Source organism: Brachionichthys hirsutus, unplaced genomic scaffold (genome assembly GCF_040956055.1).
Source record: "Brachionichthys hirsutus isolate HB-005 unplaced genomic scaffold, CSIRO-AGI_Bhir_v1 contig_354, whole genome shotgun sequence".
Taxonomy (NCBI): Eukaryota; Metazoa; Chordata; class Actinopteri; order Lophiiformes; family Brachionichthyidae; genus Brachionichthys; species Brachionichthys hirsutus.
The window spans coordinates 1-51943 of NW_027180665.1; the positions used below are offsets into that span (position 1 = coordinate 1).

Consider the following 51943-nt stretch of genomic DNA (forward strand, 5'->3'; position numbering starts at 1 on the left):
CTTTATCATCAGTGGGTATTCTGTGGCCTTCGCATTTGAATTCAGCCTGAGGACATAATGTACTTGTTTTTTTTATCCATGCATCACACGCAGGATTTTTCAAAACCACTTTGTGTCCATTGTCGGGCTGCTGTCTGTCACTGTGTGCGAGTTCAGGCCAGTCGAGCTGAGGTGGGATGATTTTATGTGAGATGACTGTCGGCTGTACAGAAATCCAGCAGACACCAGTTTTCATTACTTATTAGTGTCAAAACGGAAGCGAGGAGGGAGTCGAGATGGAGGGTGGGAAACAGGAGGAGTTGGGTTACGGAGTGAACTCATCCCTGCATTTATATTTAAACATTCATTTTTAGAGATAATACTCGTATAGGAAATTTACTCCTGCAAAGTGTGTAAACAACGACATTTCAGAATAAAACTATGGCTTTATTCTGAAATGGCTCTACATTTACTTTCATCTTTATTTTTAGATTCCTTAACCATGAAAACAAACATTTAGCAGTTGGATTCACATTAATATCATTATTAGCAGTAACGGCGGATTCTTCCAGAGATATAGATCCATAGCTTTTAGAGATACAACAATTTGATGCGATTATTTTGTTTTTGTTTGCGGTTCTTGAGCGACTGCTGAGTTCAGCAATAATGAGGCACCGAACATTTAATTCCAAAGTAAACTTGACTTAATTTCTGCAAGGATAAGAATGAATATTAGATGTAGCCTGAACCAAACCTGCTGTTTTGTTGTGGCAACTTAGAAAGCAGAATCACAAATTGGACCAAAAAACAAACAAACATTATTTACTTCCTCGTCGGCAATCGATGGACAATCGGGAGCTGTTTCTGAGTTAGCTGCTAAGTGCTACATGCTGATCTATAAATCTCTTGGTTATTGATTGGCTCTATAACATCTCACGAAGCAACAACGATCAGCTGGATGGAGGACATGTGACTGGAGGTTTGCAGGAAACACTGAACGCTGCAGGTTCTTCTGTCATTTGCTGCTCCTAAATAATTTCCTTTGCCTGACAACAATGTTATACGCCTGTAGGAATGTCTGCCTTCTCCCTTTCCCATCCTTCACACTGAAACCCAGAGCAGGCTACTATGGCTGCAGGCCATTGATGGCAATGTAAAGTTCATTAGCCGTGTTAGCTGATATTTAGGGGGATGCGGGCTAGGGGCTCAGAAATACATTTCATAGCTCATTAACCTGATGCTATAGCGGCATTCTGCTCCTTCTCCTCAGTTTGTTCTGCGGATAATGAGGCACAGTGTGAAACACCACGACTGCACCTCGGCTGGACAAGGCAAAATAATTCGATTAGCCATTTCGCTTTAACGAGGTGAGAGGTTCAAGCAAGCGGTTTCATTACAGGACGCTAAGTTGTCTCATTAGGAAGGAGCGATACGCTGCTGTCGACTCAGCGTTTCAACAATAAACAATATAAAAACGCTTAATTACTGGACAACTTCAGTTGTTTTAATCATCGCCTGGTGTTTGTACTTGTCTTTTATTTATCATTCTCCCATAAAACATCCTCAAAAATAAAGAACATAAAATAGCAAGAGAAGTGCAGAACTGGATAATCTAATATATAATAAGATCTGTTCTCATCAATCTAGCACCGGATCCGCCGAGGCAGGGTGTACCAGGGCAGACAGCCGCCCCCCCCCCCCCCCCCGGGGCAGGCTGTGCTGTCCCCCCCCCCCCCCCCCCCCCCCCCCGATACATAGTAAGTAAGATGCTAGCCAGCTGGGACGGCATCGAGTCAGAGGCAGAAACATGTAGCTGGGGATTATGGATCAGAAGTCCCCCAGGTCCCGGCGAGAGACACCAGTGAATGCGGAGAAGAACAGCAGAACCAGGATCCAGCGGGACGTCTGGTTTCAGTCCGACAAGCAGCCGCAGGACGAATGCATGAAAAAGACGATGTTCAAACGAGCAACTGTTCCTGGTGGGATTGATTGATCGATCAGGACTTGATTTCCATTTTGTTATGGGTTTTTCCTTCTAATAAAAACTTCCTAACGTGTGCTTAATTCCTCCTGCAGAGCTTTGCGAAGCTCCTCTCTGCTCCAGCTGCAAACTTTCAAATGCTCCTCACACCATTCCCTGCATGCAGGAGGTGATGTGAGGGCGAAGCCGGCGCCTTAACAAGTTGACCTAAGAGCATCTCAGCATCCTGTCCTCCGCGGGGGCAGAGGGATGGATTAGTTGACCGTGTTACTCTGACTTATTGATCATTTATCTAACTGAGGTTTGTGCAAGTTCAAGAATCTGCGGCTCTGACCACGACTCTGAAATATCAGCGCTGTGTATTGATGCGTTCATGGTTCCGTCCTTTAGGCTGGAGCAGCAGATGTTGGCTTCGTCCCGCTGTCCTATCAATTTCATACCTGATATGTACTCTTCTTTAAAGTATGCATCTTAAAAACTTCCTTTAAATATTGTAGTAATGCATCATCTTGTCACGAGGAAGAGTGTTATGATATACTGTAAATACTCTGTCAGCATTATTCGTGTAGTATTGTCATCGCGCTCTGATTTAAGAACGTCGCTTTGCAGGAAGAGTTCCGTCTGCATGGTGAGTTTAGATTCAGGAATACATCCAGAAGATTCTGACTGGACATTGGTTAGCATTTCACATCGGGTTAGGGCTTGTGTCACGTCAGGCTTTGGGTAATATCTCTTGCTAGAAATTGATTAATCACCGATTTGATAGTTGAGTCATCGTTTTTTTTTTTTACGCACGCGTGTGTAATGTCGGAACTAGAGTGTGGACCCCGCAGAGGCGTAGACAAAGGGAGAGGCTTTTGAGTACAACTTAATTAAAGCAAATTAATTTAACCAATGTTCAAATAACTAAAGCTACAGGACGGACGAGCTTCACGAGATGCGGAACTAAAAAACACAGGAGGGAAGGAAACGAGCCAGCACGGCCGCTAGGGCGATCGTCACCTGGCAGGAAGCGGGATGTTGAGTCCAGGTTTTATGTGTGGCTGCTGATGAGCAGAGATGGTCTCCAGGTGTGTCTCGTTGCTCGGTCGTCTCCAGCCGCATCTGAGCGGCATGAGAGGAGCACGCAATTAACAGAACCGGACAGAGTACGGGTCCATGGCAGCATGCAGTGCTGTTAATATGGTAAGAATCTGAGGAGGCAAACTGTTTGGTTTTAATTTGGAGCTCTGCGACTTCCGTCCATCAGGAAGCGGCGATCTAGACAGACTCGCTTTATGGCTGCGCAGCAGTCGCAGGTATTAAGGGAACGTTAGCCGCGAGCCGAACTGAGGTCGGTGTCTGCATGTGACAAATGCTGACTGCAAGTCTAGCAAAAGGTGAGCTCATACATCACATTCGAATGTTAAGTGACACACACACACACACACGCAAACACGCGCATAGGTGAGGATTCATACAAATGTTGCTAATAAGCCGCACCGCCGGGCCAGAGCCTATTTGTCAAGCCCTTGGGCGCCGGCCACGAGATGCAGAGAATCCTGCTGAGCTCACATTTCAGAAGCAGAGACGCACACAGACGCACACAGACGCACACAGACGCACACAGACTCACACAGACTCACAATCCGAGACAAACACGGGCACGAATAGCCATCCGGTGTCAGGGGGTCTGGCTAGTTTAAAAAGGCTCCACATTTGGGGTGGGGGAGTGTCCTTTTAATTGCATTTATTCCAGTTTGGCACAGCTGTCTTCGGTAATGAAAAATAAATGCTGTAATTTAGCGTCATAATGCTCCGCCTGTACCACCAACAAACGGCGCCTTTTCCATTTGTCTTGATTTTCACTGCATCTACTCGCTAATCGACTTGTGCAGATAAATAATAAAACAACATCAACAACAACTGCAGCTTCGGGTCCAACTGGAGCCTGGTTATTATCTTCAAAATCAATATATACATATTGATGAGCATTACCCTGGATATTCATCGCAACAGGCGGCCGGTGTGGCTCAGAGGGTCGAAGGTTCGATCACTGGGCCCCGCAGGAGCAACACACCGAGCCCCAGTGTGCTCCCAGTGGCTGGTCCATTGGTCTGAATGGTTGTCAAAGATCTTCCAATGTAGGGATATGCCACTCTCAGAACCTTTGGGTATGCAGGGGCTGAGTTGGGCTTTTTCTTTTGGGTTGATAAAATTGATACTGGTCCATTAGATATTTTTGTTTTATCCCTTCATTATCAAACTGCCGGTGGAATGTCTCTGCTGCATCAGCGAGATTACATTTGACTGTCCAAGACAAAAGGTCCACCTCGTTCTCCTTCAGCTATTTATCCAATGTAGTTTCCAGAAGGCGCCACTCTGTTTCCAGAACTTTTAATATCTCTGACTCTAATACAGTTTGGTAATTTGATATTAGCTATAGTACAATGTCTTTGCAGCTAAAATGAATGCATACTTGAGTCTGGCCTATTTAACAATCAATTTACATTGATTACCAAAAAGATATCCTCTCCAAACTATATTTGGCAACGCATTAATTTGTCCTGCACATCACACACACAGATAAATTGGTATTGCTCAATAATGACTTGATTGGTAGGCTCTTGTGCATTTGCAGCTAATGCAAGCCAGGAGGATGCTGCAGAGAAAATAGACTCCAGCATCACCGACTGGAACGGAGCACAAGTAGCAGCTCTTATATGTGCTGTGGAGCTCTCCTGATTAATGGCTGCTGTGTCACCCTGCGCTGACTCCTGCTCCAGGCGCCTATCCTGAGATCTCAGCATGGGTGTGTTTCTAAACCCCAGTTAGGATCTGCTCGATAGATTCCTGTTTTGAGGAGAGGCAATTTAGGACCCTGCAAAGTTTAGAGATTTTGGCAAGATCTGATATTCCACCGTTGCTGGAATAAAAAAAGAAAAGAAAAGGGATTTCAAACCCGGCTGGTCTTAAAACCGTGTCGCGTAATGACGGAATCTTGAATCACATTCTTTAAGGAGATTTCTGATGAGCGGTGCCATGACTCCGGTTGGAGGTAGTCTCTTCACGGTTACCTCAACCCCCTGTAACATCAAAGTGTTCCTACTAACATTCTCCATGTCTTTGTCGTAGAACTTCTGCAGAACATGGTGCACCCTGATGGGTTGGACATGTCCTTACAAATCAGGCCTCCGCCTCAGTCTAAAAGGAATTTGTCTCGTCTCTTTTGTCTGCCTATAACAATCTAATGACAACAATAAAGAATTAAACTCACCTTGCTGCTGAATTGCAGTGACTGTTTTCTATGCTCACTTTGGATAGAGTGGGATAAACAAATAGATCTGCTGCCCACTTTAACCGACATTTAACCCGGTCCGATCCCAGGACTTCCAGCAGCCATTTGGACGTCCAGCTGTTTCCGCTCATCAGAGGAATCCAGATCACCCCGAACAGAACTATGGTTCCTCGCACACTCACACTCACACAGACCTCCACGCTGCCAATTGCTCTGCTGGCGTTTCACCAACACTGTGCAAGTAACAATCATTGCAAATGATGTAAGGATCACAGTAAAAGTACGGTAACAACACATCTGGTGCTCATTATAATGAAAAGATGGTACAGAACTGAAACTGGCCTCGACAAAAGCGACTCAGAGGGTACGACGAGAGAAGACGCATCTCAATACATCCAGCAGCAAACTATCAGCCAATTAATTAGAAGATCAGCAGAAAATCTATTTGTAAGAAGAACATCAACAGTCGCTTCTTCCTCAACTGCAAATATTTACTTGATATCTGGAGACATCTTGACGAGCTCTAGAAAATCCTTTTGGATATTTTCCACATCAAATAATTAATTCAAAATAAGTATTTAAAAAATAAATTCTGCATGAAGTATTTAATAAAATAAGAAATATTAATGAAAATCATGAACGCTTCACGAGGGACAATCTTCAATGCAACAGCTGCAAGTTTGGAAACAACGTGACTTCTCTAAAATGATGACTCATGTAGACACAAACATGTGAAGAGTGTGAACATAGGTGTGCTCAAATCTAAACTCATACATGACCCGAGGATGGGGGGAGGGGGGGGGCTGCTGGAGCTGTTTGGTAATTGGGCTAATTGATGAAAACATCGGCCCCAGCAATCAGTCATCTGTGGCTGCATAATCTAATACAATATGCAGCTGGAAAGGGTAGGCCTCTATTGAGTTACGTTTTCTATATTCTTGTCGCACGCGCACACACGTGCACCCAAACACTCACACACTGTCGTGACATTTAAATATCAGTTTAAGGTTAATGCGTCTCCCTCACAGATGGATAAAATGCCTTTAATGTCATTTTCGGATGGAGTTCTCACCACATTTAAGCTAATAATATAATAATGAACACACTAAGAGGTGTGTGCAAAAGATTAATATTTTATATTTAATGCCCTTATTTATGCAGTTTGCTGCCTTCCTCACCTCCGGACTCAGCCCGGAAGGAGACGGATGGATGGGCGGAATCACAACGCAAAGGAAACATCAGTAAACAATATTAGTCTTCAATTGAAGAAAACTTTATTAGTAATAATAATAATAATAATAATAAATGTTATTTAAAGGCGCTTTTCTTGGCACTCAAGGACACCGTACAATACATATCAAAAATAACATATCGAAAATAAGAATTTAACAGAATAGAAAATAGTAAAACCAAAACAAATTTAACGGATATAAATTAATAATTAATTAAATAAATATGTTAATAAAAAATGAAAATAAAATAAAAACAGTTGGCATCATATGGAGTGGTAGTGAAGACTTTATGGCAATTTAATGAAGTCAAATAAAATAAAAATAAAGGCATAAAAAGCAATCCTGATTGATTCAACTACACAAACGGTGAATGTGGATCTAATGGTCAACATATTGATTTTTGTCTTTGTGAAAATTAGGAATTTAAAATCTCATAGCAACTCCAGCAGTTTCTGCTGCGTTGGACCAGAACCGGATGGCTGGCGTGGATGTGTGTGTGTGGGTGTGCGTGGGTGTGCGTGGGTGTGCGTGGGTGTGCGTGGGTGTGTGTGGGTGTGCGTGTATGTGTGAGGGTGTGCGTGTGCGTGTATGTGCGTGGGTGTGCGTGGATGTGCGTTGGTGTGTTCCTGGCAATGGACTAAATCTTTTGTTTTTTGATCGGCCCTCATGGTTTGAGGTTTATTGTTCGGAACTTAAAACTCACTGGCGGGATAATTTGGCCTGATTCAGTCAAGCAACGCATTTTTTTTCAGCAAGAAAATATTGGGAAATATTTCGGATGTTGTTTTTGATCACATGCATTAAAAAGAAAACAGTCGTTTGCTGGAATTTAATTGGCGAATCAGGCTGTATTTGAACATTTCAAACATGTTCTGGGATCATGTGGAATGTTGGGTTGTGTGCATTCCTCAGGAGTACACGTCCAGATGATACCAGATACTACGCTCGTGTACAGTTAATATGATGGGGTGAGTGTTGAGATGAAAGGTCAATAATAGGCTTGCAATAAATGACAACAAAGGTGCAAAATACAGCCTCTGTGGTCTCCACACTCTGACATCCATTATCCCATCCATTAAAGGGATTCCCGTCTCATTCCCAGTGTTATTAATACCATTTTATCCCGTCCCTCCCGTTCTTCGTGGCCTCCACTAACTCCTGGGGGAAATATCTGTCTCCCTTATGTTCAGCGGCTAGCTGCAACCTACTGTCTGATTGCCCCTTTGTGGCGGGCAGGCAGGCGACAGTGGGTTAGTCGGACCTCGTCTGCAGAACCAGCTGCAGTAAACGAAGGCTGACTAAAAGTGATTAAAGTGAACCAAAGAGATAAGTTGGAGACCACAAAGGCAATGCAAGGAAAGACGCTGAATCAAATTGCTGTGAGAAGCTGCAGAGTTCATCGCTACGGGCAACCGCATTTACATTCCAATCTTTCTGGGAATATCAGTCCTGCTTCCTGTGTGCAGTAAAACCATGCAGCGGTTTCAAGACAGTTTCATCCTGGTAGTTATTTCCTCTCTGTTGGCATTTAGGCTTCTAACCGATGGAAGCCGACAGACAAGTGAGCGATGAATAAAAGAGCAGAGGAGAGTCGTTTAAGTATCACTGCTGAATTTTCACTAAGCCTCTTATCTCTCTAAAACAAGGATGCACAAACGTTTTCCCTCGGGGTGGGGGTGGGGAGGCTTGGAAACTTATGGTGGGCCGTGGGCCCGAAAAGCAAATGTATTGTTGAATTGGCATCAGGAGGCAGCTTGTCGCTCCGCACGCCATGATCTGCTTAGGAAAGATGATCATTAGAGTTCCTGCAAATTTAGAAAGCGCTTTAAGTCGCAAAAGAAGAACTGCCTGAATATTAATAATAAAAAAAAGTTGCAATTAATTCAAATGTTTATGTCAGAAAATAATAAAACAAATTAAACACTGGATCGTCAATGCATTGCAATAAGTTGTCAGGTGATCATTATGTCTTGTAAGAAGCCTCATTATAATGTAGATGGAGGTACGGAATGTCAATTTCTCAATCGCTGTTGCATAAATGATTGAAATTACTGAGGTCCAAAACCTTTAAGACTTCACCCAGTGGGATCATTGAAAGTGACTGCTGCCACTGCACATTCAGAGCTCCCACCCAAACTTGCAAATAACAGAGAGGAGAGCCTGCCAAGGATACATCTGTTCCCTTTCCCAGTCTTAAATCATTTGACGGCACTGGTGGAAGAGGTTTTTGATTACTGTTTGATGGCAAAGGCAACTTTTATTAGATGAGTTTTAAGCTCACTTTGCCTAGATGTTGTGCTGAATGGAGGCTGTTTGGGTACAGTGGTAGAATAGTTGTGCAAAACACTCTGCTTGTAGCACTTTTCCTTCAGAATATTTAATAGTTGTGCATCTTTATTTCTAGAAAGAAGTGTTTGCATCACATATAAGTGTATTTGCCAGTACATGTAAAGCATTTGAGTGACAGGCACCATCTCAGTTCCACAGTAATGACTTAACAGCAGCTGATGTCTTTTTAAAATAGAGTTGCTGAAGGTTGCGCATCCCCTCAGGTTACTTTTGCATCATTTTCCATTTTCCTTGTCCTTCCGACCTGTCCGGCTCACTATTTCTGTCACCAGTGCATCTCTCTCGGGTCACAAATGCATGGTCGGTAACAGCGTTTTGCACCGGCCGCCCCCACAAATATCTGATTTGTTGTGTATCTGGTGAAAAATGAGCTGAACAGATTCATTGCACCACCCTGCTGTTGTTCCAGCATTCCAGTATTATCTTGGCTGTCTTGTTTATTTCCCTCTGCCATTGGCTGAGTCACTTCTTAGATTAGGTGTTGATTGATGCCACTGTCCCCTTCAGCATGTTTCCCCTCCACAGGCCACAGAAACCAATGTTGTCCATGCATTGCTAGAGGACAATGCCGTTCAGATAGAGGAAATTGGAACCAGACGTGATGGATCGGAAGTATTTCCGTTTGTTCTGAATATCATCTGACTCAGTGGAGGGAGATTATGGAAATACTCTTTGTCAACATCCTCAAAATCACATAACTGCCACGACAGTGGACTCAAGACAATATAAATCAGCGTTTAAATGCAAAATAAATGTATTAGGCTCATCTTTTTAGTGGGTGCCTTTAGATGGATGCAAAGGGTCTGATCACACACGTAGAAACATGTCAGCAGAAGGGGTGCAATACCGTTTTACTGCTGGATTTATGTATTTATTCAATTATTGGGAAGTGAAATGCTCAACGCATTCCCATTATTCCCATCCCATTAACTCTTGTGTACTTTTGGTTTTCAAGTTTGCCAATTGGAACGTTGTGAAATAAATTTTGCATCATGTGAGAAAATGTTTGGCCACTAAAATTCAAATGTAAAAATGTAATATCATTATCTATCAACACTGTGGCTAAAACTAAAAACTAATTAAAAAAAACTTAACAAACTAAACAAATATTCAGTTTCATTTCATGTACAAAATACTAAATCAAAGGGAATGGAAACATAAAAACACTAAAACACTAGATAAAAATTCTGAGCAGAATGGGAAGTGTGCAGAATAATTAGCAATGGAACAAGATGAATACAAATAACAAAATGATGCACTACACCCCAAATATGCATGACCTTAAAGGCCACGCACTCTCACACACACACACACACACACACACACAAACACACACACTCTGTTTAATGCCATGTAATTAAACTCTGGGGGCAGAGAGGGAAGCATCAGGGAAGAGGGACTGAAGAGGGAATGGATAGTTTCATCAAGGAGCAAACATTCAAGGCACCAAAAGGAAGCAAAGTATGCTTGTAAATACAGATTAAGATGGGGTGACCTGGGATTTTAAATGGTGCAATTACATAAAATGCTGCCTTGGAATAGAAGCTATCCCATAACATTCTCTCCAGAAAATAAATAAATACATAATAATAAGATGATTTGTTTGGAGGAAAGTGTTTGAGTAAAGGAAACACGAAAAACCTAAAAAGATATGACAAAGTTTCATCTTATCTCCTGAGCAGGCAAGTCCTAGTTGTTGAACTCCCATAAAGGTCTGTGTGACAAAGAAATAAAGAATATATTATCTTCAAACACTTTGAAAAAGCGCAGGAGAAATACCTCCCCATCCTCTGAAGCTGAAATTAAACCGTAAAAAAGTACATGAATGAAAGCTGGTAGAAGTAAGATTCTTTTTTTTTCCAAGTGCTTTTAAAGAAGAAAGTCCTACATTGAGGACTGCGTGTGGGCAGCGCCGACGGTAAATATAAAAATAGATGTCTCTACGCAGCTTGATTGATGTGTGATCCTTTGTAGATTGTAGTTTAGAATGGAAGAAGTAGACAGAATACAAAACTCTGTGGATTTATATCAGCTGAAATTTGGAGAAATATGATTCCGGCATTAACGGTGGAGCAGAAGTCGAGGGCATTATCTTGTGTGGCGTCTGCTTATATGTCACAGGTGAGTTTCCATTCCGCTGTGTGTGTGAGAGTTGTGACAGATTTAGCATATTAAGATCGGCTGGCAGGAAGGTGTCAAGTCTCTGTGAGGTGGTTCCCTCTGTGGTTATCCGTTTTTTCCTTCAGCTTTAACTGCACAGTCTCTTTGATGGATTGTCTCTATTCTCTCATTTAGTACCTCTGTGTACTCCTGACTGCGTACTTCAGAGAATAATTGAAAATGTCCATTTTTATTTCTTTTTTTTAAATTCTTTCAGGAATTTTTCTTCTGTTTCCACTTCCTTGCATCTAAGTTTCTAGATACTAAAACGTTTCACCTGATTTCTTTTTTATATATATATACAGCTTCTGCCTGCAACTTAGAAGAACATTACATGTCTTGAAATAAATATACAGTTTGTTCATTTACAGAGATTATACTGGTCACAAATCTATCAGTAAAACAACTGAATTTACATGATGTTAAAAACCTTTTAGTTTACAAGGATAATTAAATTAATGTTGGTGCAGATAAAGTTTAAACCATTCTACGAATCATTTTTGGTAATATTTTATGTTTTTCTGATAGTAATATATATATAAAATATATATAAACTTGTAATGTTAAAAACATCATCTTCAATTGGCGGTAAAAGGTCTAGTGGCCACACAATAAAATCGTGTTCAAAAGACGAGGGTGCTCCTTTTGATAAAGACGCTGCTTTCATTTTCGCAAAGCGAACAGGAAGCTCAAAGGCGTCTCATTCACAGGATTGTTGAAATTGTCTGTGAAGAGCAAAGACGTCCTCGGAAAGAGACTTGTCGTTTGTCTTCATTCGTCTTGCTCTGACTCATGTTAGCGCTCAATTATCCCTCCACAGTTTGTCTTCATTGTAGCGACGCTGATTAAAGTTAGGAGAGGAAGAGAGAGGGCGAGAGAGAGAGAGGGCGAGAGAGAGAGAGAGCGAGAGAGAGAGAGAGAGAGAGAGAGCGATGTTAATGACGGGACATAGTCAAATGGGAAACAAAGTGTAGTGAAACAAATTGGTTGTCCTGTGAGGATGGGGGAAGAGAGAGACATCAGGTTTTCAAAAAGCATCTAAGACGTAAAGTTTGGGGTGAAATAATAAATAAATAATAATAATAAAAAATGACAACAGGTTTGAGATTAGAGACCGCCGATCATTCTGGTATGATCTTAGTTGCATTTAAGGCAAAAAAAACCTAATCTAAACTCCGTTTCCTGATGTGTTCTTGACCCATCCATCCACCCCGACCACCTCCTCGTGATTTTCCAAGGTCACCTGACTGAGTGAATCAATAATGTGCCACTAAAATGGACACGCATCATTCCTTCAGAGGGCAGTCTCCATTTCTAATAACAACAACAACAACAGGAGGCCTCTGCAACATTCATGCTTAACCAAAATCAAATCAATTAAACATTAAATGTTTCTGCTTCTAATGGCAGCAGGTGGGGGAGGGGGGGGGGGGGGTGGGGGGTCAGTTGTTGCGGCGTACTTGAGTTACCCGTCTGCAGTGTATAACAAAAAGAATGCAAAAAGATGGCATCTCCCTGAGGCACGCCTGCCTTCGACAGGCACTGTTTCAGTCAGATCAGCAGATCGGGACCTGATCACTTTACATAGGGCTGTGTTCTAACTACTGTAAATACACACACACACACACACATGCATACGCTCTCACACACACACACCTATATCTCGATTCGGGTCAGAAGCAGATATGCTGGCGTCTGCTGCCCATCATAGCTGCATCGATTTCCTTTCTCCTGCATCAGGCTGCCTTGTCAACAGACTCCTCCAAGCATGCAAGATGAATTATTCACAGGACAGCTTTGCAGGCACCTGTAAATAAATACTTAACTAATATTGGTGGCCACAACCCGCAGGTCTCAGCTTTCTCCAAGGAAGGAAATAGGAGAGAACCAAAGGAAATCTCTGCTAAATACATTCTGTTACTTACACATTTTGGAGTTTGTTATTTGTTTGCATTTACATTTTTTCTCCGATTAAGCACCAACCAATCTTGATTTGTGTTCACGCCATTCAAGACTGACTTGCATAGTATATCAATGCCATGTATTTTAATGTTTATTTTTAGTATTAGAAATGTGCACCTTATCTGTCTCACCGTGCGAGAGCGGGAAACGTCCTCTCAATTCTTCGTATGTCTTGACACGTGAAGGAATTGACAGTAAAGCTACTTTGACTTTGACACATTTTCCATGCAATCAACTTATCAGCTAAGTAAAGCAATCAGTTTTGTTCAGCGATCAAGGGCGATTTGTTCAAGGCCATCATTCGGACGTCACACACCATTTGCCTTTGTCTTTGTGTTGCTTTCACTGCCTGTCTGGACTAAAAGGAGTAAATGTGCTGCATGTCAATATATAATTACACATTAAATCTCACTTGCGCAGGAAGTATTACAATTATGCCCCGCTTAGAAATCACGGATGAAGCTCGGTCCAACCAGGAAGCAGAACCAAAACTGGTGTTCAACCTTTAATGGAGCTGTCCAACAGGGGGGAGCCTGAACACGGGCTCTTTGTGGACAAAAGACTCAGTATTTTTTGTTGGAAGATTGACACATACCTATTGACTAAAACTCAAGTTACAGGTCCCTAAAAACTACACTCGGTTTGAAGTCTGAAGTAAAACTACATTATATTTCATCTGCAAACAAAACAGAGATTTACATTAAAAAAAAATTAGAAACTAATTCAGTGACGGATTCATATCAGGCCTCAAGCAAAAAAGAGGAAACCTGATTTCCATATAAATGCCACTGCTATCCGCTGCGTAGATTTATTCCTTTTCAAGTCCGTCTTTGATGTTGGTCAAACTGTCCATTTCTTCGCTGAACAATAACAGCAAACGAGGAGACTCAGAGGGCGAGAGGGTTGGAGTGCAGTAATTGCTCCTGGGGATTGGATCCACGTTCGGTCACCGCCCGGGGAGATTGGTGACATCCACCATATTGATCAGCGCTGTTAACATCCACACACACACAACCTGATCTCACAGCTACACACATCGTCTCGAACCTGGTTCACCTCTAATGTTACCTCCTCCAAAGACTGGAACATTCACAGACGCCCCCCCCCCCGATTAAACCAAAACTGAAGAGGAATTCAATCATCCAACCTCATCCTGCTGGAATAAAGTCAGCAGTTGTCGTCAGATGTTTGACTCATCGATTGATTGACGGGTCATTTAAGCTGTGTCCGGATTATTGGACAGACATGTTGACATAAGAGGTCAGGCCTAGTCGCTAATGTCATCCTGGTTCCCTCTCTACACACGGATGTCGTCACACCTGCAGGATTCCGGCTGGGTGAAAATGATGAGTCACCAAAGCGCCGAGCATCTCTCGAAAACCACATAATTATTATTGTAATCATCACACCTGATATTCACCGATGTGGTCGTGGGTTTATACGAACGGTGAGAATCTGTAATGCGAGTAAGTAAGGACGGGGGCGATGCCGCGTGAATCGTATTGACTGAGCTGTCAGAGTCATCCAAAGCTCTCACACATTTAAGATGCAGATGTCGGAGTCCACGCCGGCTGCACGCCGCTCTGTTCCCTCTCTGGTCCGGCGGAGCCTTCTCGTGTATTAATGGCTTGTCCGTGAGGATCTCTCCTGTTACACCCACACCCATCTTTAACCTTGGATGCTGATCTCTGTGTGCGTCTGTCCTCAGTCAAAAGCTCTTCTATTATTTACCATGCATCACTGTCTGGGGTGGGCTTGTGTGAGAGGCCGGCAATCGCCTCAAAGGTAAACAACCCCCCCCCGGCCAATGACACAAATGACACACGCACACACACACATACGAGCCATCCTATTCTCCTCCGATCACATCTAATTTCCGATCAATATGTTTTAGTAGAGGCGGCATCCACCCCAAAACAGACTTTGTCTGCTCCAGGCGTTGTGTGTTTTATTTTCCAGGGGAAACCTTAGACTTTTATTTGATAAAATATACCTTCATCTTTTTAGGCATTCAACACATTTTTCCTCGCAGAAACGCGACGCAAATATCTTGTCTAATTTGAATCATTCGTAAAGTTCTGTTTTGGCTAAATCAAAATTGCACCCGGTGGGGAAAAACAAGAAGCAAAATAAAATAAATAAATAAGTGAGTCGTCATTATTTCATTGTTATTAAACAAACACAAATGATATTTTTACCTTGAACTAACTTTAAAAACAATCAATCAAAGGGAATAATATCAAACTGCAGGAATCTCCATCCATTCATTCGTTTTCTTGTCAATGAGACAATTGTCTATAAACAAACATAAAAATAAATAAAATCACAGACGTAAGATGTAAAAGTCTAAAGCATATTTATTCAGCAGGATATTTTTAATTTAAGGTTTTTGTGGAGGACAGGTGTGAACAAGAACTGAGCAAAGAACTAAAAGGCAGAACCCGAAGAAAAGCGACGACAGGAGGTGTTAAGAAAAACGCGGGGAAATGATCAACTTTCAAAATAAAACAGGAAATGAACTTGTCCCACAACACGAAATATGCAATATGAACAATTCAGCATGCGGGGATAGCAAATGAACCGGAGCTAAAGCTTTGAAAGATAATAACATTTCTCTAAAAAAAAACCATTCATCTATGGAGGAGGTGCCAGTTTCACCACTCAGGAGAGGCTAATTGTCTATTTTGGCTCGACAACACAGTCGAACCTGAGGTGATGGACGAGTGCAGTTACAGCCACGGTCACGTTCAATCAGATTGTCCTCCTAATCCACTGCTAGCGTAGCGCCCTGCTGTGTGGCACGAGTGGAATCCATTCGTATCTGGGGTTTTTTTGGGGGGGGGGGGGGGCTTAAAGACATTGGATTTATTGTCTGACATGACGCGCGACAAGATGTGCATGTTCGCATGCTTGACTGCGAGTCTTTGCAATGTGTTTATGCGAGGTGATGCGTTTGAGGTATGCCGGAGACTTAATGCGCGAATGTCAATATAAATTGTGTCTGGGTGTCCTCCCAGGAACGTGTCGGCGAGCAAATGTCAGACGAGAGCGACAAATGTGCGAGGCATTATTTATACCCGGGGAGACGGCCCGCCAGTGTCTGTCACCCTGAGAAAGTTTCTCAAAGATATTGCTGTTCTTCCCGACTCTTGCATAGTGATGCCGTATTCATTATATCCACACAGCTGAGCCGTGCTGCTTTTATTACGGATGGCGCCGACACCTTCTGCCTGCGCTCTGTTGGGTTTTAGGGGTCCTGATGCCGACTGAATAATGACCTCCGGAGACCCGGCTTTAGCCTAATACCTACTTGAAAGCTATCCTTCCTCTTGTTTAATCCTTTGCTGGAGACGGGCGAGACAAGTGGCGGCATAACACTCTCTCTCTCACACACACACACACACCTGGATTAATGCAGCAGGATTTGAGTGTGTGTTCACAATATACTGGAACTGGGTAATGGCACGAACCTGCAGAAAGGAAAAATTAGGATATAACCTTTTGAAACCAGGACTTCACTGCCCTTCCAGGATGATTTTTTTATCCCCTTCTATATTTTTTTCCTTGAACACTGGAAGTTCTCCATCGTAATTTTGTAATTTGGATCAACAGTGCTGAGCTTTCCTTTCAAGGTCAAATAATCGGTGACCTCCGTCACTTACATGCAATGAAAGAAATGTCAGTTCAGGGGTTCATCATAATCTTATTTTGTTTCCCTGGATGAATCGGTGTATTTTTGGAGTCTTAGATGAAATACGGGGATGTCCTGCATCATTTTGATTAGAAAGTCAAGCTGCTTTTCAATCAGCACCAGGCTTGCTTTTGACCTTCGGCGATGATTGTTAAATTATCCCAGCCCCTCGCTAATTTTTTTCCCGCAGTTTCCATCCATATCAAACGGTCTTCATTAACAGATAGACGCTGTTTAATTTTTATGGAGATGGATATGATGACAGGAGAGCGGATTTATCCGGAGCCCCTCATCAAAATCATCTCCCCGTGTTGATGATGACTGTGATGAAGGCGCGGCTTGAAAGCTGCAAGGGGATAAATCGAATTGGGATAAATGTACCAAATCCTCGTCCGTGTTGTATGAAAGCCTACTTCGCACTCCGCTTGACAAGGGTGGACTAAACCCCGGAGGTCTTCAACACACAAACGGGTGCGGCAAGTTGGCGTAGAGGTCAGAGCAGTAACCTCACAGCAGCAAGAAGGGTGGGTTCAAATCCTATCTGTGTGGAGTTTCTATGTTCTCCCAGTTTCCTTCCACCTCCAAAAACATGCAATTTGGTGAATTGATTACTCTAAAATTGTCCTTAGTGTGTGTGTGTGTGTGTGTGTGTGTGTGTGTGAGTGGTTGTCTGTCTCTGTGTGGTGCCGGTGACATATCCAGGGTGTACCCCGTGTCTCGCCCGTAGCAAGCTAGCATAGGCTCCAGCAACTCCTGTGACGCGGAGGAAAATGGATGGAAGCTTGTCTTCTCGGTTTCTAATTAAAATCATGGATGTTCCTACTGTCGGACTTTACTACTGGATGTACAACAATATCTGAGAGAGAGAGAGCGAGAGAGAGAGAGAGAGAGAGAGAGAGACTGTGTTCAACAGATGGTGTCATGGTTACGAGACAACCTCTGACAAATCCTAATTTGCACCTTTTTGTAGAGGTAGTTCAGACACGTTCGCCGACATCTGTTCACTTTGTTAGCGTGTTTAATTGCACCATCAAACACAGAAGAGATCACATCCTGCTCATCAAAGGATCCAGACTGGGCCGCAGCCTCGCGTTCCTGCGCGTGTCTTTGTAATGGGGTGTAATCGAGGGTGGCTCCAACAGGCCAGTAGTTGGCGGATGATGGCTTGATGTGTTCTTAAATGCAGCCGGATGTTGATTTAGAAAATGACGGTCTCGTTAGAGTAAATGGTGCAATGATGGCGTGGCTGCCGATTGTTTGTCGAGTCTCTGCCACTTTTTATTCTCACACACTCGGTTAGATCCAGTAACAGGTCTATTTATATGGATGTCTTGTATAAGGCCGGGAAGAAGTAAGATAAAGCAGGTGTTTGTTTAAATGGAGTTAATCAGAAGAACATCTGAGGCTGCGTTCACACTCCAGGACTTAATGCTCAATGTGGCGTGTATGTGATCTCCTGTGTGAACTGCGTACGACCCAAAAGTGTCCTGCATGCGTCCTCACGCAGTGTGTGGGACGCTCAGTGTATGTGGAAGTAAATAAGGACGGTAACGGTGGCGATTTTAAATCTGCTGTCCAACGGGAGGCAGCACATTTGCAACTTAATGTTTTTAAGAAGAAGATTAAAAAAGGAAGAGAGCCAGGTTTTTAGCCATGGCGTTCTGTGATGGCGGTACCACAAAGAAACGCGTGTGGTGCGGAGTCGTGTATCATTGACGTGCAGGTCGGATGAATACGACCCAGAATGAAGTCACCTTGCAAAAGATCTGATACGTACCGGATTTAGGAGAACATACCCAAGTGGCCTGGGTCGCATTTGAAAAAAAAAATCGGATCTGTGTCGTTCAGACTGTCACCAAGAACATGTTTTTAAAAAATGTCTGACAAATTCACAACCGCTGGCAGGTCTGGTAAAATAACATCCAGCTCTGGAAGCTCACCTTTGCTTTACTGGGCCATCATTTCAAATCTCTCGAAAATAAGGAAACATGGAGCAAACCAAACATTTGAAAGGGTTTTCAGGATTGGCCTTTGCTAGTTGTTTTCACACAGTGGATTTGGCATTCAAGGATTTGAGTTTGTCTGCAGTAGAATCTTTAGCTCCGAGCTTAAATTCTCGCTTATATAAATAAATAAATATATATATATATATTCACTGCTGAAAAAAAAATCAATACAAGAAAAATATATTTTCATGTGGAATCAGGATTTTGCTGGTCTTACAAGAGAAGAGTTGCTCTCTTTGATTGTGGAATATCAGAGTTCAGCCAACAACAATCTGGAGCTGCTTTGGCAGCCTTTGAACCCGACAACACAAAGTTACCAGCACAGATAGTGCTTTTGGTGTCCTTCCAAAATTGCAATGTTTACATGGCTCTTTGTCTTTTCTTGTTCTTTCTTTCACAAGTTCATAAATCCCCCCCCCCCCCCACTCCCCACCCCCACCCACAGAAGCTCTTCTGGTGACGACGTCGGAGTCAGAGATCCTTTCTCAGAAATACAGAGAGCTGAAATGAGGCATGAGGCACGGAGAATGGATTCTCAACGCAGCCTCGCAAGCCCACTGCCTGCTCCTCAGGATTTTGATATACAGCTTGCACACACACGCGCGCACACACACACACACTAAAGCACTACCTCATCATTACCACAGAGCATGGAAGATGAAAAACCTATGAGTGTACGCATTTTGATTCTTAAATCAACAGCGTTTTGATTTTGGTTTTGCTACAGCAGAGCGTGAAGCAGCTTATTATCTGCTTCATTATTGACAGAAGGCCAGAGTTGTGTGTGTGTGTGTGTGTGAGAGAGAGAGAGAGTGAGTGTGTACGTGTGCTTTCTATACACGTGTGTGAGTATATTTAACCAAGCCGATCCCACTATCCTTTTTTTCACTTTTCCATTCGGGAACATCAGGCCATGTGATTTTCTAGCATTGCGAGAGTCGGGGGCATCAGCGTCATTATATTTACACCAATTGCTTTATCATCTATAGACGGTATGAAAGAGAATTGTCTCTCTTATGCCCAACCGGAGTCCAGCTTCATTTCCAATGAGTGCCGCCCATCCTTGCCTTTGATCTTCCCGGTCAGAGAGAATCGTTCCCTGCATGAACGCTTCCCCAGGTGAGCTCTTGAATATATTTCATGCGTGCAGTAACATCAGGACATTTACGCAGTAGAACTAAAAGCTCGAGCTCAGGATGGACGAGGAGGACGGCTGATTTACCCAAAACAATTTCCCTCGTTCGGTGTGTATTATTTTACTCGCCACCATCCCATCAGCTATTAATCAGAATGATGATTTTATGACCCAGCCAGATTGATCCGTGGGCTACGATCCAGCACATTATTACACACAGCAGGGCTACTCCTCCTCCTCCTCCTCCTCCTCAGTTGCATATCGGTGCATTATCTCCTACGCAGTGAGTTGGAGTTGTTCATATGGATTAGGAGACAGAGGAGTGAGACGCTTCAAGGATCACTACCTTCAGCTGTCTAAAAAAAAGATATGTTCTTCCTCAAAAGTGTTTTTGTGCCGTTTTTAAATCACCTAAATGGCAAAGAGAAAGTGATCAAATATATTTGGAGTTAGATTTCAGAGAAATGCTGGACGTGTCTCAAGTATCTGAATGAAAGGGATGAAACCTTTGTCGGTAGTGGTGTAAACTTCAAGTCTGTTGGACCGCGCGTGTGTGTGTGTGTGTGTGTGTGTGCGTGCACCACATGACTTCACTAAGAGGTTTCCTTTCTGAACTTGAGTGCTCAGAGGTCTGCTGTGGCTGATAGGAGGGCTGCCTTTGTTCACATTACAACCCTAATTAGGCAGAGCATTGTGTGTCAGAAATATGAGAGGGTTTCTCAGTGTGTGTACAAGAGTGCATACTGTGTGTGTGTGCATGTCTGGGATATTGAGAGTGACAGCTGAGTGTTGGCACCAGCAGGATTTGCATGTCTCCTTGTTTCAGTCCAGAGCAGCCGCTGAGTTTCGGACTTTCACTGATTGTGTTGTTTTCTTAAACTAACCTAAATCTAAATGTCTGACATTAATCCTTAATCCGTGCCTCCCCTTAAGTGCCATTGAGCAAGCCTTAAATGAAGGGAGGACCTCCAAAAAAGGTGCCAATTTTGACATTTCACTGCCACAGCGTTTGATACAGATGTTTGTCTTGAAACCTATGCATGGGTTTTAAATAAAATAACAATGGGAGAACTGGCTCAGGAGTCGATGCGCAGATATTTATTTCGGTTTTCCGCTGTGTTTACAGAGAGCGCTCCTCTCTCCGTCTGGCCCAGCTCAACCCCGTCACTGCTGAAGCCGGAGGCAGCAAGGAAGCAGGTCACCCACCACCATCGTGTGTGTGTGTGTGGTGGTGGTGCCGCTGTCGGAAGAGCAAGGCTCTTCCCCCTAGTGAACGGAGTCTGCCGGCAAAGTCTGTGGCGCCAACGCACCGAAAAATACATTTATACATAACTCAAAGGCAAACTGCTTTTAACATTACAGCCCCAAAGGGCGGGATCATGTTATTTTTGATGTTTTATTCAACACGATCTTTAAATACTTTAGCATGTAGACAGCTGTGCTTCTGTTAGCTCGAAGCTAAAACTCAGTGACGCTGTTTGGTGGAGGTAACAGACGTCTGGATGAAATAAATACATGCATTTTGGCTTTTCACCCCGCTGGTTCTTGTCATTGCTCCACTTCAATCAATGATAATTCTCCATGAAATGTAATTTGGCATTGCTCACCCACTTTTTGTGGTGATGCCGTCATATTTAAGTACATTTTTGGATCCACGTGCAGATGCACGGGGAAGCATACAGTGCAGATAGCAGCAAACAAAATCAGAAGTCTAGCAATTCAGGGAAATTATTAAAAGGAAAAAAAACGGAATACGGGCAAAGGAGACTGCAAATCTAGAATGTAACGGAAGAGGGAAAGGAATAAATACACAGAGGAAGATAAACCTTAAACTAAAGTAATTTACAACAAAGATGGGCTGAAAACATGCAGTAATTCTGAAACACGTCACTAAGTTTGAATACTTTTTTTGTGAGAAAGTGCCATTTACATTCTGTAAATGTGTTCAGTTTAACTACCCCACAGAGGGCAGTTATTGCCCTGTCTGTGTCCGGTATTGAAGTCATGAAGTTATGAAGTCAAAGCAATAAATCCCTGCCGCATAGGTGTAAGCAAGTAGCTGCTGTGGCAGCTCCAACAACGCCGGCACATTTATGCGAAAAGTGAAAAATGTGATCATAAAGAACTCGGAGCTCCTTTTGGGTCGACGGCCAAAGTGGGCGTCGTCTATGTCTATAGGGCAAATGGGCTGGGGTCGGGTGAAGAGGTTGGAGTAAAGCTGCTGGATCTTAAACCATATTAAGATTTAATAAAGTGGCTTGACAAATTTACAGCCGTTTCCAGGCTCTCTCTGCCATTGCTGATGGTTGATTAATTTTCTTTTTATACCCCCTTCTCATAATGCTGTGAAATAATTTGCTGAATTAAAAAGTGATTGACTGGGTTCAAGCACATATTGGTAATTAGTTTTTGACTGACAGAGGTTGAACCTCTCAGATTGATTTACAGTACCACTTCCTTTTGTAGAGGGTGAAATACTAAGGATTATCTATGAGGAAATAGAGCAGAAAACCAAGAACCAAGGTTTTTTTGTTGACAAAATATTTTTGTTCTTGTTGGATTTTCTGTCTTATACGTAGTATCGGCCACGAAATTCAACCTTAACTAATAAGGTCAGTAAGATCAATTCGATCACAAATCCCAGAGCAGATTCATCAATTGTAGTTTTTCCATAATCATCAGCCACCACCACCTGTTTCTGGGCTCCAACTTGATTAACTCATTCCATTTGTGTTTAAAATGTATATTTGATGAAGTCAGACATATCTTTCAAGTTTTACCTGTGTGTGATTCATTGCATTTAATGCAACGTGAATCAAATATACTTTCTTGTTTTCTTCAAATATAATTTTCTGTGTTGAGATGACGGGCTTATCGGAGAGGATTGTTACACAGTTTGTGCTTTCACCAGGGAAGTTGTGTAGCATTATTCATAGTAGATTTGCAACAGCAGTCGCACATCTATGTCTAGGTTTAATGTTATCACGGATTTTGAAATAAATATTCAGATGACATCACTGAAGTACATCATAATTTGCTCTCACTCATTTATTTTAACATTTTCTCTTTGGTGAGCCTGATTATAAACCTAACCTATGTGTGGAATTATAGAATTTTGTTCTTTGGTTGCCCGTAGTGGTCGTATTATACAAAATGTCAAGCTGTCAGCAAGACTCAGCAGAGTGAATGGGCTTAGAGCAGAACCCAGTTTGCACCAGAACACGGATTTGGGAACAGCAGTGAGGAATACTGTGGCGTTTGGATGTAGTCACTGATGTCTCTCCATTAGAAATGGCTGCGTGGGGATTAAAATGACAGAGGCTGGCATGTCCTCAACACCAATCAGAGCATACCTGGGAGATGTCTCATTCCTGAAGCTGTAGGACACATCCAGACGAATCAGAAGCCGTGTGAAGCTGCAGGGAACGCCTAATTATTTTCCAATTTCTAACATTTTATATTGATCTACATAACAGTCAGGATTAATCAACTCCCTGGCAGCCGCTAACGTTAGCATGTGAAATGGGTACTCGGAGCTGTGTGTGCAGAGACGGAACACACACACACACACACTCTCTCGCCCGAGGAGACAGCTTGCAAACAGGATGATTTAGGAGGTAGTACACTGACAAACAGAAGTGTTTAAGGGAGAAGGAAAAAAGGAGGGGAAAAAAGGAGGAATGGAGGACAAGACAACTGCTCCCATCAATTTCCAGGTTAAATGAACAAGAAGCTGCAGCAGAACACAATCAATGGAGACGCAGTGTAGGGCAGGCAGCAAATTAACACCGGAGCAATTAATGTGATCCAGAATGAACCTTCCACCCTAAAGGAAAAAGAAGATCGCCATTCCTCACGTCGGCCTGACGCCACTGGTGATCGTTTATTCGGGGTTTTGTCATGATGGCCGAGCGTAACAGTGAAGTGTAAACGGCAGATTTTTGAAACACATTTGTGAAGGCGGAACCTTTGAGCGCTAAAGCCACCGATAGCGTTATGTGGCTGAAGCAGAGACGGCCGGACGTCCATTTAATCACGCTGCTGGTGAATCAGCACCTGGTGCCAAAGTGACATTGAGAAAGATGCCGGACCTCGGACCCGTGCGAGTTTGTACAGGTGAATTACAAGCAAAAGTGCTTCAGATAAAAAGGCAACAGAAGCACTGCTGCAGAAAATCTCTATTTAACCGAGTAATATTATGATCGCAGGTCTGGCTGCAAATCTCCACACATGATAATAAGGGTAATTATGTTGTTGTTGTTTTTGAATAAAATACAGCAAAAAATGTGATGGAGATGACCTTTTTTTATTTTTTTGTATCCTCATTTTTCAGCATCTTTGTTTAAAAAAAAATTCTAAATCAGTGAGAACCATGGCAACAGCAGCTGCCAGGACGGGTAATCATTGCGGCTAGCTTTTCTCACTCTGTTGAATTAGACCAGGAGGAGGTCAGTACCAAGGCAGAATGAAGCAAATGTGCGAGATTTATTTCTTGTCATGGTTTATCGCAAACACATGCAAAAACCGGGATCGAGATAATAAAACTTTGACAAACATGAATTGAATTGAAAGAAGAAAGTCTCCTGTTTCAATTTTAGAGTTCCTCACATCTTTTACAGAAAGAGCCAGAAATGTAAAGAACGTCTGAGATGATGTCATGTGCCATGGCCCGACAGGAAGTGAAACATGATCGGATCATGTGAACAAACCTCTACAGATAATCTGGCAAACAACCAGACAGCAGAAACGACCGTTTGAAGTGACGATCCCCTTTCCAGTATGTCAAATATCACACCGTCGGCTTTTCTGAGCATTTAAATGTATCTTTATTTAATGAAAGCCTTCTCCATAGTACAGCAAATATACGGACAGGACCTCTAGTATCTCAAAGGACGTGACTCACACACTGAAGTTTAGTAAGGGATGAAGTGTTTGGACTTTCGCGTATTAACTCAGAGCTTCTTGAACAGAGAACTCATCGTGGCCTTCATCATCACATGTTCTTCTACATTCATGCTCACACCACAGACACATGAACATGAACATAGCACCAGGCCTCTTCATTAACACACGTCTCTCGGAAAGAAATCGGAGCAGTGAAAGTTACGGGCTTTTATTGTGTGACGTGTTAAAAGAGACGGGGAAACAGAGCGACTGTTTGGGAGAACTAACTTCAATTATGTATAACCCAAGTTCAATTAAGCATTTGAGCAGAAAAATCAATATGGAAACTGATAACATCCAGGGCTTGTCATTCCTCACTACGGAACTGGTCTATCTGGAGGCGAGACACACACTCACACATTCTGTCGACCGAGTATAAATCACTCTGCATCCAATGAGAGCCTTCAAACTCGTGTTTCTGATCAATTGGTAATAAGTAATTATCATTGTGCAGAGAAATGGATGAAAAGGGCGAGCGAGCGGTTTTGTTTGGCTCCGTCAGTCCTGAATGATCCACAGGCAGCTGTGATGAGTGTTACGACATGAATGTGTGACAGACGCGTGTTTGTTTTTGAATTAGAAGTTTGACCTTTGCAATTTTAGAGGTGACATGAAACAGATAGGGTCCGAACCAGGTACCGACTTGATGCGAGGTGACAGCGCTAACCATTACGCCACTGTGCCGCCTGTAACTATGGTTTGTATTTTCCTATTTAACGTGTCTCATAAAGCAGAAAGAAAGACAGAGAAGAAGGAATGTAGCTGGTGTGTTAACACGCGCGCACACACACACACACACACACACACAGGCCCATCATCCTCCATCCTTGCCCTGTGAAACCTGCAGAGAAGGTGATAATGGTACCTCACAGCTTCCACACATCCACACACTACTTCAAGATGTGTGTCTGTGTGTGTGTGTGTGTGTGTGGGGGGGGGGGGGGGGGGACTTGTTTTGTGATAAAGAAAAAACAAAACGTTTGGATTCCAATGCAAGACAAGGAAATAACCAGCTCATCTTCCACATTCTGCCTGCCTACTCCATTAAAGTGCCTTCCCTACTCGCATATCTGATAAACACACACAGAGAGAGAGAGAGAGAGAGAGAGAGCCTCACACAACCCCCACAGAACAAACACACAGTGACGGTCTTATTCTGTGATTTTAAAATGTCAACCCGTCACCTGCTGATCTTTGTGGCCCCACGCAGCTGGCGACGCGTCCGAGGTGTTACCCCGCCTCTCGCCCATAGCAAGCTGGGATCGGCTCCAGCAGCTCCTGTGAGGCGGAAAAAGCGGAAGTGGATGGATGGATGGATAGTTACCCGTTTAGCCTCCTCCAATGGAACTCCCTCAAGAGCCTTTCCTCTCCCAATTTGTGAAGCAAAACATTATTCCAGAATTTTTGTTCCATTTGTATGTGTGGGTGTGTGTGTGTGTGTGCTTGTGTGTGCGTGACTGCATTTGTTAGCATGCATGCATTAATATTCTGATCCAGACCAGTCGACAACATTAAGCTTTAATCCCAGCCTAGAGACCCATGTTTCAAATCAGCCGTAGAAAGAAACACACACACACACACACACACACACACACACACACAGACACGCACGCACAGACACACAGATAGATATGGAAATGTAGTTGCATCTCAAAGACACGCAGACGTCACAATGAACATGCAAATCATTCTCCCCACCACATGCTCTGGGAGCTGAGGTGTTCCTGTGAACTTGTGCCATCTGTCTTGTGGTATTTTGATGCAGCCTTATGGGAGCAGACCTTTATGATAACAAGGCTGCTTTTCCTTCAGAGTGGATTTGGTGCGTCCTCTGGGACTCCTTGGCTCCCCGACCTCACAAATATCTGGAGCCACAGTTATTTGAATACAAGGTAAAAAAAACATCCAACCAGAACTTGCTTCCAACTATTCCCGCTGCGTTGTTACACTGAGGACACACACACACACACACGTGTTTGAGTGTTTTCACTCTGGATTTGTTTGTGCGAGGACACAACAAAGTTGGATTTCCCCTCCTCCTGAACCCACTCGGATATTTAAACGATGCTATTGATACTTGACCCTTACTACTTACAAGCACATGTGTCAGCAGTGCAAGCGTTAATGCGCAAAGGAACAAACAAGACACTTTACTTAGAACTTGTTGAAAAGCTCGTCTGAACAAAAGTCACGTTAGTACAACATGGCATGTACATACTTAATGCAATAATGCAATATTAAATACAACGTTAATGCCTAACTGTGTATCGTTTATATTCTCCTTATGTACTTCCCTTGCCTGTCACTAAACCCGTTAAAGTCAAGCAGCTTGAATTTTAAGCCAAACATCCATTCATTCAGTCCTTCATCAACACGACTACAGCTGCTGCTACTTTACTAAAGTAAAAGACGAGCTGCACCCGCAGGACAAAGTTTCCGTTGAGTCTGAGATCAATCAGGACTCGAAGCAGTCTCAGTTTCTATTCTTTCATACTGGAGGGACATTTACTGTGCATGTCCTCCCACAGATACACAAAAGCCCCTCAGCTGCTCCACATCTCGTCCCGCCGAGAGGGGGGCCTCTGGTTGTAGCTTCCATTCTGGAACACATATGTCTTTTAAAGGAAAGTTTAGGAATTCAACGGAGGAGACGCAGCAAATGTGACTCGACTATGTGTCGCCTCAATGCTCAGACACACTGCAGCAAAAATCTTATTTTCATTTATTTTATTAGATTTACTATACTAAATGTATTGATCACTCATTGATATGTCATTTGAGAAATCATCTTCCACTTTTGGCTCATTATGAATTATTATTTATTATTCTAAAGTTTTTCGAATTTATTTTTCTCCCTCCTGCTATTCGAAGGGAAAGATTTCCCTCAACAGGATTCAGGGTTTTTATTTATTTATTTATTTATTTACATTGTCTTAAAAATTGCGCAACAGAGCAACTTTTAGCCACATTTCCTCTTTAATCAACAAAGGTTGTTGTTCTATCCAAGGACATCCATACGTGTCTCCAATGCATAATTAACCAGTCCACACAATTACACCAAGAGGGACTGCTACTCATTGTGCCTGTGTGTGTGTGTGTGGTTTATTTATCTATAATTACTGGAGATGTCATTCATACTTTATATAGTACACTGTTGCATTCATAATGATAAATGTTAGGAGACGTACAGTTAGATTCGTGTCCTCCTTGCAGCCTCATAATAAGACTGAATGTTTTTTTCCTGCACCATTACTTAAGCAATGCCGCTTAGCTGATTATTCAATAGCTTCTCTTTCCTGCAAAACCTTGAAAAACTCTGAACAATATAGAGATCAAGTACTGCAGTTTTAAATGCTGTCTTCCAAATAAAAACAAAAAAAATAAGTAAGATGCGAGGTCTCAGAGAAGCTCAGAGAAGACTTTGACTTTCTATCGAACGACACTATTTCATTTGTTTCTCAGCTAAAAATCATTTTTGACTGATTGTCTGTGGCATGGATTGATTGCATTCGTCTTAAAAGTAGCTTTGATCGCAGCTTTCCGTGTCTCAGCTTCCCCATCTGGAGGACTTCACCATGCTATTGTGATTGGGATGCGTGTGGGTGCGGTTTGCTGAAGGGCTTTGTCAACATTTTTGTCATGGACAAGTCTCATCATGGCAGCAGCAGACAGAAGGACGTCCAGCTTGTCCAAGAATGAAGGACACAATAATAGCTTAAGTTTGTGCATTTATTTTTAAAGCTGAGATGGATTCCCCGTTAGCGCTCTGCATTGTTCATTGGCCTTGTTATTTTCCGCCTTCGGCCCAGCATCATCATCATCATCATCATCATCATCGCCGGCGCTTATGTGCAGAGGCCCTTTGGGAGGTCTGCAGTCTAGAGTCAGGGACACAGGCTGCAGGCAAAGATAGCTCTGCTTTACTCAAAGATGAAGATGATGTCACCGAACATAAGATCACGCAAGAATTGAATCAAGGTCGCACGACCAGCACGAAATGACCGCGCGTGCTTTGAAGTGAGATTTAATCTTGAGCAAACCATTTGTTTGCTGTTCGGCCCAAATAACCATATTTTTTTATGTGACAAGCTGTCTCTGTCTGAGCAGATCCGTCTCAGTCGCTGCCGGCGTGACCTTGTCTCGGGGCGACAAACTGGACACCTGACGTCTTATTTTGTTCTTCTCTTCTGTCACACACACACACACACAGGTGCCCTGTGCTGCAGTTGTGGGGACAGTTGATCCCCAGACAGATTAGGCTGCAATCTGAAATCTCCTCAGGCTAGCGTTGAAATCATGTGCACACACACACACACAACCCATCAGAGGTTTGAGGGCACAGACAGACTTTGGCCAGAAGTATTGGAAATTGGAAAAAACTCCCAAAGTTTTCGGGGACAGAAAAAGTCCAGCCAATCCTAAAGTCCATCTTTTAAAATGACGTCACGTTTGTACAGACATTTCTAATTAGCCCACATAAAGCCTCGCTGCTAACGGGAAATGTTCATTGAAATGACTGTCAGGTTCCAAGCCTCCAGGTTTAGCCTAGCAGCCTCTGGAGGATGTGCTGCTGTTCGTATCCTTGGTAACTCCAACTGAGTCATTGCCAAACACCTGACAGTGATGCCAACATTCAGCGGACTCTGTTCTATGTGTCGCCGTCTGTAACGGTGACTAACACACCTTCAGAGAGCAGATCATGAGCAGCTGACAGTTTGCCTTCTCCAGCCGTTTTAATGTGCCAGAGCTGTCTGATGAAGACAGCCGTCTGGATGGGTGCAGAAATCCACATCTTATTTCTTATCTCATCTTCTCTTATTTGTCTCCTTGTATTTGTTTCTGTGCATCTGACCCATCCCTGCTGTGTGAGGTTCAGTATCCTCCTCAAGCTTACTTTGACATGCAGAACACAGGGAATGAAGATCGAACAGCCAAGCTTCCGATAGATAAATAGATGATACCATTCTACCAATATTGGATGAAGGGAGCGCTTGATACTTTAAATTGGTTTCGCAGTGGGTCCTGAGCTAGCGTAATTTAGGAGGGGCTTAACGTACGCTGAAACCCGAGACAGTCCTGCCTGAAGAGGCCTCTAACTTACACTTTAGAATTTAATCTGAAAATGATTAGCATTGGCTAAAATGCGGTTTGCAGGCTGACAACTAGATCCTGCTCAGGAACATTATTGGATCGGTCAGCTTTCCCCAGCTGGGAGAAATCTCCAATTAGGGTAACCCAGAAGGTCGGATTCTTTCCTAATATAACTTGATGAGATGAGATAAATTCAGAGTCACCGGTGTTCGATGATGTAAAAGAGGTGGATTAGGTTTATCCGACTCCATGTTGGACTGCCAGCTGTGCAGAGACCATCTTAAATATGTGCTTAAGCTTCTCTTGATTGTCCTTTGAAATGCGTGTGTGAATACTTGACCACACACTAACATGGAGAAGGACTCAGGGCTCAGTTCCCTCACGAGTGCTCTGGGAAGCTTTATTATCATCTGTGCTGTCATCTCTACATCTTTCTCTTTTTTTCTGTCAAATAAACAGTTATGGTTTTTTTAATACTGTCCCGTTTCATCCACCATGAAAGTTTGACACTTTTCTTCTTCTTCTTCTTCTTCTACTTGCAGTTCCATCCTTCTGTCATCTTCTAATCAGATTGTCTTTTCTTTTTGTTTTTGTGCAAAGGTTCGACTATCAGGAGCTCCTGCATAACTCCAGCTTCTGCCTGGTGCCCCGGGGCCGACGCCTGGGATCATTTCGCTTCCTGGAGGCCCTGCAGGTGTGTGTGTGTGTGTGTGTGTGTGATGCATGCATTGATTGTGTTTTATCCACACCTGTGAAATTGTGTGCACACCACACAGACGGAGGCACACAAAAATCACAACACAAAGTGCGTAAATGTAAGTTCATCATCGAAAGACGGTCAACAAGAAAACCGGTGACATAAAAATTGTGTCTGTTGTCTCACATTCAAACTGTTCATTAAAGTCACACCTCCAAGGAAAGTATTTTTTTTTTTTTTTTAATGCTCTCGTCTCAGCGCTCGGACGGAAAGTGGCTCGTTATGCCGTTGCCGTCTCTGCGATTCAAAGCTAAAGCCAGCAGGAAATCTGAACGTGGACCTCCTGCTGGGTTCAAGAGATCCTCTCATCCTCTCACCCTGGCTGTCTCTGATCTTGTGTTGACATCAAGCATCTCGTCGCGTCCTGCCTCTGCTGTCGGCCGCCGGCTTCTGTAACACGCTCTAATCTGACGGCGACAGACCTCGATTCCTCTTATAGAGGGGCTAAATGAAGAGTAAATTAAGTTGTTGCAGTGTGATCAGGTGACTCTTTAGGAAAAATGGGCCTTGGAACTCCTGCCATAGGCCGACGCATCGTCTAAAGCCAGTGTCCAGCCGATGTGAGGATAAAGGGAGGCCTCTGAGAGGATGCCAGCGGTGAAGAAGATGAGGAAAGTAAAGAGAAAGCCAGTCTAATCAAAGCAGTGAGATTCCGTGCAGACAGGTCACGGAACGATGCGCCCGGCATTTGGTGAATCTCTCTTAATTTCTCGGCCTCAGTTGATTGAAAATCCAGTCAAACTTCAAGTTTAAATGAAAATAGCAGACAATATGTCATCAAAATGAGCTCCTAACCTTTCTGACTCAACCTGGATGGAAACCTACATCCTTTATTTTGGAGCAATTCAATATAGTCATTTAAAAGCAGGATATTAAAATTGATTTACTCTTACTCTTGAGTAATGATGGCAGCAGTGGACAAAATACACAATGCTAGTACTTCAGTCAAATTCTACTTGATCAAATAGATGTCGCTGACAGCTTCTTGTTTGCGTTCCATTTTACATACATTTATTTTAAACCTCCTTTCCAAAAAAAAAAACATAATTCATTCAATATCCGGTATAGAATTTCGTCTAATTGTATAATGCTAGAACATCGCGGGCTCAAGGGCGAGGCACAAATGCATAATGTGAAATGCATTACCCGTCTTTTCCCTGTGAACACTGTTTAACGGTGGAGCGAAGGGAAGAATCGAGTCTGATCCATTCACAATAAATGATGGATGGTTTCAACAGCCTCATCAGAAATGCATTTACAGCGACCCAGAAAGCTCCCGTAGGAACTGGAAACCGCTCCCGCTCAATTACGCCACATTAATGAAGCCTCTAAATATTTATGTACGCTGGGAACATAAAGAATGACATTTTTCTGTAATCTTTTTTTTTTTTTTTTGGCAACCATTTGTTTCAGTAAAACTCTTAGCTTGAACACTGTGAAGGATAAACCTTTCAGTGGAGGGAGAAATAGATCCTTAGACTTTTATTGCCTGCTGCTGCTTGGATTTATTACAGTTCATGTAAAAGTAATAATGGTGCTTGGTTGAAAACTTAACAAAATAAACCTGACAAAAATTATTTCACCAGGTTAAATTCATCTTGTTAAACAATGAGAATAATTAATTTAAAGTAATCGTGCCACATAAAAACTTTATTTATCATGTCCATCGTTAACACGGTTACAATAAGCAGTGGGTGGGGCCTAATTCTCAAGTCAATTATGTTATTGACTAGAAGAAGATAATGTAAAAAGATACTGATGTAAAAAAACAACAACAACAACAACCACAAACTCAGATAAACAAGAAAGAATATTTATTCATATTAACGTTTTTTTCTCGCACTTGTGTTTTTCAGGCGGCTTGTATCCCGGTCATCCTGAGTAACGGTTGGGAGCTTCCCTTCTCCGAAGTGATTAACTGGAGGAAAGCCGCCATCATTGGAGATGAGAGACTCCTATTACAGGTACAAAAAAAAAAAAAAAAGATCTAAGGATGGATGAGCTTAGAGATCCAACCTACAAATAATCCTGTGGGGGAACAAACCACCTGAAGAGTTTCTCTTGATGTTGAGATCCGCAGCCAATCACAATCCTCCATACAAACCCCCAAACTACACACACCAATACAAAACATTTTGGCACACTCATAATGTTTTACATCCAAAAAGCTTCACAAACTTTGAGGACCTTGAAGCAATTCCTGCCCTGCAGCAATTTAACAGAAATGATTGGGGCAGTCAATAAAAAAACACCAAAACACTTTGCGATGATTTTGTCCAAATGATGGGTTTGTGCGTCGTGTGATAGAAGAGCAGTCGTAAACTAAATCGTGTCAGATTTGGAATCCGATTCTGGATCCTTGCCCGCTTTCTCTCACACTAAACCTCGGCGTGCGACACATCCGACGCGCCAAACACCTGCTGCGAGAGTTGAATCTCATTACGTTCAATTACATCACTGAGAACTGCAACGCACGCCTGTTTAATAACTAGATTCTGCCCCCCCCCCCCCCCGTGGAAGCACAAACACCATCAAGAGGAAGAAAATTGATCTGGATTTTGATTGGTGCTGTTCGCATCCCGCCGCAGAGAACCGAGCAATTCCATTTTGGCTGATCCCGACCGTGACTCTATCAGCACGAGAGGCAAGCGAGAGGTTTTTGGTTTATTTGAACCGTGTTCACAAACAAACTGCTAAATGGGATAATTAATTCAACTCAACTAAATTTGGGGGTGGAGTTAAAAGCATTTTTGTTGTTTTATGTCATCTCTTTCATATAATATCCGATTTAAGTGGATGTTCTAGAATCAGAACTTTAGGAGTGGTTTATGTTTATGGTATGTAAAATTCTGCTGCTATTGATTTTTTTTTGTTTTTTTACTCATTGAAATAGTTGTAGGCCCAATCCTTCCCCTTCAGCTCTATCCCAGAATCCTTTGTGAACAGAGGCAGCCTAAATGAGGGTTTTAAAAAACTGGCTCTTCCCGGCTCTCCCGATCTCCATCCTCCCTCCACTACGACCTACAAATACATATTTGATGCAGCAAGAAAATTAAAGATGATGCAAATAATTGCAAGCACGTTTATATCACATTCTAATGTGAAAGCGGTATGTGGTCTGTCCATTCTCCCTCTCTCTCTCCCTCTCTCTCTCTCTCCATTCTCTCCCTCTTTGGGCCGTCATTTTAAATCTAAGCAGTTTCTGCTGTGAAGCCAATGGGAGATGGAGCCAAACCGCTTAGTGCCCTTTGATACACAGTCTCCAACCTTCCTCTGGATCGCGACCAGCATCCATTTCATCTCTGTTGTTCCCGGCAAACAAATATCAGCACTAGATCAGTCACTGTTTCTCTTCCGAACGCCAGTGGCTTTAAAGTGGCCATGCCTGATGGCTTGGTTCTGCGACTTTCAGTGAAGAGACACCACAGGGTCCAAAATGCACCACCACTTTTTGGGTCTTCCAGGCGTCCTGGCTGCTTATTGCCCCTTTTAGCTTTCAGTCCTCGCTGTGAAGCTAACGGGACGCCTGGCCTCCTTAAAGACGCCGTTTGTTTTACCCCCATGGTGAGCGTCTTTGAGGAGCGTCGAGATATTTTGCTCCGCGGTCATCTTCCTTGATTTTTTACCTCCTCTGCCTCTCCCAGATGAGTGTTGATGTTCTAAAGCAGTGATGCAGGGACATCTGACACCCAGCAGCAGCACATTAGACGGCTCAAAAGTCTATTTGGTGAAAGGAGAGTTAAATTAGACTGCTGGAATAAAATGTTTTAAATGTTAACCCTCTGGCCCTCTGTGTGACGTCAAACAGAAAGAAGGAGGATGAGGATGTGGGAGGAGAAGAGTCTCCAGGCAGCCTCCTCTGAGCCACACTGCATGTCCAGAAGCATCACTTGCGCTACCTCCACCTGTCTCCCCGGTTTATGTTTCATTTTCTTTTCTCTTGTCATTACTTTTTTTGTTTTTCCTCCTCCAGGTTCCCTCCATCGCCCGGTCCGTGGGCCATGACAGGATCCTGGGTCTCCGCCAGCAGACTCAGTTCCTCTGGGATGCCTACTTCTCATCTGTAGCCAGAATCGTCTTAACTACTCTGGAGGTAAGAACAAGAGATGTTTGCTTGGACGTATTTTCTGTCAGGAGAGGCTTGTTAAATAAAATATCTGCTGCGCCAGGTCCTCCTCGCCCGAAGTCTCACTCCAGTTGTCAATTATTATGTATTTTGTCACCCAGAACTAGGTTGTCTGAATGACCACGCTGTCTTTTCCCACTTGTGCTGCTATATTCACACGGGCTTTAGAAGACAGCTTGCTCAAGAGCACTTAAGCGGCGGTTTTTGACGTTGCCTTTCAACGCCGGAAGAGCACGCTTCATGTTGAATTGATCACCTAATAATGTAAAAACAAACTTGCAGGGCAATTAATTAATTCCTCGTCATTTAACGAAGACACAAAATATTATACTCACACAAGGACGGCCGGAGGAAGCCCGATAAACTCCGACGAAGAAAAGTTACGTCGGGTTTGATAAAAAAGATGGAAAAGCAACACGAGCAAGATAAAGTGTGAAGAGTCAAATGTGAAGGAGGCTTCTGCTGTCTGGCAGCCCTCGGGTTGGAGCGACGGCAAAATGTGTGTGTGGGTGTGGGTGGGTGTAAATGGCTGGCTGGAGAGCTGGAGGCTGGTTCATTAAATGACCTCTCCCCCGACCGGGCTGGGAGAAGATGAACTTGTCTCGTTGGCATATAAGAATCTTCCTCCTCCTCTTGTTGTCGTTGTTTTATCCTGCGTTGTGTTAACTTTTTCACAGACTCGATTCAGACCTGATGGACCGCTTGTTCTCCGTAGCGTCTCTGAAAACGCACCGAAACTTTCCTATCCTCTTTTATTACCTCCATCAGTTGCAGCTAACTTCAGTACGGTCACAGAGATTTTGCCTTGCATTATGTCATTTATTTATTTTTGTCTGGCGTGGAACTCAAAAACGAATCGATATTTCTTCGTGAAACTTGGCTCATACATCGACCGTACGCTGGAGTGTTGCCATATTTTTATTTTGTACATATTCATCTTTTTTTCAGCAAATAGTTCCCATTGAAAATGTTGAAAATGTTCCAAGCACGATCGATTTTCAGCCAGAAACTCCATTCAAACGTTAAAATCCTCACAGAAGTTTGACTCTAATCAATTTGATTAAACGGGATTCACCTTGAATAATTATTTTTTTTTACATATCATTCATGAGTTTTAATCAAAAGGATGTTTAAAACTCATGAAAACTCCAGGAACGGTCCTGATTAATCATCGTCACGACTGGAAGATGTTCTAGAAACGCTTTTCTCTGGAGCCTCATTTGAGCCTGTTATTGCACGTCGATGCTTAAGTTCACATAAGACACGTCAAATCTTCCCTTTGATTTTAAGGAATAAGGATTTGCTTTACGTGAAAGCGTTACAATCCAGGCCACCTTCTTCCTGCTGTTCAACCGTTTCTGGAATAGAATTCTTGGAGTGGAAATAAAACCGCCAAAGGCCCGGCGCTAGCAGGGTATGAGATTAGACAGGAGACCACTGACAGGTATATACAGCTGGCCAGATGTGCTAAAAACTCGAGGCCAGCATGGCACCAGGTTAAATGGAGGAAATGGGGCGTTTCTGATTCCTGTAGTCCCCCACATACTGCGAGCCTGACAGTTGGTGTCAGGAGGTGCATGTGGGTGTGTGTGTGTGGGAGGTGCATGTGTGTGTGTGTGTGTGTGTGTGTGTGAGTGTGTGTGTGCTGGCTATAAGGCCAAAATATTTTTGCTGTAGATTTTTAAAAAGAATGTCTCTTCAACAACAGGAAATCCGGAGGCCAAACATCTCGTGTTGACTCTATAAAGATACCCTGATTGTGTAAAAATGATTCCTCATCACACTGTAAATAAAACCGGCACAGCTTTGGTAAGTCTGCTGGGATTTATCAAACGGAGAATTCATGTGTGTGTGTGTGTGTGTGTGTTTGAAGGGGGGAGAAGAATAAATGAGAGAGGAAAAATGAATAAAACACAACTGGTGGTTGTGAGATTCTCTCATGAGGAAGATATTTTTTTGGATTTCTTTTTTTTTTTCTGCTAAAGAGTTTGTCATTCAGGATCCGGTGAGGCTTCCATGATTATCCCTCAGCCGGTGCCACTCACCGGTTTTCTTCCACGATAATGGAATATAAATGCCTTCTGAGCGCGCCCGTCTTTCTGTCCTGCCGTGACACGAGAACGATGCCAGGGGGGAGAACACGCGAATTCGGATTGGGATTGAATTTGCGTGATGCTTTCTAATTCCTGCTACGTCACATAATTAACGAATCACCTCTGAGTGCTTGTCTTAGCGCTTCTTGACCTTAGATCATGGCTGTCAGTCCGCCGCCTGCCTTCCTCTCGGCAGCCTAACACGACCTTTGGTCGCTCGCCGTATGGACAGCGTTAGTTGAGTAGTTAATGGACTTCTCGTGTTGGGAGCGATCTGGCGCCCCCGGGTGAAGCAGGTCAAGCGTCTCAGGTCTGGTCTCCGGAGTCCGGGGCCCCTTTAAGAGAGTTCCCTGCCCGTAAATAATAGATCAATCAGTGGAGAAAGTTTCCTTTACGACAAGAAGTGTGTTTTCGTTCTGCTGCCTCCATCTCTTTTATTCCAGATCATCCAGGACCGCGTGGAGGCCCACGTGTCCAGAAACCAGTTGTTGTGGAATTCCCTACCTGGTGGTCTCTATGCACTCCCCCAGTATTCCAGCGACCCCGCCCAGTTCCCTTTTTACTACGCCAGTCTGGGTAAGCGTCGATGTCAAAGTGAGCGTTTGGATGTTCGGCGTGATTCTCTCAACAAAACCGAGGCAAAGTCGGGATATTTTAAAATCCACCCAGTTTCATCGGATTTCAAATAATCTTAAATAAAGAACAGATATTATACTTTAATATCCCGTTTGGCTCAAATAAATGTTCAGGATTCCCGTTTAGAAATCATAACATGAATCGCAGCGTATAAATAGCTGTAAGGCTGGAGTTTGCCTGACAGTCCACACATTTGTGGACATCGCTGTAAACACAAACTGCCAGCGGCTAATGTGCTGCACATTTAATGCTGCCAATTTCTATTTTATTTTGAAATAAATGCAAACCAAACCACACGGGGCTCACGTTGTGCCCCAGGGCTAACAAGCTGATCCCATGGCATCATCATGACACTTATCTTTCACCAAACTCACCCAAACTGTATTGTAAAACTTAAAGACTGGGGTGAGTGGCGTGATGCTATAGAGACGCTATACGGCTAAACTACATTATGATCGTTTCGCCAGTCACCCAGTATGAGACCGCGGCGTAAGGGGACGGAGTCCATCCTAATAGCAGAGCGACCTCGGGGCATTTTTAGGTGGTGCGACCGTGAAATTGGGCTTGCTTGTCGTCATAGAAATAAATGATGAGCTGCTTTTTACGGCAGCGTTGCAATATGTGCTCTTAATTTTGACGCTTATTTAAGCGCTGCTAGCTCGCCGCTCCAGGCTCAGCCTTCAGTGATCCCGTTTTCTGCTCAATGCAACCAATCAGAGGGCTGCAGGACAATGAGGCGGGGCAAAGAGCCTGCAGGCAGGGCGAGGCGGACCCAAAGAACTAAATACTACGTACTGAAAGCAACAAGTAATTTGTGTGTCTGATTTCACTGAACAGTTATGTTTTGGGGCATAAAGCCAGTTCTATCTATCTACCCATCTTCCCATCCATCCATCCATCGTATGGATGCAGGGCTTGACCGGAATGATTCCCTGCAGACTAAGGCTGTAATTTAGATGGATATTTGTCTTTTTCTGAGGCTTTGTGGACACAAGGGTCAAACAGAAGAAAGAAGGGAAGGATAGAAGGCGCATTCAATTCCTGTCCCCGCAGTAAATCCCCGTTTTAGCCGCCGCCGCCGCCTCCTGAGCTGCAGGTCAGACGGTAACTTGTCAACACCATGAATTTGATGGTTTCAATTCCCTATTTTTCCAAAACGTCTGCCTGAGAGTTCGGAACGCTTGACTCCATGCTCAAAATACGGCGGCATTCGTCGCCGTGAGAAGATCCTGATTTGATTGCCGCAGCCACGTCTGGTTGGTGGAACGTTGTCACTGTGTGGGCGGCGCTGCCCCTCGTAGTTGTGCACGTGTTTGCTCATCTTCACTTGCATTAGCGTGACATTTCAGTGAAACGGGTCTGATTTCAAAGCAACAAAATCTCATTTAAAGTATCTGCTTTGACTTTTATTTCAGATTTAAGGCAGTCATTTCAGAAGGGTTGTGGGTATTTTGTTGTATCTTTGGTTCACGGTCAGTTTTATGCTTTTTAAAAAAAAAAAAAAACTTTAAGAGAATTTCTCCGGTTGTATTAAAGTCGAAAATCAGAGTTGTACTTCTGAATATTTAAATGTAATGAAACTTTCTTCAATTATTAACTATAGGTATCCGAGACAATGAATGAAATCAGCCAGTTCTTAATATGCTTTTGCTTCTGGGAGTGTTTTTGAGCTGCTCCATCAACATTTATATATTACAACAAGACCACGTTGTTCTAATCAGGACAGCAATTTGTCTGCAAAAAGTATAGTGGGAAAAAAGAAACCACAATTTAATTAGCATATCGCCATCTCAAGAAAGCACTAATGAAGCAGAAAGACTGAGCTATTCTCGAGACCCCCCCCCCCCCCCCCCCCCCCACAAGAGAGGACCTCATGCCTCCATAAATACCACTAGGCCCACCTGAGATGTCTGGTCGGGGGCCGCGGTGTCAGGGAGATGGATGGAGCGACATTAAAGAGCACTCTGGCTCCACTTACCATGAGGATGTGAATTCCCTTATTCCCATAACCACCAAACACTTGGTATCGTACATCCCTGCAGTCCTGGCCTACTGAAGTTGGTGTGAAAATTGTGTGTGTGTGTGTGTGTTTGTGTATTACTGTATCTGCCCCCCCCCCAGGTTATTTGAGGGCAGATTTGAGTCTTAAGGAATTGCAACATTGGACTTCCGTTCATCTGTCCTTCATTTGCTGTCTATAGACTGATCACTATGGCAACATGATAGTGAATGCTTTACTTTATCTGATTAAAATGTTTACTGTGCATGTAAACTGAAAGATGAAGGCTTAGAAACGCATGAGATTCTTTTGTAGATAGTGAATTCATTCATATATTATGGGATGGGAAATTGTGATCATAAAATAAACTCTAACCCTAGAAGCCAGTGCTTTGTAATAGTTTTATATTTCTTTGGCGGAGGCTGACACAAGGACAATCGATTTCCTCAACCCTCCCCCCCATTGTTCCGTATGTCGGGGATCGTTTATCAAAAGGAAGCCGTTTCAGGTTTGTTTCCGCTTCCTAATTTCTTCCTTTGTGCTTTTTGTTTCATTTGTTGTCCTCAAAAAAAGAAAAAAAAGGAAAAGTAACGGACAACAGCTGTTTTATTGTGCGGAGTACAGGAATCAATTTCAGTATCATTCAATTTCACACAAAAAAATGGCGCTCAAATACGGTTCACTCCTGCTTTGGTCGGACTTTCCTCGTGCTCAACCGTGGGGCCCAGGAGCGTGTATCTCTGCTGTCAGAAGGGTCCACTGCGTCCGGATCACCGTTACGGAGCGGCGCGGCGAGCTCCATCCACGCAAATCGGTGTTGGATGCGGTTCAACCGTGACGACTGAATCTGACCGTCGTATTTTGTGTGCAGGTAAAACCCCCTCCCTGCAGTTCACAGCCGTGATCCATGCGGTGACGCCTCTACAGTCCCAGATGTCCCCTGTGGTCAAGCTCATCATCGCCGTAGCCAAGTCTAAGTTCTGTGCACAGGTGAGCGCTTTGCATCATCATTATTATTAATGATATATATACTGTATAATCCACCCTTATCCAACATTATCCTTATCCTTTTACATTATCCTTTTTTTTGTCTACCTTGTTACGCCGCGCTGCTGAAATTGGGTTTTTTGGAAAGACATTGATTGGTCTCTTGTGCAGGAAAGTACAAACGAACAAAAAACATTTTTTTTAGCATTCTTTCCCCACATTATTCATCGTTACTTCATTTAACGATGAATAATGTGGCCCAAAGTTTTACTTCTTCTTAAAGAAGTCCACTCACAACCCGACGATGTGACCAAACCTTGGAGGTGAAAAGCCGTAATGGACCTTTTTTCAGTCCCTTGAGTACAAGTTTAAAGTTATCAACTGTTAACTGTTAATAAAAAGTCATGCAGCAGCATCTAACATGCGCTGGTGATGGTGGTTAGGGGACAAGAGTCACCTGCATGTGCTTCTCCTCAACAGATTGTGGTTTTGTGGAACTGCAACACGCCTTTACCGCCGAGGAACAAATGGCCCTCAACCAGCGTGCCTCTCACTGTCATTGAAGGACAGACTAAGGTAACAGCTGCTGTTTGTTTGCGTCCATTACCCATTAAAGGACACTTTGCTTTTTTGCAGTGAAGACATTTGTCTCATCTGGATAAAAGACATTTACTCAAAGATTCTTTGATTGTAGTTTCTCCAGGCATTTGTTTATCCGTCTGTATGTCTGTTAGCAACTCCAAAAGATACAGACTGATTTTGATGAAACTTTCAGGAATGTTTGGGAATGGTACCAGGAACAGATGATGAAATTTTGGTGATTGTCCTGAAGCGATCATAGATTCTGGATCCTGGGTTCTGAATTCTGAATTTCATCCAAATGGGATCCAGATATTGTCGAGATTTTTCAAATCAAAACGATCAGAAATTCCAAATGGTAAATTCCCTGCACTATAAATCGTGCTTGTTTTTTGACAACATTTCAGAATTAAAACCTTTAACGGAGGAATCTTTGTTGCTTGATCATGAAACGTACACCAAAAAACATTCATACAAGCTTACATATATCTCGAGCACATTAATATCACTCTAATATAACAGGCTGATCCCTTCCAGGCTTTAGTTTCAAGATGACAACACTCAAAATGTCCTTCAGAACCTCTCAGGTGTATTTGCAGAGTTATTTCTCTTCAGACAAAACAGAAAATTATTTTTCTTCCCCCTCCTTTTTTTTTTTTTTAAAAAAAAGCATAATTTAACCATAAGATCAATTCAAAAAGATCAAACATAGCTAAAATGATCCTGTCGTGTGCATAAAAGCGTTTTGAAATGACTCCCAGGAGGAATTGTGCACCATTCAGAGCTTCGCTTCATGATGAATGATCCCGTAAATTAAGCAAATACCCTTGCGGATGGCAGATGTTCAGACTCTTGTGTGGTTAAAACCCAAAGAAAAACAAGAGTGGATCCTTGCTAAGGCTCATTGATGCTGAAATGTATCAGTTTCCAGCTTTGAACTGTCACTTTAAATTAGCCTTAACCTCCTTGTTAGTGGCCAGTCTGCTGCGCATGCCTGATTGTTTGCTCATAAATACTTGCTGCATGATGACAAATGAGTAAGGAGAACGGAGCGCCTGATAGGATGGCCTCCTCCAAATCTTTTCTGGAATTTCATTCTGGAATGTGGGCATTTTTGAAATCTTGTAGGAATTGTTGGAAGTTGACAATCATTATTCAACCTGGATGAAGATCACGATGTCAAAGGTGTAGGGCAAACCATGAACGTGAAGGTCGTCACTGCTGAAATCCATCGAGTGTCCTTAAGCTGACTGAACACGGTCAATGTGACCGGAAAACCGGATGAATCACATTCCTCACACTCAGGCCTCACTATTAGTGTTTGTTTAGCATTTGTGACCCACAAATCAATATTATTAAAAGCGTGACCTTTACTCTCCTCAATATGACTGTTCATATTTTGACTACGGTATATCTCGCCTTCATCAATCACGTTTCCCCCCCCACACCGATAAGTTCATCTCCAAAATTGATCCTGGCTCCTTTGGTATGCATTTAAATTATAGTGAAAGAGCACAAAAGTGAAGAGTTGAAAGGTCAGGCAGGCTCTCATGCGGAAACCTGAAAGAAGGTTGAGTTGACCTCAATGTATACCTTTTCGTTTGTTGTTTCATTTGACCGAAAAGACTTCACCCATCCGGTCATTGGCAATATATCACAACAAAATGTATTTTTTTTAATTAACAGTAAGTCATTTTGACAGTGAGGAGTTTCATATTATTTTCTGAACAATGAGGAATTAGATGTCCAGTGTGATGAAGTGGATCCTGAACATCCGTGACTTCATCACATACATCCTGACTGAACCCATCACCTCCCTGCCGATAACAGGCCCGTCTATTCAAAGCAAATTCACTTTAAGCACTGACTTAATTGAGTTTTTTCCTCTGTGACACTCTAAAATGTGGAATTCAGGAGATTTGTCTTTATATTCATTAAACGTGATGCTTAATTTCTTGATGAATTTGCACTGACTCATTAGGCTGGGCAGAAGTAGAAATTAACCTTGAAGATATTTGTGCTCTTACTTAAAATAAGCCTTTTTAATGTTTCCCCTGAGGCTGTAAATTATTTCTGCTTTATGCCAGTGACTCCGTGCTAAACGTCACTGCGGCGACGGTACTCGACACGGATATTTCTGCTCAGTTATATAAAAACGTAATCGACAAAGTAAAATAAATATATTCCCGCTCACATCAGGGACTGATTTTGTCCCTTGCCTGTATGTTTTCAGGAGACGGGTTATTCCCAAACTTTATTTACTCACTAGTTAAATAATTTACATTTTAATCATGAGCCAATAACATCATCAGCAGCTCTCTTTGGGCCACTGGATCATTGTCTACAGCATTTTCTATTAGGTAGCATATTGATAAAGAGTCAGACAGAACGTATTAAGTCAGGAGTTTGATCGATAGACACAGCTGGGTCTGAAACAAGAGCAGCTCCACCGCCTGTATACTGTGTATACTATGATACTGTGTCGTAAATAATGCCTTAGTTCTCTCTACTTTTCTCGACAGACAATGAGCAGTCGTTTCCTCCCCCATGACGTCATCATCACCGACGCCGTTCTCAGTCTGGATGAAGACTCGGTTCTCTCAACCAATGAGGTGAGCCTGATTTGTAAACCTTTCTGAACCCAGTTAAAAAAAAACACACACGCAATTGGGTAACTTCTAATAAGTCGTGGGAAACAAACTTTCCACATCCGAAGACGTCTGAACTGAAATCTGGCCTCTGCAAATGTTTTCAAAACCAACTTTACACTTCATGGCTTTATGTCAGCTGGCGGCAAAAGGTGGCGGCGTCTTAGCACGGTATTGATCCTTACTTAAATGAGGCAGTCAGCCCACGTCCGGACAGGAATACCATTGATTACAAATGAATTGCCCCGCTCTGCCGAACATTGGAATACCTTCTGAACTGGAGGAGGAAAATGTGCTTTGCCTCTAAAGGATTCCGAATGCATCAGGAGAAAATCGGCGTAGGTTTAAAACGGCAAAGAAAAACTTTTGATTCGAGACAGCCATGTCGTAGATTTACCTCTTTGCCAGCGCTGATTCAATGTTTTTTTTTAAGTTTAAGCATAGCAAATGTTACGAAAGTTAAACGGAACACATCGTGTTTATTGCTGAGTGAATTCCATGCAGGAGGAAAAAAGATGCGATCCATAATGGACTGCGACTCAATGAGCCCCGGAGGGCCGGCACATCTTTAAAACTCCGAGATGCTTTATTGATGGGAGCGAGTCCATGCTCACCTTTCCTGCTCTGATGGGATCACAATTACACTTTTACGCCATTTACAATTTGTGCCGCTTGCACTGCGAGTTTGCTCAAGTCAAGTTTTATGGGCCCGCGGCTTGTTTTATGAAACGGGGGGGAAGGAAAAGTTGTCGGCGAGTAAATTGCTGGTGTGCTCGCTAGCCCGTTGCTCTAATTGCCCTTTTAATACAGTGAGGCGATTTATTGAAAGGAGCTGAAATATGTCAAGTGAGTGGAAATGTGCAATAAAGAACATTAGATTTTTAATAGGACTGTTCATATTATAATACCTCAGTGAAAGAGTGGCTGTGCCAATTTCCTAATTGCATTGTTTCAGCTCATTAGATGTATGATTATTCCATGAAGAGAGATTAGCTAACAGAATATGACTGGGGGGGGGGGCAATTGACAGAGGTTTTGCCTCATTGGGCAAGTATGCTGCTCCGTTATGCCCTTTGAAAGACATTTTCAATGTGGTGGATGTAGAAATGCTTCTTTAGACAATCATTCACGCACACACTCAAACACAGCGGTTCATTTGGAGCAACAAATGCATCCAAAATGCATGTTTTTTGGGGGGTGGGAGAATCCCGGAGAACCTGGAGAAACCCCCACGCGGACACGGCGAGAACATATAAACGCTGCACAGCGCTAACCGCTGCGCCATACAGTGATTCCAAGATATTCTGGCACTGCAAAAGCCTTACTCTGACACAAATTAGAATGCGGCGTTCCGATATGCTTTGGGTCAGGCATCGCTGGAAACCCGTTTAGCAACAATTCCTTTTTAAACCTAAATTTAAGCCTAAATGTGAGAGCGCTACAGAGAACAGAGGAACAACACGCCACAGAGAGTGCCTGGCGTGAATTCCACAGGCGTTTCAAACAACAACCCGGCAGCAACACCCCCCCCCCGGTGGCCTCGGTGTGGCCCTCACACCCCAGCAGGTTGTTGGGATCACACTGAGACTGCTGCTGCACTGTCAAAGCCGCAGCGCTCTGAAACCGCTGGATGCGAGGTCAGGTTCAGACACATTTTGGCCGCCTTTATTCCTCTGAAATCACGGCTGGAAACACCTGAGACTGGGAGAGGACGGCTCTAGAATGCGATGCGACTCCTCTTCATCTCATAACATGTGGACATGCTAAACCCAAATGTCTCCAGAGATTAGTGACGGATCTATTGCTGGATTGACCCTCTGCTCCTTGGATCAATATGAGCCTTGTAGAATTTATTCGTTTTCAACACACACACACACACAAACACACCAACTTTGATTCCTGCCTTGAATTCCTCAGCCATGTCGAGCCTCTCTTTTAAACCATAATCAAGAAAGACAGATTATGACTGGAGAATCTGGGTTCTGTCACTCTAACACACATTCTTCACACGCACACACACACACACACACACACACATGCCATTTCACATTACCGGTATATACAGCCTTTTAATCTCTGAAGGCAAAATTAAATTTGCGTGATATCATTAATCCTTCTGGCTCAGCCGTGGAGACGTCACACACACTCGTGCACACACACGCACACACACACACATTCTGTTCTTCAGAGGCTACGCTGAGAACGGCAGCTCCAACCTTTCTCTCAGTTTAGCACCAGTGTTTTACAATAGTTGCTCATGCGATTCATGACAGAGGCCGCAAGGTATTGCTAAAGAACATCCTCTCTCCCCCCCCCCCTCGCCCTCCATCCATCCGTGTCTCTCTACCTTTCCTTTCATTCTGGTAATTAATTTTCTCCCTTGTCTCCTGAGGTGTGTGTTACCAAGTATTTCATTATGAGCTGATCCTTATTCTCTGGTGCGTCTGTCCGCATGTCTCACCGGTGTTTTTAAATTAAAACAGACACTTTTCCGTGTCGCTCAGGCTCCATCAAGGACACCAGGTGCTCCAGATGACTCCAGATGAGATTACTTCTGTTAGGGAACGATCTAGAAGAGCATTCAGACACTCTGAAGAACTGCTGGTGCACGCATTTAAAGCCGTCTACATCATGCCTGAGTAAATTAGTGGATTTTTTTTTTGTGTGTCTTCCCTCCGGGTCCATTGAGGTTCAGTGTGAGAGTGAAAGTTCAGACTTTAAATTCAAGTGAAGCTGAAGTGATGTAGATACGACGGTGACATTTGATTTAATGGGAAGAGTTTCAGGTGGGAGACAAAGTGCTCCCATGCTGGAACGCCACTTTAAATGCCATTTCTGAGACTGTGAAGAAGTTCAGGCCGCTGTTGTGATGATTGGCTTCCTGGCCAGGCAGGCAAAATGCCATCTACTGCAAATAAGTTGTTTATATCTGTATCTGGAAGCCCCGTCCGCTGCCGCCTGAATTTCTAATGATTTGTTTTGTCCATTCCTCTGTTCCCACAAGTACTGTGTTTTATTTGTTCGTGTTTATTCACCTCTTATTTTTATTTCTATTTCCCTCCTCCACCTTTCCTGAGCCTCTGGTCTGTTTCTTGATTTTCTGTCTCCCTCAGGTGGATTTTGCCTTTATCGTGTGGCAAAGTTTTCCAGAGCGCATCGTTGGTTATCCGGCGAGGAGCCACTATTGGGATAACTCCAGATCCCGATGGGGCTATACCTCCAAATGGACCAATAATTACTCTATGGTCCTGACGGGTGCAGCGTTCTACCACAGGTACAAAGACCACAGTCACAGTACATGTCGACTGCAGCTGAGGACACTTACCTTTCATTTTAATTAATCCGATTGAAACTAGAAAAGCACTGAGAGAGCGCAGAACTCCGCCAAGCTCCTCAGTCCCATTGTAATTTACAGCAAAAAATATTTTCCTACATTTGTTTTATCTCTATTTTTAGATTCCTTAACCATGAAAACAAACCTTTAGAAATTGAATTCACCTTGATATCATTATTAGTTTAGAAATAAACACAACCGCTTTGGCGGTGGTAGTAAATTAAACACATCATCTGGAAGCCATTCGTTTTGTATAATTGTACACTGATTGAACCTCTGTCACAAATGTGCAATCACTTTTTAAAAATAAATATTCAAATGCATGTAAAGCAGCGTAATGGCAAGGTCATTCTCAGCAGCATCTCTCACAATTCCAATTAGAAGGGGAATGTAAGAAAATAAATTGAGGCGAAACGGTTTCCCCTCCACCTCGCTTATCTCGTAAACTGAAGCACACAGCAAGAACTGAAAGACAATAAGGTTACCAGAACTATTAGGCAGGGGTGCAAATGAAAGAAGAGTGGAAGAGTGTTGTTCTGAGGGGATTTCAAGCACGTTCACGCAGACAAACAGCGCTCTCCTCGTTCTATTGTTAGAACACAATGCGGCGCTTTAGTCCTTTTGTTTTTTCAAATCTCAAATGCCAACTCGGGACAGGAAAATGAGTCAGCAAGAAGAAAAGGTGACAATGATCTAGTGCTCCCGTGCTGCTGATATTGCGATACAGCAAACATACAAAGAAGAATAAAAGTGCACTTTTTTTTTTTTTTATAAAGAAATGCATGACTAATGTCTTTCTTCTGTCCCTTTGGGCGCGTCCGCATTCAGGTACTACCACTTCCTGTTCACCCACTACGTCCCGACCACGCTGCTGAGCACGGTGGACCGCGTGGCCAACTGCGAAGACATCCTGATGAACTTCCTTGTGTCCGCCGTTACCAAGCAACCGCCGATCAAAGTCACACAGAAGAAGCAGTACAAGGAGACCCTGATGACCCAGGTGGAGCCTGATCATTAGCGTTTAAAATCGAATCAAAGCTGAAGGATCCGCATCAGAAATAAATTATTTGATCAAAACACTGCTCTATAGCACGACCAGCGTTTGACAATGGTTTATAGGTCATTCGTTTTGAGAGAACGAGTTCTTTAGCCTGTTTTATACGTAGAAAAGAAGATTCAAAGAGGCGGAACACTTTGCCTTGAATGAGCAATGGTGGAGAAGCTTCAGGCTGAATTCATTCTTGACCTTCTCTTTGGGAGATCTCATTTTTTGCATGTTGTGCGTGTGAAGGTGTGTGTGTGTGTGTGTGTGTGTAGGTGTGTGTGTGTTTTGTACAACCAGCCCTGTTTCAAACTCTGATTGATGGCGTGACCAGGGGCAGGAACGATGACTCGGCAGTATGGACTCAGTGATTAATGTCTTAATTGTGAAAGCAGCACAGCAAGCCTTGATTTTCTCTCTCCTTCTTCAGTGTCTCTCGATCACTTCCTGCCCCCCCTCGCTCATATAGCTATAGTTTGTAAAAACATACAGTTATTTACTCGAGTGCAAAGCAAGGGTCTTTGAGGACGTCGCCTTTTTGTTTCTGCTTTCATTGAAAGCGCAAAGCCGTTTCTTTCACTTGATTTCTTGAATTGTGACCAAACGGAAACCTGCAGACACAAGACAGCGAATGCGGGTCAAAGTCTCACCGGTGTGTGTTTGCATGTGCATTTCAACTTGCTAGCAACTAGCATCATGTCAGGTTTTATTTTGACCTCGTCTGAGCTGCAAAACAAAATACATGTGGTTCCACAACTGTGGGGTGTACGCAGCTATTGGCAGTTAGCAGCTAACAGCACATGCAGATTATTGTTACAGGGTCACTTTCTGATGCTAACAGAGTTCCTTATTCCCAATTTACATTTTTCTTCCGATTATTTTTTTTTTGCTGTAATTTGTTCAATATTTGCATCATAGACTTTATGAGCTGATTTATTGATTTGATATTGATTTATTCAAATTTACCTTCTCCCTTTCTCTGCTTATTTTCCTCAAACGTAGGGCTCGAAGGCGTCGCGTTGGGCCGACCCGGATCACTTCGCCCAGCGACAGACTTGCATGAATGTCTTCACTCATTGGCTGGGCTTCATGCCCCTGGTGCATTCTCAGATGAGACTGGACCCTGTGCTGTTCAGGGACCAGGTTTCCATCCTGAGGAAGAAATACAGGGACATTGAGAAGCTGTGAATGCAAAAGGAGAGACACCAAAATCCCTGACAGAGACAGAGAGGAAGACATTGGTCATGTGCTTGTGTGTGTGTGTGTGTGTGTTCTTGTGTTTCCTGCCCACGGAACGTGACAAGACAACACACATATGAACGTTTTATTAGGCTACAAAATGCACCGGGTGCAAAAATGACCAAAACAAAAAAGGCGCACATAAGGAAATGAACTGTGTATTTCTCTGGGGAAAGCAAAATGCTGATTCTATGTGTGTGGTAAATAAAGGTAAGTGGCTGTGTATACCTGCCATATGCGACAAAACTGTACACATTAATATTAATGCATGGATACACATGCAGCAAATACCTGAACAGTCAAGGCAAAACTTGACCTCACACATACAGTGCATGGTATGATCAACCGACAGGGTAAAAAAAAAAAGGATAATGTGTTTAAATACAAGAAACAATCCAAGAGTAATCTTTATTGTGAAATCAAATGCCATCGTCTCCATATGTACAGTAAAGACATAACGTGGACTCAAGGGATGCGCAGGATCACGTGACGGCTGCTAACCAATGGCGACCTGCCTCTTGTGTACTAGTGTAGATTTTCAGCAGCAGATTCTGTCTGAGGAAAATAAAATAAAGAGATATTATGTCAAAAAGGCACGACCCAGGTCTCAACAACATTTATTCCTTATTTATACTCAGATCAACGGTCAGAAATGCGACCTGGCTTGTGTTCATTTTCCAGCATGATGACAAGGTAATTGTCATTCCGTTGCCATAGTAACACATAATCACACATGTCCAATAACAACACAGAATTCCTTTGTATTGCTCAGACCACTTGCTTTTTAACAAAAAAATACTTCAATTTTAGATATCATGGTCAGGAAGGAACTGCGGGAAGGTTTCGGTTCTGAACAAGAGGCGACGCCTTTCCGGCCTCCCACCCGCTTCCCCTTGCACAAGCTCAAGAGTGTGCACAACAAAGCTTTGAAAAATATTGATCGCCACCTGGTTCTCATAATGTCAAATGCCTTTCTGATCACCAAGCAGGCCGCCGCCTGCTGCCTGTCGAACCTTGCAGCAACGGCACGTCTAATTGGACGCTCCCTGTGGATTCCCAGCAAGGTGGAGAGAGATATCTATCGGCTCCTAAAATAGAACAGCCCATAGGTGGTATGTGAAATCATGAACTGAGCCAGACTAACCAGGATATCCGTCCAGAACATGACAGTTTGACCAGCACAGCGTGCATTTGAACAGAATGGCACAATTTCCCACAGATGTGACAAGAGCCGATGCTGCCCACAAAGCCAGCGAAAGATGCTGATCCGGCTTGACCTTCAAAGCCCGTACCACTTATTTGATGTCCAACAGGAGGCGGAAAACAGAGGATCTTGTTTCTGAGTCTCATTATTTGTCCCTCGGACATCATGCACTGGAAACTCTCTTGAGATTGTACATCCCAGTCCAAGCGGGAGCACCGTGACCCCCCCCAGTCAAATGCAAGTGCAGACGCAGACCCGGTCAGATGAGCTTTAAAGGATGCTTCAAATCAGAGACGTGGCGGAAAAGTGCAAACTACTGAGCATATTGTTCCTGTGGATAAAGAAAACTGATAATGGTGTCATTTCATGAATGAAGATTGCCGACTTTGTGTGTATCTGGGCAAACTGTCGCTGTTTCTCTGCAGCTGACCTTCTCAACCAGCGAGCTGTAGCAGCGTGTAGCGCCGTCTTGTTATTCGGGGTGACGTGAAAACAATATTCAAAGAATTCATTAGAATGGTTTCAAGTGGCACTGTTCAAATGCTGCCACCTTTCTCAATGGTGCTTTTGCACGAGTGCCCATGTGGCTGCCTTTGCATCCAGAATGGAGCAGCTGTGGGCATCGGTCCACCAATTACATTCAGTTCAGCCGATTCGACTCTGATCAATGAAAGTTTATCATTTTACAGTCAAATATGCAACCACGTCCCCTTTTTTTCTGATTGGTTGTTACCACGACCACGAAGGAGCCAATCATCCCTGTTTCAACGGAGCGCCCTCATCCCATCTGTCACTCCTCATCTCTTTCTCTATATCTGTCTTTCGCAGATTTGTTTTTTCCTCCCTTGTCTCCGAGACTGATTATAATCCCATCCTCCTTCATCTAACCACCTCCTTTATTCTCCTCCCTTGTTTCCTCTCTCCGAGCCAACACCCTGAAGCTTTTTCTCTCGCCATTAATCTCATTATTATTGTCATAAAAGTGACCTGTAATATGTTTGTTAAATGTCACATGTGCTCTGAATGCAGCAGGTATAAAGAGAACACCTCAAACAACCCACTGACCTGTGACAGACGATCTTTCCAGGCAATTAGCTTTCAGCCCTGGCTCTAAATATAAATGTGACAACTTGCTCTTCCTCTTCCTCTTCTTCAGAGGTGTGTTTGTATTCATAAACTCTGGTCGTGCTCATAAATGACACAGTTAAGTTTTGATTCATGAGTATTTCTATGACAATTCCGCTTAAACTGAAGTTACATGATTGCGGTTGCCCAGGTAACAACATGCGGCGTGGTCTCTAAATAGCACCTTCTAAGTAATCTTGTGTCTTGACACACACACACACACCGAGGTCAGTAAGAGCCTTGTTTCCACTGATCAATACAGGTCAGTGTTCGTCATTGGGGTGATCATCCGTGGGTTCCCTCAGGGAACCATACAACTTCACTTCTTTCCATTTATGCTCATTGGAGAGTGAAAAGGGATCGTTGC

The 51943-nt window shown here is 43.2% G+C and overlaps 1 protein-coding gene across 1 annotated transcript; it reads left to right on the top strand.

Moving 5' to 3' along the window:
• The first annotated feature begins 1801 nt into the window (after window positions 1-1801).
• LOC137916359 (exostosin-1-like) lies at window positions 1802-49196 on the top strand. The gene is made up of 12 exons (XM_068759404.1): window positions 1802-1958; window positions 27078-27192; window positions 30408-30501; window positions 32421-32528; window positions 34538-34657; window positions 37227-37359; window positions 40290-40408; window positions 40886-40981; window positions 43507-43596; window positions 46746-46906; window positions 47795-47966; window positions 49011-49196. The coding sequence occupies exons 1-12, from the start codon at window positions 1802-1804 to the stop codon at window positions 49194-49196; spliced, it is 1551 nt and encodes a 516-aa protein (XP_068615505.1).
• The last annotated feature ends 2747 nt before the right edge of the window (window positions 49197-51943 follow it).

What these genes read in the sequence shown, in the direction of transcription:
- LOC137916359 (XM_068759404.1), top strand. Translation starts at nt 1,802, where the DNA reads ATGGATCAGAAGTCCCCCAGGTCCCGGCGAGAGACACCAGTGAATGCG. An exon ending in ATGAGAGACTCCTATTACAG is followed by an intron (nt 32,529 to 34,537) that starts GTACAAAAAAAA and finishes TTCCTCCTCCAG; the next exon opens with GTTCCCTCCATCGCCCGGTC. An exon ending in TCATTGAAGGACAGACTAAG is followed by an intron (nt 40,982 to 43,506) that starts GTAACAGCTGCT and finishes TTTTCTCGACAG; the next exon opens with ACAATGAGCAGTCGTTTCCT.